The following is a 72,089-nucleotide window of genomic DNA, read 5'->3' on the forward strand; positions in this document are numbered from 1 at the left end:
CGTGGATTTGGGTGTCTTGCCCTGGAACGACATTAACCCATCGAGCGATTTCGATGTGGCAAATGGCTGGCAGATTTTCTGAGAAATGTTGCCATTTTGATAATGTTGCGGGCTTGGCGCTTTCATCGCAATCGCTGTCATCCAGGCAGATTTCTTGGAGAAGCATCTTGGTCTGGATCATAACTGGCGACAGCCATCCTGCCGGGTCAAAAATTTTTGCAACAGAGGATAAAATTTGTCGCTTCGTGACCGCATTTTGGGTGTGTTCCGGTAGGATGGTGTATGAAAATTTGTCCGTGAGCGCGTTTCATCGAGTGCCAAGAGTTTTGGTATTGGAAGTGCTCTCAAATTTCAAGAAGTTGGAGTCTAGAAGATCCTCCTTCGGAAACTGTTCTAATATGGCCGGGTGATTGGCCTTTAATTTCTTTAGTATGAAACCAGCTGATTTTAGGGCTTTTATCACTTAAACGAATGATTCAGTGGCGTTATCGATGGTATGACTTCCTGATAGGATGTCGTGGACATACGTTTGCGTCTTGAGGATTGTTGCAGCCAAGGGCAATGTCGCTTTCGTGTCATCTGATAGTTGATGCAACGTACGAATAGCGAGATATGGTGCACAATTGACGCCGAATGTAACCTTATATAGATTGAAATCGCTAACAATGGAGTTGGCCGATTTGCGAAATAGGATTCGCTGAAAATCTTTATCGTCCTCGTGTATAAGGATCTGACGGTACATTTTTTCATTATCTCACATACTTATGCTTGCGCCACTGTAGAATTAGTAGCATGAGATCTGGTTGGAGGCCAGTGTATAATACGTCATTCAGGGATTTTCCTGACCCAGATTTTTTAGAGGCGTTGAAAAACAGGCGAACTTTGGTGTTGACGTTATCTGGTTTGAATACCGCATGATGTGGTAAGTAGAACGAGAAAACCTTGCCATTCGAAGTTATTTCGCATGGGTCGGTAGATTCCATGTGATCAAGGTCGAGATATTCTTGCAACACATTGTTGTACATTGTACCTAACTCCCCCTTTTTCTGAAGCGTTCGCTCCATGCTGAAAAACTGCTGTAGGGCAGCCGGGCGGGATTTGCTGAGAGAGAGTTTTTCAGGAAACTCTTCCTTGAATGGAAGTCGAACAATGTATCGACCGTTTGGTGCACGTGTCGTGGTTGTTGCATATATCTGCTCACACGCTTGATCCTCGGGGGATATCTGTGAGGTTGTGGAATTTCCTCCTTTTCCCAAATTTTCTCAACTTATAACTGAGTGTCACGTTTGATACTTTTTCGACTTGTGTCGAGAATCCCACAATATTTTCAGTTACTGGACCACTGAGAATCCAACCAAAAATGGTATGTTGCGCAAGTATGCTGCAGCACATCTTCTTTATACCTTCCAGCAGAATTTGTGGAAGTATGTCGCTGCCAATGACCATGTCAGTCTGACCTGGTATGTGGCAACTGGGATCAGCGAGCTCAAGGAGTTTGAACTGCTGCCAGATTTTGCGACTAATGGTGGATGTTGGCAGATTCTTTGTCAGGTGCGGCAACACAATGGTATGATAAGCCTTTATCCTTTTCATGGGCTTGGATGCAACCAGTGTCAAAGGACAAAGCTTGGAGGACTTTTGTACGACTTGTCCACCCATGCCAGAGATTTCGAACTTTAAATGTTCGAATGGAAGTTTCAACCGTTGCTGAACTTTCGAGGAAATGGAAGTTCTTTCCGAGCCTTGATCGATAAGGGTTTGCTTCCTGTTGAAGGACCTGTTTTGCGCAGAATTCTGATGAGCGACTGGTTTTATTTATCTCGAGGTGAGAAAGACGTTCATTTGTGACCATGAGGGTAAATCTCTTTGCGAAGAGAGGGAGTTGTGATAAACAAATGTACACCAGAATCGGATCCCAACTTTCTGTCGTAACTCCTTGTGAGTGAAGGACTGATGGGCAGTTGTTAATGGTATTTTGCAATCCCTGAAGTTGCTCACTGTTTTCGGTTGGAATAGTGGCAAGAGTCAGTAAGGATTTGAACTGGTTGTCAACCAGGATACGCTTGTTTTCGTATCGTGACCGTAAAGCTTCCCAGGCAAGGTCAAAATTATCATCGCTCAACGGATATTGTTTGATGATGAGCCGGCTTTGGCTAGCGTTTTGTACCGGAGATGGTACAATTTCTGAGCACAGGGGAGCCTTGGGTGGTTATTGTACACCGCTGTGAATATATCACGAAAAATGGGCCATTCTTCATAGCCACCATAAAAGCTCTCCGTATCGCATGCTGGGACTTTCAGGTAAATATTTCGGTGTTGTCATAATTTTGATCAATGAAAGTTGATCGGCAATCTTTGCTTGGGTCACTTCATACGTATCAAAGCAAGTGCATTGTTATCCTTGTACGGAACTCTTGAAGCCTTCAGGGAAACTTTCGTCTGGTTTCGAAAATACCAGATCGTATACCGATTGAAGCCGTGCCCAATTATCATTTAGTAATTTGTCCTTTATCATGAGATACGATTCAGTGTGATCTTAAATCGGTGCCTCGTTAAATTTTGCACAGTATCTCATAAGACTGTCACTTTCCGCGATGAACTTTTGCGCGGATGGGTGAACTGATTTGGTTTTTGGGCGGAGGGATGTTACCCTTTCCTTGACCGTTTCTTCTTTTTGGCCATCTTTTGGGTTTGTCCCGGTTTCGGATGTTTTGGGGGACTGAGAGGCATTTTACGCAAATTTTTGGGTTTTCAAAAAAAACCGAATAAAATGTTTGTTCGCTCAGGAAACGTTCGCTTAATTCGATTATGGAATTGCTCTTCGTGTCACAGAAATTTTAAAAGGGGGTGGCGGTGTTAGCGTTTTTTTTTTGTTTGAAAAATAGAGCCAAGCACGGACAACGGGACGTTCCTTAAATGATTTAAATCCGCGAAATACGGAATTTAATTTTATAATGTTTGACAAAAACAAAAGAATAAATAACAAAAATCACAAACACCCTTCACTTATATATACGCGTGTAAATAACGTATATTTTAAATGATTTCTATATATATATGTATGTTAATATTAGAAGATAATACTTTTAAATCTGTATGAATATTTTTTGGAAAGTTCCTATAGGGACGAAAATATCTCAAACTTAGTTTTATACGCTAGAATAAGTACAAACGTACATGCTGTTACGTGGCTGACTGTTTGGGAGGTGAGGAGCGGCGGCAAGCAGGTATGCTTGCGGGCCCAGGCTAGCTCGTCGTCTTGGGCGGGGTATTGCACCACCGACCTCACCCGCAGCCACATGAACAAAAACAGGGTTCATACCTGCATTGTGTGGGAAAGAAGGGAAAGCTGAAAAAGATGGAAACATACGTGAGGGGCAAAGTTAAGAGGGGGGAGAGTATAATGGGAGCAAAAGATGAAGACATGTCCTGTCAGGTGGATTCTACCATCCCTCTGCAGTGCAACATGCACCACACCCTGGGCACTGTGCTGACTCCTGGTAACCTTACAGTGCCCCCAAACCTGACATCGGTCTGTCCGTTTGTCACTCGGCCATAATTCCCTACCACTCACCTTCACCTAACCTTAGCACGCACAAGCGCAGCACCAACACCAATATACGAACTTAGCCCTGCATTATTAAAATTTCACGAATTCCTCCATATATTCCTTATAATTTTTTAACAATTCAGATATTTCCGAACCTCTTCTCAGCTATGTTTAAGACGATCAGTACAGATAACTAAAAGAAAAATATATAGATAAACTATGACTCCAAGAAAATTTAAATAACCTAGGTTTAATTTTTCAGTAATTCACCCTATTACTAATGCCCCTATGTTTAATATCAGTTGCCTTAAATAAAAAAAAAAAAATTTACAAAGAATCCAAAAAAACTGAGTCTAAGTTAACTTATAACTATAATGAATAATTCAAGTTCCAATTAAGATAGAAATTTAGATATATACGCGGGAGTTATATCCTACCATTGACCAAAAGTACAAGTCCCCAAACCTTTTCAATTGGTTTCTGACCCAGCCTCATATACAAATGATGCTAGGTGTTAACTTCAAAATCCTATAGATACCGACATTCAAACGCTCATAAAGTCGGCCAGCAAAAGCAAAAAAAAAATAAAATGAAACAAAAAAGTTAAGCCCTATTCCCTGACCTAGCTCAACAATCAAAACAAATCCGAAATCAATTTTGTACAAAGCAGAAGTAGGTCATAAAAGTCATCGAAAAAGTATGTAGGTGCAAATGTATGTTTGAGACATTTTCATTATTTTTGTCATCGCCAATTCTTCTTCTAATTTTGCAAGACTAGGAATTGACTGGCAATATGTGTACATACATACATTCATTCGTGCATATATACTTTTCCAAATGTACAATATTGTCACTCACCGTGTTACTCACTCCGTTGGAGGCGCCTGCATGAAGTTGAGTCCGCGAGCTGTAAAGAGAAAAACACTCAAAGCATGTATGTTCAATGCACATACATTTATCCGGCACACTATTTTTTTCTCAATACTCAGCCAGATCACTCGCTTGTGATCTTGGACATTGAGTTAGTTAGTTTAACAAAGTGTTGATAACAAGATCAGAATGCCTGCTGTTATGTACGTCCCTAGTCTGAAGAAAGGACTAGTTTCATTGTTTCTTTCCGGGATGAGTGTGCATCGGGACCCCAGAGACCGCAAGGGAATGAAAAAAAGGAAAAAAGCAGTAAGTGCCAAAAAAAGTTAAAGGAACCACATGGGTTCTTATGCGAATGTGTGGGGGAGTATGGTGAAAAATATAAAATAAAATAAAAACGAAAGAAGAAGAAAAAGAGGCAAAAGGCACTAAATGTGCAAGAATCCTTCCCAATGGAAAAGAAACGAAAATTTGTGAAAAAAATAAAAAAGGTTAAAAGAAAAAAATGTCTTTGGTTATATCTCCTGTATGCCTGCCCCGTAATCAAAAAAATACCTACTTTATTAAAAATATGAACTCCCCTGGCTAACTTCGTAGCGTTTATACCTACTTATGCCCTTTTTCCCAAATATCTACCCCGCTAGTATGGGTATGTACAATAATTAATTAATACAAAGGTAAAGGACATAAATGTATCTCGTGGACTGTGTTGTTCCTCCAATCTGGTAGCTGATCCAGTGGTGATGTTGTAGTTGTTTCAATGTCGCAGGCACCTTTTTTCGAGCGTTATAACGAAATATTGTAGTTGATGTGGTAATTTTTGCTGGCAGTGAGTATGCGTCGTAATTGTTGTCGAAAATGGTGTAGTTGGTGGTGAACGCAAATAGTGGTGTTCGTTGTTGTGGAGTGCGCCGGCAAATAAAAAAATTTTATTGTTATTGGCGTTGCGCTGCCGTCGCAAAAAATGTTGCTGGAACTGTTGTAGTGGTTGTTGCTGTGATTTTAGACCGAGTGGATATAGTATAACGATGGATTAACTGGGTTCCTTTTGATTGTGTTGCTGGCAGATTTTATGAGTGTTGTTGCTGCTGGGACCAAAATTCGTTGTAATTGTTGTTGTTGTTGAGGCCATTTTGTTGGCAATAAGGAGTGTTATTGGGGCGGTTTGCGTCAGTATAAAATTATGTACGCTGGCAAATCAAAGTGATGTCGTGGTTGTTGCTGTGGTACGCTGAATAATATAAAAAAAATGTTGTTGTGCTGTTATTGGTTGTTCAGGCTGGGAGCCGCCAAATGGTATGGTTTGTAGTTGTTGTTGCGCGGGCGATCTGCCGGCAATGGCTGTGCCCAGTGGGTCCTACCAACTAGGAGGGTGACCTAGAATTATGAGAAAAGAATAAAAAACCAAAACTTTACTAAGTAGAACATATGTCAAGCTTTAAAAATTCATCAACCATATTCATGCATACATTTCTTGTTTGCATGCTTATATACTCACCTTACATACATATATTTGTAAGTAAGTTCATTTATATGCTTGCAATTTTGATTTGGGCTTGCCTGGGAGATGGACTATTTCGGGGTCATTTGGGAACCCTTCAGGCATCATTTCTTGATGGTCTGCGGGATTCCGCCGAGGTAATTTCGTGACTTTTTCTGTATTATTTCGGGGTCATTTGAGGGTCCTTCCGGCATCATTTCTGGATGTTTTACGGAATCCGTCCGGGATCCCATCGGGGTAATTTCGGTTATTTTTCTCTACAATTGCGGGGTCATTTGCGGGTCCTTCAGAGATCAATTCTGTATGGTTTACGGGATCCATCCGGGATCCCATTGGGGTAATTTCGGGACTTTTTCTCTACTATTTCGGGGTCATTTGTGGATCCTTCAGAGATCAATTTTAGATGGTTTTGGGAGCCGGCCGGGATCCCATCGGGATCATTTCGAATTTTTTTCGGGACTCTTTCGGGATCATTTTGGGAACCTTCCGAGATTCATTTCTGGATCTGAGCGGGATCCCATCGGGGTAATTGCTGGACTTTTTGGGGACTATTTCCGGATCATTTTGGGACCCTTTGAAGATAATTTCTGGATGGCTTTCGGTTCTTTCGGATCCCGCAATTGGAACTTTTTCGGGACTACTTCGGGATAATTTGGGTACCATTCTGTGTGGTTCTCTGGATCAGTCTAGAATCGTGTCGTCATTTCGGGAATTTTTGGGGATATTCCGGAACCTTTTGGAGACCCTTCGGGGAGCATTTCTGGAAGGTTTTCGGGATCCGTATCCGATACCGTCGGGGTTATTCCGTGGCTTTTTCTAGATAATTTCGGGATTTGGGACCCTATCAGGATATCATCTCATTTAGTTCTTTTTTTTACTCTATTACAAAAATAAAACACATTAGACAGAAAAAAAATTAAAGAGATAACTTGATAAGCAGGCTAACGTCAACACCTCATATATTTCATTTTCTCCTTGCTGACGGGGCCGCGGGTAAAGGCTAGGAACAGTTATAATTTAATTATGGTATTTTTCGTCTTTGTGCCTGACCCTGACGACCCTTCAACCAATTACTTTTCAATAATTTTTACACATTATAACTTTACGTTTACTGACCTTCACCAATATTACAAACTCAATAGGTCAAATAAGTCGAGGGCCTTCAAAGTGAGCAGTGACAACCTGCATCTCCTCACGCCCCTTCACCACGTCTGGTGCAAAATCTATGAATTGTTATAACTCAATATAAATGTTTTCCCAAATCAATAATTTTTGGTATCTGGCTCATACATATCGAGATCTAAACAATTTTGGAAAAACGGTGGTGCTCTCCGTCTCCTCCCGCCATTCTCTGCCCTTCAATTGTTTTTATTAGCACGCTTTTATTAGCTCCACCTGTATGTTTGTCGGTAACTCTTCATTCGCTTCAACGCACCTGCTGCCTTATTAACATGCTTTTATTACACTGGTCAACAGTGATTTTGGTGCAGCTCTACTTGTAATCAAATTTGGTAGTACTCGGTACGCTGATAAAAACTGTATACTTACTTTTTTAATGCTACTTACAGTTTTCTAGATAGGGTCAAGAACCCCTTTTTAAGAGGTTAAGGCATGTATGGCCCCATAACTTTGTTTCTGTTTATTCTATCACCACAGTTGTCGTTGAAAAGAGTACATTTCGCCGCTTCTATCAGTGTACAAGTTGTTAATATAATGTTCATAAACGTCAGAGAAATTGCAAAAATGATGTGAAAAATAAAATTTTTTGTTAAATTTTTTTCATTTTTAATCACCGTTTTCTCGAATAATTTGTCAACCAGTGCATATGTAAATTATTTTAAAACAATCTCCTATTAATTCTGTTTTCAAAGATATATAACTTTTTTATATCCGCGAAGATTTTCCTAATATATTCTATTTTAGTAAATTTGTACAGTGAAAAAAAAAGTTTTTTGTTACTTATTTTATTATTAACTTTTTATTTACATAAAAACTTTCGTTTACGTGATTTTCGTGAATAAGGTATGGCAAGAGAATCACGTTGCATTCCCCAGCAGTAGTCAGCAATCATATGCTGATCCCATCGGCCTTGGTACCTCTATTCCATAGTTCTTAGGTCCTGGTGAAACCGTTCGCCATGTTCTTCGCTATAGGAACCAAGACCCTCCGGAAACTGGTCAAGGTAGCTGTGGAGATAATGGACTTTGATGGGCATGTTACATCCTAAGTTTTTGTAATTCTCTAGCATGTTGTTAACAATATCAGAGTAGTTACTTGACTTGTGATTTCAAACTGGTCATTGAATTGGAAAAATCACTATCTTTTATCAACATTCTTATCTGTGGGCCATTAAAAATACCCGCTTTTATTTTTTATATGCTTAGCCTAGGAAATTTTCTCGTTATGTAAATAAAACTTTGTCCATTTTTATCTAACGCCTTCACAAATTGTTTCATTAGGCCCAGTTTAATGTGTAAGGGTTGCAAAATAATTGAATCTCGTAACTAAAGGTGGGTTTATCACATTCTGCTTTCCCATTTCCAACATCTCACGTACAGGCCAGTCCCTTTCTGTCCAGTGTTGGTGCTTCGCACGACTATCCCACAGGCAATAAAAACATGGGTATTTGGTGTATCCACTTTGTTGTCCTAAAAAAAAGTTAACCATCTTTAGATCTACACAAACCGTCCAATTATGTTCGTTATACTTGAAGTTTTTTCTTTTAATCTAGAAACCAACACCTCTGCGTTTAATTCTACTTGGGTAAAAGTTGTTGGCTCAGTAGACGCTATTTCTTCGATATCACTATCGGTAGACACTTCACTATTCGATGATCCACGGGTAGAAAAAAATGTTGGAACAGGTGCTTCCTCTGAATGTGGTAAAGGTCTCTTAGCATATTGAACGTTTGGATATATATTTTTTTTAACATTAACACCACGCAAATCGACACAGCAGAAGTAACAGTCATCGAAGTGATTTGTTTGTTGCATAGTCACCCCGAATCTCAAATGGCTTCTTTTACCATTGACCCACTGTCTCAAGTGTTCACAGCACATTTTGCAAACTATTCGAAGTATCCACGGCTTGTTTTTGTATACAACTTGCAATTAAAAGTACAAAAAATAAGCACTTTTTATAAAATCTGTTATACTTTTCCTGAATTTTTGGCCTGTGTATTCCCCACAAATGTAGCAAAACACATTTGGGTCATTGACACAACTACCTCGTGATGAAGACACGATATTGAATTTTTTTTATTTATTTATAGAAAGGCACTAACACTTGAAACTGCGCTCCCGAAAGTACTAATTACAGAAAATTTAAAAAATAAAGGGGAAGGAAAAATTTTTTATAAAATATAATTTTTTTTTTCACAGTAGAAATGTACTAAAGTAGAAAATCCCAGGAAGATCTACGCGGATATAAAAAAGTTAAATGTCTTTGAAAACAGAATTAATAGATTGTTTTAAAATAATTTACATATACACTGGTTGACAAATTATTCGAGAAACCCGTGATTAAAAATGAAAAAATTTAACAAAAAATTTAATTTTTCACATTATTTTGGCAATTTCTCTGACGTTTGTGTAGACATATTAACAACTTGTATACTAATAGAAGCGGCGAAATGTACTCTTTCAACGACATCAAAACTGTGTTGATAGAATAAACAGAAACACAGTTATGGGGCCATATATGCCTTAACCTCTTAAAAAGGGGTTCTTGACCCTATCTAGAAAACTGTACGTAGCATTAAAAAAGTAAGTATACAGTTTTTATCAGGGTACCGAGGACTACCAAATTTGGTTACAAGTAGAGCTGCACCAAAGCAAAACTCTTATTTTTTTGACCTGTGTTATTAATTAGCTTCACCTTATTTGTAATCCCGATCATTTCTGGATGGTTTTCGGTATCCGTCCGGGATCTTGTCGGGGTCATTTCGGGACTTTTTCGGGATCATTTTGGGACTCTTCCGGGATCATTTACGTAAATTTTTCGGGATCCGTCTGGGATCCCGTCGGGGTTATTTTGGGACTATTCCGAGATTATTTGGGGATTCTTCCGGGATAATTTCGGGACTATTTCGGTATCATTTGGAGACCCTTCCGGCATCATTTTCTGGTTTCGGGATCCGTCCGGGATCCCGTCCGGCTCATATCGGGACCTTTTCGGGACTATTTCGGTATCTTTTTGGGACCCTTCCGGGATCATTTCTGGGTAGTTTTGGGGATCCTTCCAGCATCCCGTCGGGGTAATTTCGGGACTTTTTCTGGGCTATTTCAGGGCCATTTCGGGACTATTACGGGATCATTTCTCGATGGTTTTCGGGATCCGTCCGGCGTCCCGTCGGGATTATTTCGGAACCTTTACGGGAATATTTCGGGATCATTTTGGGACCCTTCCGGGATAATTTCTGAATGATTTTCGGGATACTTTCGGATCCCGTCAGGTTCATTTCGGGAGTTTTTCGGAACTATTTCGGTATCATTTGGGGATCCTTCCGGGATCATTTCTGGATGGTTTTCAGAATCCCGTTAGGGTAGCTTCGGGACTTTTTCGGGATGATTTTGGGACCCTTCCGACATCATTTCTGGATGATTTTCGCAATCCGTCCCATTTGCGGATCCTTCCGGGATCATTTCTGGATGGTTTTCAGAATCCCGTTAGGGTAGCTTCGGGACTATTTCGGGATGATTTTGGGGCGCCCTTCCGGCAGCATTTCTGTATCCCGTCAGGGTCATTTGGATAATTTGGGGACCTTTCCGGCACCATTTCTGGATAATTCCGGCACTATGTCGGGATCATTTGGGGACTCTTCCTGTATAATTTCTGGACGATGTTAGGGGTCTGTCCGGGTACCCGTCAGGGCCATTTCGGGACTTTTTCGGGAATATTTCGGGATCATTTTGTGACCCTTCCGAGATCATTTCTGTATAGTTTTCGGGATCCGTCCGGGATCACGACGGGGTTATTCTGGGACATTTTTGGGACTATTCCGGGATCATTTTGGGACTATTTCACGATCATTTGGGGAACCTTCCGGCATCATTTCTGGATGGGTTTCGAGATCCGTCCGGCATCATGTCGGGGTATTTTCTGAATCATTTGCGTACCTTTGAGAGATAAATTCTTGATGGTTTCCGGGATCACTACGGGACTTTTTCGGGGTCATTTTGTGTCCCTTCCGTACTCATATCTGGCTGGTTTTCGGGAGCCGTCCCGGATCCCGTCGGGGCTATTTCGGGGTTGTCATTTGGGGTCCCTTCCGATATCATTTCTGAATGGTTTTCGGTATCCGTCCGGGATCCCGTCGGGTCATTTCAGGATTATTTGGGGTACCTACCGGCATCATTTCTATATGGTTTTCGGTATCCGTCCGGGATCCCGTCGGGCCATTTCGGGAATTTTTTCGGGATCATTTGGGGTCCCTTCCGGCATCATTTCTGGATGGTTTTCGGTATCCGTCAGGGATCCTGTCGGGTCATTTCGGGACTATTTCGGGATCATTTGGGGTACCTACCGACATCATTTCTGGATGTTTTTCGGGACTATTTGGGGTTCCTTCCGGCATCATTTCTGGATGGTTTACGGTATCCGTCCGGGATACCGTCGGGTCATATCGGGAATTTTTTCGGGATAATTTGGGGTCCCTTCCGGTATCATTTCTGGATGGTTTTCGGTATCCGTCCGGGATCATGTCGGGTCATTTCGGGACTATTTCGGTATCATTTGGGGTTCCTACCGGCATCATTTCTGGATGCTTTTCGATATCCGTCCGGTATCCCATTGGTTCATTTCGGGAATTTTTTCGGGATCATTTGGGGTCCCTTCCGGCATCATTTCTGGATGGTTTTCAGTATCCGTCCGGGATCCCGTCGGGTAATTTCGGGAATTTTTCGGGACCATTTGGGGGCCCCTCCGGGAATTTTTCGGGATCATTTGGGATCCCCTTCGCATCATTTCTGGGTGGTTTACGTGATCCGTCCTGGATCCCGTCGGGGTCACTTCGGGATTTTTTCTCAAATAATACGGGGTCCCTTCCGTAATCATTTCCGGATGGTTTTCTGGAGCCGTCCGTGATCCCGTCAGGGTCATTTCGGGACTATTTCGGGATCATTAGGGGTACCTTCCGGCATCATTTCTGTGTGATTTTCGGGATCCGCCCGGGATCCCGTCGGGGTCATTTCGGGACTTTTTCGGGATAAGTTGGGGTCCCCTCCGGCATCGTTTCTGGATGGTTTTCGGGATCCGTCCGGGATCCCGTCGGGGTCATTTCGAACTTTTTCGGGATCAATTGGGGGTCCCTTCTGGCATCATTTCTGGATGGTTTTCGGTATACTCCCGGGATCCCGTCGGAGTCATTTCGGGAATTTTTCGGAATCATTTGGGGTCCCTTCCGCAGCATTTCTGGGTGGTTGTCGGGATCCGTCCGGGATCCCGTCGGTGTCATTTCGGGACTTTTTCTCAACTAATACGGGATCATTTGGGGTCCCTTCCGTAATCATTTCTGGATGGTTTACGGGATCCGTCCGTGATCCCGTCAGGGTCATTTCGGGACTTTTTCTCGACTATTACGGGATCATTTCTGGATGGTTTTCGGGATCCGTCCGGGATCCCGTCGTGGTATTTCAGGACTTTTCGGTATCCTTTGGGGTCCCTTTCGGAATCATTTTTGGATGGTTTTCGGTATCCGTCCGGGAAGCCCGCCGGGGTCATTTCGGGACTTTTTCACGACTAATATGGATTATTTTGGGGACCCTTTCGCCATCATTTCTGGATGGCTTTCGGGATCCCCCCGGGATCCCGTCAGGGTCATTTCAGGATCTTTTGGGGTACCCACCGGCATCATTTCTGGATGGTTTTCGGTATCCGTCGGAGATCCCGTCGGGGTCATTTCGGAAATTTTTCAGGATCATTTGGGGTCCCTTCCGGCATCATTTCTAGATGGATTTCGGGATCTGTACGGGAACTCACCAAGGTAATTTCGGGACTTTTTCTGTATTATTTCGGGATCATTTGGGGACCCTTCCGGCACCATTTCTTGATGGTTTGCCGGATCCATCAGGCTCATTTCGGGACCATTTTGGAATCATTTGGGGACCCTTCCGAGATAATTTCTGGATTAGTCTTGGATGCCGTAGGAGTCATTTCATGATTTTTTTGTTACTTTTTCGGGATAGTTTTGGGACCCTTTCTGGATCCGTGCGGGATCCCATCGGGGTCATTTCCGGATTATTTCGCTATCATTTTGGGACCCTTCCGGAGTCATTTCTGTATGGTTTTCACGATCCGCCGCGGATCCCCTCGGGGTAATTTCGGAACTTTTTCCGGACTATGCCTGGATAATTTAGGGACCCTTCCTAGATGTTTTCTGGATGGTTTTTGAGATCCGTCCGGGAGCCCGTCAGGGTCATTTCGGAACTTTTTCGGGACTATTTCGGGATCATTTTGGTACCCTTCAGGGATCATTTATGCGTGGTTCTCTGGATAAGTCTAGAATCGTGCCGTTGTCATTTCGGTTTTTTTGGGACTATTCCGGGAAATTTGTTATCAGCTCATTTACTTCTTTTTTTTATTCAATTACAAAAATAAAATGCATTAGACAGAAAAAATTTTTTAAACAGATAACTTGATAAGCAGGCTAACGTGAATAGCCCATATATTTCATTTTCTCTTGCGGACGGGGCCGCGGTTAAAGGCTAGTATATATATAATTGGCGGATTTTGCCTATTGGTATAGCGGAATGCTTTCTATCAATTTTTTCTTGCAAAAAAGTTGCAGTGAAACCAACGGTAAGAAAATTTCCGCAATATTCACATATATATGTGGATATATATATAGATGTTTTGAAGTTTCCAAATTAATATAACCCTTGTAGCAAAAAATTTTATTATTTTCTATATTTTTTATGAAAAATAAAAAACTGCCTACTCACCGATTCCTGTATTATGTTGCTCCTTATATTGTTGTTGCCTGGTCGTTTGTTGTTGATGATAATCTGGTTGATGTTGCTGCTGCCTTTAAAGCTGATTTAGTTGCCAATAATAATTTTTTTTTTTTTTTTGTTTTATTCGAGACAGGCACTTATTCTAAAGTGCTTCCAAAAATGGTTTTTCTCTTTAACAAAATGTTTGCACCAAAAAAGAATTTTATTTGCAATTTTATTTTTTGTATTTTTGTATATATGTAAGTATACGAGTATAAGCAACTTTTAAAAAAGATATATGTGTGTATATGTATCTTTCTTTATTTGGTTTTTCCAAGCACTTTGAAATTTGTATTTATTTTGTCACTTTTTCGACTGATGATTTTCCAAACAGGCACTTGAATAAGTGCTTCCCAATTCAATTATTCAAAAAATTTTCCTCCTTTTTAAAAAATTTTAAGTTTTTTAGCAATTTTTATGTAAGTGTATAAGCAATTCACTTCTCAGTTTTCTTTTGTTTTATATTTATATGCTTTTTTCCGTAGGTATAGATAAATATATTTTTGAGCACACACTGTTTTGCATTTTTTTTTTTTTGATTTACGAACGAAGATTCGATTTTAATTTAATTATTTTTTGTTTTTAATTTTTGGGCTTGGGCCAAGGATGGCTGCGAATGACCATAAATAACTCGGGTCTCTCTTCGCTACACTCTAATAAAAGGAAATAAAAAGCCTTTTGGGTTTTTATCCTTTCAACACGTTATAAATTTAAATTTTCAATTTCGTTTGTGCTTTAGCAGTTCACCTTTTATAACTTTTTACACTTTTTCTTTTTACAAAGTTAATATCACTTTATTTAAAAAAGACTTTGATATTCAGAATGTAAATATATATTGTAACGAATTTACTTGCAAATCCTCTTATTTGCAATCCTCTGCTAAGTTCGAATCACTAAACTGTTGAATAAATAACTCCAATTTGTAATAATGCAAAATGGCCACCGTGGTGTGATGGTAGCGTGCTCCGCCTATCATACCGTATGCCCTGGGTTCAACTCCCGGGCAAAGCAACATCAAAATTTTAGAAATAAGGTTTTTCAATTAGAAGAAAATTTGTCTAAGCGGGGTCGCCCCTCGGCAGTGTTTGGCAAGCGCTCCGGGTGTATTTCTGCCATGAAAAGCTCTCAGTGAAAACTCATCTGCCTTGCAGATGCCGTTCGGAGTCGGCATAAAACATGTAGGTCCCGTCCGGTCAATTTGTAGGGAAAATCAAGAGGAGCACGACGCAAATTGGAAGAGAAGCTTGGCCTTAGATCTCTTCGGAGGTTATCGCGCCTTACATTTATTTTTTTTTTTTTTCACAATAACACTCAACCTGTGCAACGAATAGCTTGCTTAATAACCAAACTGATTGATAGCTCAAATGAAACTCTATATCCAAAATAATACTGCTATTGCTCGCTAGATATCGTCTTAGTCGAAACTCAAATCAAACTGAATTACTTCCTACTCGCTTGCGCCGCTTTTATAGTTTACGCTGCATACATCCAGTCTCTTCTATTTCCAGAACTTACCAACTATTTCGTGTGTTTATAGTTCTCATATAGTTTCTACTTGTTTACAATTGTCTACTTTTCAGCGTCTCTCAGATGTATGTGAGTTTGTAAATAAGTAAATGCATCTGTGTGTGACATCTCTCGGCTGCCTTATATATGTGTATACATGATTTGATTATTGACGTAAATACCGCTTAGCATGGCCTTAGCATCGCCTTAGTGATGGTATAGCTTAGTGATGCTAATATCCGTGACACTGCCCTCCACCTAAGTCTGATCGTCCCGATCAGACGAATCTCTCGATCTAACCACTACTAGCCCCTCCAAATGAACCACCTTTCTATCTCGTGGGTTTCCAATTGTTTGTATGCGGTAGATGGCATCACTGATCCTTTTTACAACTTTGTACGGGCCTTCCCAACTGCACCAAAATTTGGAAGGAACACCTTTGCGCCGGCGAAGGTTGTACAAAAGTACCAAATCTCCATCCAAGAAACCCTCCGAATTATTCTTGTTGTCGTACCTGTATTTCATCTTACTACTCATTATCCTGGATCGTTCCCTCGCACTCTCTTGTTTGGCCAATGAAGAACTACATCGCAGAACTTGATCTTGACGGATTGACTTTGCATCATCAGTATCGTCTTGACGTTTCACAACAGTAGTACGCGCTGGCTTGAAACCACCCTTGCATTCTTTCTGGAAAATTCCTTCAGTCGTTCTAGTGCGTCCATTAGGGTTTGTCAATGTCAGTGTTTTTCTCGCAGGTACTTTTGATTTTGATTTATTTGGCCCATTCGATTTATCAACTTTTGCCTTTGACTTTCGTGACCTTTGTCGAGTCTTTTCCACCAGTACCCTATTACTGCTGAACCCTTTCTCCAAACTGAAGTTAAGTGGTATATCTTGGTTCTTATAACGCATCAACCTTCTCTGCATATCGATCTTGATGTCATGGTCAACCAAGAAGTCCACTCCCAATATGACTTCATCAACGATCTCTGCCACAACGAATTTGTGTAGAACCATGACCTCCCCAATTAAGACTTCACATACCACTTCTCCCTGGACTTGGTTATACTCGCCAGTAATCGTACGCAATCTTGCTCCAGGTAATGACTTTACTTTCCTTTTGACCAAATCAGATCGGATCAAGGAATGAGATGCGCCAGTATCTACAGTCAGTACACGCTCCTTGCCATCCACATTTCCTTTGACGGTAAGACTGCTCGATTTCCTTCCAGTTTGCGAGATAGGTATCACACGACATTCAATAGCTGGGGCAAGTTCTCGATCTTTACATTTGACTCGCCCTTGTTTATCTCCTCCAGCTTTGCGTTTACGACCAGCCAAGTTGGAACTACCATGACCGGTGCTGCAATGACGTGCAATGTGACTTGGGTTGCCGCACTTGAAACATTTAATAACTCCGGCATTCTTATGTTGAGATCCCTTCAGTGCTTCCAATATTGCGTCTACCCACCCTGGCCTTTCTGCTTCCACACGGCGTGCTATGAAAACTGGCTTACACAGAAGCGACGCTGTTTCCTGAATCAGAGCTTGTGACACCGTTTCTGCGAATGTGGGTTTTGGGTTTGCATATGTCGCTCGCTTCGTTTCCACATCTCGTATGCCATTTATGAAGCTCTGGATTTTTACCCTTTCAGTGTATTCCACGGGTGCGTCCGCATTTGCAAGATGAGCCAATCTTTCAATATCTGAAGCAAACTCCTGCAATGTCTCATTTGCTTTGTGGTAGCGGTTTGGCAACTCAATTTGGAATATTTGTTTCCTATGCTCGCTTCCGTAACGTCTGTCTAAAGCGCTCATCAATGTTTCGTAGTTGTTCCGCTCGTACTCTGGTATGGTCTGTAAGACTTCCGCAGCTGGTCCTTTTAAAGCTACGAACAATGCAGCAACTTTATCTTCAGCATTCCAGTTGTTCACTGTTGCGGTCCTCTCAAATTGTAGCTTAAAGACCTGGAAAGGAACAGAACCGTCAAAGGATGGTGTTTTTACCTTTGGATAACTCGTTGAAACTGCTGGGCGATTTAGTTGCAACTGCTCGATACGTTCTGTCAAAGCATCCACCTCGGCCTTGATTTTTTCTTCAAACTGTAAAATTTTTGTATCTTGCGCCTCCAACTTCGAGGAAATACGTCCTTCTTGCTCTTCCAGTTGAGCAGAGATCTGCGTTGATATCTGTGCTGAAATCTGCACCGACATTTCGGATATCCGTGCCTCTTGTGCTTCAATCTTCGCTGTTATACGATTCTCCTGCGATTCCAGCTGAGATGACATTTGCGACGACATTTCGGATATACGCGTTTCTTGTGCTTCTATCTTCGATGTTATTTCTGACGACATTTCTGCAATATGTGTCTTCTGTTCTTCCATCTTGGATGCCACTGTCGGTGTTTGAGCAGTTATTGCAGCCAATATCATGTTCAAGTCTGTGCTGGTAAATGTTTGCGATGTTTCGTTTTTCTCTTCAATTTTTGTTTTCTCCTCGCCATCAAGATGAAAGACATGCTCTTCCACATCAATTCTTTCTGCTTCCATTTCCTCTCGTAGCCCTGCCTGAAGTTCGAGTTTAACGCCGCTTGTATTCAATCCACGGCTCTCCAACTCCTTCTTTAGTTGCTGGATCTTCAATTCACTGAACTTTGCCATGTCCTTGTTGACCTCTGGAATTTATTCAACAATTCCTCTTCTGACACCAATTGTAACGAATCTACTTGCAAATACTCTTATTTGCAATCCTCTGCTAAGTTCGAATCACTAAACTGTTGAATAAATAACTCCAATTTGTAATAATGCAAAATGGCCTTTATTAAAGTACTTCACAATAATACTCAAACTGTGCAACGAATAGCTTGCTTAATAACCAAACTGATTGATAGCTCAAATGAAACTCTACTATCCAAAATAATACTGCTATTGCTTGCTAGATATCGTCTTAATCGAAACTCAAATCAAACTGAATTACTTTTTACTCGCTTGCGCCGCTTTTATATTTTACGCTGCATACATCCAGGCTCTTCTATTTCCAGAACTTACCAACTATTTCGTGTGTTTATAGTTCTCACATAGTTTCTACTTGTTTACAATTGTCTACTTTTCAGCGTCTCTCAGATGTATGTGAGTTTGTAGTTTACAGTCTCTCGCACACACATAGGCGTATAAGTAAGTTATGTATGTTCATTCTCACTCTCACCATAAACTAATTACCTAACTCAAGCTCCTCATTATGCTCTCATTATGCACTCAATATGTACTCATAAGTACTCTCGATTTACTTCCAAAACATTTTATCTATTTGACCGAATGCTTAGCGGTCTCATTAAAGAGGCTATAAAGAGATCATAAGTAAAACTCGAAGTTAGTTAATATTCATAGTCAGTATTCATCGTGCTATACCATCGTCTCATGGTCATTGTTGTGTCAATGTTCAAATGTGAAAAGAAAAATATAAGTTTAAATAAAAGTTAAATAATTAAAAAGTTATATAAGAAATATATAACAAAACCTTAAATCTTTTCTATTTATTGATCCGTTCGCGTGCACCCCCTCTAAAACCCGTGAACGTATCTGGCGACGAGGTAAAAAACGGAGTGAAATAAAAGATAAAATATTTTAAATAATTAAAAACTCCGAACTTTTAAATAAAACACTTTTGAAAAGTTATGTGCCAAACAAAAAACCATTGTATAAAAATTATACAAAGAAACCAAAATCGTACTTGTTAAAGACGTACGTACATACATAAGTGGTGTGACAATTTAAGTGGTGTAAGTGAGAAAAATTCAAGCTTAAAATTTATCATCGAGGCATCTATTTAAAATTAAAATAACTTTATTCAAACTACTAAATAAAAGTACAGAAAATTTTAAAAAATGCAGTAAAGATCTAAACTTGAAGTATTGTGACTGTACATATATACATACATATATTGCGGCGGAAATCATATAAAATAAAATACCGCAATAACATTTAAAATTCAAAAAAAAAAAAAAAAATTGCTTAAAAAGTGCATTTCGTCCCCACTATGAGAAATCGTAACAGTTAGGTAGTATACATACCCAAAGCACGAATATCGTATTATATTCTCACAGAAAAAATACACAAATGTACCTAAACATTGTTGCCACTAAACTTGAGCCGCTAACATAATAAAAAAGCTTTAACTGAAACGAGCTGTAAGAAATATCTGTTGTCCCTATGTGCTGATGGACATAAGCTGTTAACATTACAGAAACTGTAACCGAGGCAACCAGTGTTAAATATAATTTTCGCATACACTTTGTATGTTGCTATACTGTCCTACATTATATACATGTTGTAACCACCATCGAACATTTTAAATAAGCAAAAAAAAAAAAAAAACATAATCAATTGAGACATTTGATCAACATAAATTTAAAAAACACAACCAACTGAGCAAAAAGGAAGATATTAGAAAATATCTAAAAAATTAAATACTTAAATAAAATCAAGCAAATAAATAGACAAACCAAGCAAAAACCATAAAATGGCATTAAGTTTAGCAGAAGCATTAAGAGAGGCCAGAAGTGTACCATTTTTTGACGGAAAAAGCGAGTATACACTAACTCACTATTTGAGAGATGTTGCAACAATACTGTCGCTTACGAATGACGGAGAAAAATACATTATATCCAAAGTTATGTGCAACAAACTGAAAGGCCGAGCATTGCACGTAATCCAGCAACTTTATGAGCCGAGTTTTGATGAATTGAAGGAAGAATTTGGTATAAAAACAACCTTTTTAAATTTAAGAAATGAGGCGATGAGTATTAGGGCCATAGATGTTAAATATTTACATAGTAAGCTCGGATCTATTTTGTTGTCAATGAACACTAAACATTATTTGGGAGGAGAAAATGACATTTTGTATACACCATATAATAATTCAAAATTAATATTTGACATTTATCTACAATTTTTGCCCTTCAACGTAAAAACTCTGTTGTTGCAAAATCAGATTACTAATATGGAAAAAGCATTTACGTATTATATAGAAAATAATATGTTAAAAGATTTTAAAATAAATAACAGTGTAAATAACATGGCTTCCCATACAAAGAATAATAAATATCCGTATAGTTTTTCACACAATTTTTCTAATAATTCCAATGTGTTTGACCAAAATATAATTGCAAATAGCGGCAATCGGAATAATATACATTTTAATAGAGGCAACTCAAATAGCTCTGGTAACTATAACACACACCCTGGTGCTAATCAAAATTATGAAAATGTTAATAATTACCGTAATAATTCTTCTGGCAACTTTAGTAATGGTTATGGTAAGTATGTCCAAACTAATCCTCATTTTAATAGTAACGGTTATGGTAGAGGTAACGCTAGTGGAAATACCCGCAAATTTAATGACCAAAGAAACTATAGAAATGTAAATAATTCCGGTAGGTTTAATAACAATGCGAGATATAACCAACAATCACCTGTTGTGCCAATGGAAGTGGACAATATTGAAAAATACGAAAATTTTCAGCTTTCTCCTCTTCAACCAACTTACCCCTAATATATTTAAAAATTAATAATACTGTGGTTAGGTGTTTTGGTAGATACCGGATCAGCAACCACATTGGGAGATTTTGAGATATTTAAAAATTTTCGTCATCGCAGAAATTTAGAAAAACCTATCCTAGTAAAAACACTTTTTGCGTCTGATATAATATTAGAAGAAGTCATCGTCAATATACCTTTGGAGTTTGCCATTCATAAAGGAGAGACAATGTCCATTAAATTATTAAAATTTACTAATAAACCTTTCCAATGCATACTTGGCTTAAATATTCTTATCCCTTTAAAAATCAAAATTGATTTTTCATTAAAAGTCATTAACGTCAACAATAAAATAATACATTTCGTTGATAATTGCACTAACACATACTTAGCCAATGATAAGGATTTCTACGCTTATTGCTCTCAGACATACACTTACCCGGATAATTTTGCATTTGACGATATTAGCTTTAATACAGATGCTTTAATTAAAAAAGATTTGAACGTTGAAGATCAGCTGCTCTTAAAGCAATTTATATTGAAATATAAAAACATATTTTTCCAAGATGGGCAATATCTACCAGCCGTAGAAACAGTCAGACAACAGATTATAACAAAACCCCATGCCCCTATTTACGTAAAACATTATAGGTATCACAATGCGCTGGAAGAGGAAATAAATAGTCAATTAGAATCTATGCTAAAAAACGGAATCATTAGGCCAAGTAGATCTCCATATAACGTGCCATTATGGATTGTGGAGAAAAAATCGAACCCTGGTAGTAAAAAGAAATGGCGTTTGGTAATAGATTTTCGGAAGCTAAATAGTCTTACAATCGATGATAAGTTCCCTATACCAAACGTAGAATCACTGTTTGAAAAGCTAGGGCGAGCACAATATTTTTCCACAATCGACTTGGCTAAGGGATTCCACCAAATTCTGATGAGCGAAAACGATATCGAAAAAACTGCTTTTTCAGGTCCAAACGGGCATTATGAATTTACTCGTATGCCATTTGGCCTGAAAAACGCACCCGCCACATTCCAGCGTATGATGAATACAGTTCTATGCGATTATATCAATAAAATATGCATAATTTATATGGATGACATACTGATATTCTCCACCTCCATAAAAGAGCATTTTGAGAGTTTGACAAAAAAATATTCAATAGGTTGGCAGAAAACAACTGAAAATTCAATATGAAAAATGTAACTTTCTCTCAAGATACATAGAATTTCTAGGGCATATCATTACTCCGGACGGTATTAAGCCGAATACCGAAAAAATAGAGGCTATACAAAGTATAAAGCTACCACGATCTGTCAAAGAAATTCAGTCCTTTTTAGGTCTGACTGGGTATTATCGCAAATTCATCAATAATTACTCTATGATCGCTGCCCATATAATAAAATATCTGAAAAAGAACGAAAAGATTAATATGAAAGATATTAAATATATTGAAGCTTTTGATAAATGGAAGCTTATAATGACCTCACCCCCACTCTTAGCATTTCCCGACTTTTCAAAAAAATGTGTGGTAACAATTGATGCCAGCAATGTTGCGATAGGCGCGGTTCTTAGTCAAAATAACAAACCAATATCTTTTGCTAGTCGCACATTAAACGGCTTCGAAAAACGCTACCATACTCTGGAGAAAGATTTATTAGCGATAGTGTGGGCGGTGAAACATTTCAGATCATATTTGTTCGGGCGGCCATTCCTGGTACAAACGGATCATAAGCCTTTAAAATGGTTGTACTCTATGAAAGATTCAAGCGCATGCATTCTACGTTGGACAACTTTGCTCAGCGAATACGAGTTTGAATTTGAATATCTCAGAGGCAAGGAAAATAATGTAGCCGACTTTCGTAGTCGACAACAAATACATAACGAGGAAAACCTAGATATAAAGTCTTTGTTTGAGAACTCTATAGATACGGTGCATTCAGTACTCGAAAATCAAAATAACCATTTCCTTATTTCAGATTCAATTGTCATCAAATATACTACCCAAATTCGACTAGTTCATAACAAGAACATAGCGAGTGAAGTTTTATATAATAAATACCTTATAATATATATAGAAGAATGCGATGTAAATAATAACACTTATTTACGTGATTTACTCAGAAGGCACATAGAGAAAGGAACAATAGGAATTCATTCAGAATTACCCGATAACTTTTACAACGTAGTTGAAGAAAAATTAATAACTTTATTTTCAAATGACGGTAATATTAAATTTACTAAATGCAGTTATAAAGCTTTAGACGTCAGGAGTGATGAAGAAATGTTAGAAATAATAGATAAAGTTCACATTGAAAGTAACCATAGAGGTATCTTGGAAAATTATGAGCAAATGAAGTTGAAATATTTTTACCCAAATTTAAAAAAGATAATAAACAGATTTATTAACAGTTGCGATATATGCAATGAGAGCAAATATGCTAGAAAACCATTGAAAAAACTATTTAATCATACAGAGACTCCTGGCAGTCCCAATGAAATAGTGCACACCGACATATTTTATTGTTTTCGTTCATGCTTTTTGACCACGATTGACAGATTCACCAAGTTAGCATCTGTACATAAATTACCAGACAGAAACACGGTCACCATAAAAATCAAACTACAAGAAAGGTTTGCATGGTTAGGAAAACCGAAAAAACTAATAATGGATAATGAGTTTAACAACGCGTCTATACGATTATTTTGCAGGGAAAATGATATTATTCCTCATTTTACTACGCCAAATAGTCACACTGGCAATGCAGATGTTGAAAGATTGCATTCCACACTACTAGAAAATATACGCATTTTAAAAAATACGCAAAACACATTGGAAGTAGAAGAAGTTGTGATTAAAGCTATTGGCTTCTATAATAATTCGGTACACAGTTCAACTAATGTAAAACCTATAGATTTTATTAACAGAAATGATATTGACTTTGAGAAAATAAAAAGTTATACCTATGAAAAGAAAAAACAAACTATAGAAAAAATTAACTCAAAAAGAGAAAAAGTACCGAGTTTTAACAACCAAAAAGTTTATATGAAAAACCCTCTTGCTAATAGGAAAAAAACTGCCAAAAGATTTATAAAATTACGTGCTAGTTACCCAAATAAAATTGACATAGCTCAGATCAAAAGGCCTCACAAAACTTTGTATATATTTATGTTTATATTTTTATGTATCTATGTACATATTTATTTTAATAACAATAATGACTGTATTTTTATAACAAAATTAAAAAATTAAAAAGCGAAACATGAATATGCAAATATTTAAACGTATGTATACATTGTCAAAACTTAAACCCAAAATTTCAAAAAAAAGTCGTAAATATGTATTTTTAATTTAAAAAGAAAGTTTTAAAAAGGAAAAATTACACTTTGAATATATACGCATCAAAATTGGAAAATTTAATTTACTATGTTTTACATTATCGCAAAACATTATTTTAATATCATAGTAATTTCGAAATACAATTCGTCGAAGAGAAAAAAAAAAGCCAAAAGTTTTACAATTTGCATAAAATACGCAATTCGAAAATTACTGAAACTTCTACTTTTTTTACAAAATAATGAAATAATCCTCTTAATATACTTTTCAGTCATTTTCGAGTTACACTCTTAATCTTATCTAATTGACCGAATGCTTAGCGGTCTCATTAAAGAGGCTATAAAGAGATCATAAGTAAAACTCGAAGTTAGTTAATATTCATAGTCAGTATTCATCCTGCTATACCATCGTCTCATGGTCATTGTTGTGTTAATGTTCAAATGTGAAAAGAAAAATATAAGTTTAAATAAAAGTTAAATAATAAAAAGTTATATAAGAAATATAACAAAACCTTAAATCTTTTCTATTTATTGATTCGTTCGCGTGCACCCCCTCTAAAACCCGTGAACGTATCTAGTAAATGCATCTGTGTGTGACATCTCTCGGCTGCCTTATATATGTGTATACATGATTTGATTATTGACGTAAATACAACTTAGCATGGCCTTAGCATCGCCTTAGTGATGGTATAGCTTAGTGGTGCTAATATCCGTGACAATATACATATGCATATTAGGGTGGCCCTTCGTTGTATGGAGGGAAAAAAGTGTTTGGATTCTTGATCTAACCCCCTAAAAATAAGCGAATAGCTCAAAAACGAATATATACAAAGTTGTAGGCCAATCAAAAAAGATTTAGAGGTGGTGAAAAGGGCTTGAAATCCTGAAAAATTAAGAATTTATACAATTTCGTGTTTCAGGCTTCCATATTTCTAAACCCTACGAAAATTTACTGCTTTTCCATACAGTAGTAAGATTTGTATTTTCCTAATTTTCTAAAATGGCCACAATCTTCAAAATCGGTCGATCAATAAAACTCTGTTAGGGCAAAATATATATTGCTTTCGACGTTTTCTATTTAAAACTATACTTCTCTTGAATGAACAAATGTTTAATAGTTGGTTTTATTAAATAGATAAATTGCGTCACTTTGCATTGGGATGGAAAACTACTTCCAGAAATAACAGGTCGTGAAAAGGTGGAACGACTTCCAGTTGCTGTTATTTACAGGAATGGCGAACAGTTAATACGAGCTCCAATATTATATGCTGCAACAGGCTCCGAAATAGCTGATACGTTGCATGAACTGTTATTTGATTGGGATCTGAAGGATGATATTGTGGCCTGTTGTTTTGATACGACATCGGTTAACACAGGTGTTATAAAAGGAGCTGCAACGTTATTAGAAAATAAACTTCAGCGAAAACTTTTGTATCTACCTTGTCATCATATTTTTGATGTTTTACTGAGAGGGATTTTCCAATGTTATTTTCCAGTAAATAATATAAGGCCATCCAGTTATTTCGGCGATTTCAAGAAAATTGGAAAAACATCGACAAAATGATATGAATTAAACTGATCGGCAACAAATAATTAAATCGACGAAAATAGTTTTAAAGATTTGCTACAAAGTAACGAATTAAAATTTCTTTTAAGCGATAGCAAAGATACTATTCAAAATTTCTCTAAGGAAGAGTTGAAAAAGAAAATAGTAAGAGATGACTATAGAGAATTATTGGAATTAACGTCTATATGTCTAGGAGCAAGTGATTGCATAAAGCTTCGTGTACCAGGGCCCACTCATCATCCTCGGTGGATATCTAAGGCATTGCATTGCTTAAAAATCTATTTATTTCGTGAACAGTTTAAGCCAACGGAGTATGAAGAGAATTCGAGAGCAAGTATATGCGCGTTTATTATGCAATTCTATGTTAAGCTTTGGTTTAACTATACCAATCCTCATTGAGCACCTCTTCAAGACTTATCTTTTATTAAAGAAATTTATAAATACAGAAATGTTAATTGCAATAAAAAAGTTTTGTAATCACCTATGGTACCTGTCTGAAGAATGTATTGCATTGGCATTGTTCGATGATGACGTCTCCTGTACCATGAAGAAAAATATTGTGGAAAAAAGCATAGACAACTGCGACGAGGAAACAGAAAATTTGAAGAGGTTACACTTAAGGCCCAATGAAATCAATAAATTCATAGAAAAAGAACTACACGATTTTGTAACAGGAAACACAAGTTATTTTTTTGGTCGGTTTGGGATATCATCTCAATTTCCGGGGGTAGATACTGGGTAGGATACTGTTATAAATATAGAAGTAGTCAACTACACAGCAGAACGGGGAGTAAAACTTATGGAAGAATATGGTAGAATACTTACAAATGACGAACAAGGAAAACAATATTTATTACAAGTTGTAACTGATTACAAAAAACAATTTGAATCACAATCATCATTAATTAGATCCTAGGAAGTAATATCATAGATATATGTATGTATATGTTTTAAAACTGTATTTTCAAAAAAGGTCATAATAAAAAAAATCTGAAACAAACTCGTTTACGTATACTCATTATATACACATTCTTGAAGTAATGACGCCGTGTTTAAGGCATATTTTATTTTATAAGTTTATTATTATTTGACCAATTATTGTTGTTTTAGATTTATTTGAAAGTCAAATATCTGTAGAACTTACTAATAACACGACAAATTATGTGTCGGCCATAACAAATAAAGTAGGGTTGAACAAATTTAAGAAATTGTAAAAATTCGTAATTTTTCAAGATTTCAAGCTCTTTGGGCCACCTCTAACTCTTTTTCGATTGACCTAAAACTTTGTATATTCTAGTTTTTAAGCTATTCGCATATTTCTAGGTGGTGAGATCGATAATCGGAAAATAAGGGCCACCCTAATGTATATAAGAGCGCGTCCGCGGTTGCCGGCTAATAGTTCAAGACTAGTTGAATGCGATCATGTTGGTGCCGATGGCAGTTCGGTGTTCGTTGGCGCCTTTCTATTCACCGCGCATGGCTGCGCATAGGAATTTCCGCCGTCCAATGGTGATGGAGGCGGTTTAAACGGCCCGTTTTTATCTCCCCATCTCGAAACGTCTTCGTTAGACTCGCAGCATCATTGAGATATTTGCTCCCTTCCAACACCTCCGCCTATACATTTGCCTTTTCCTGCTACTTCCAGGTCCTCGAGGTCCATTTCTACCTCTCCTGCTTTTAGCGTATTGTGGATATTCTTGAAATTCGAAGTCGATAATTCGATTTCCCTCTACATACTCCCTCAGAGTGGAAAGAGTACAGAGGTGTTTCAATAGGTTTGCTTTGCAGCCGCTTCATTTTAGTGAGACTATCCCATCTTACCCAGGCCGGTGTATGCTTATTGATGTTAAGTCGCAAGCTAAAGACTATTTGTTCTCTTATGTTCATGCTTGATATTCATAGTGGCTTCATTGATTCTCCGGATCTTCTCGGCTTTCTAGACTTCAATGTACCTAGTAGGATGTGAAGATCCAATATACCCTTCCATATCAAAATCACTGAACACAATTATTATAATTTTGCGCCCATAATGAGGGCCTTAAGTGAGTATAATAAAATCTTCAATAATCTTGATTTAGACTTTGCGATGCCTAGAACCTTATTTTTGTCAAAGCTTATATCAAATTACCATTAGTTTTTAAATGCATTTTAAGATAGTTAGTCTTTAGTACTAATTCAATATTGTTATCTAGGGCGATGTAACCATAGACTCAAAAAAAAAAAAAAAACAATTTATGAAACTCTCAGCACCATTGATATGTTTGTGCACTTCTTCCACTGCGCTTATGTCCTCGTCATTTGCCGCTACATACAGGTTCCCGAGGTCTTTTTGTACCTCCCCTGCTGTAAGCGTATTGGAGTTATTCTCTTGAGGACTCCTCTTTAAGGCGCATAAAAAGTACTACTTACATTAACACAAACAACAACATGAGCTATGAAATCCAGTGAAGAACCACTGGTGCCAATAAATGCTAGTTTGACTAGGCTGGCAATTGAAAAATAAAGTCCTCTCTCGGCAAACGAAAATAATACTCTACAAGTCACTTATCGTTCCCGTCCTACTATATGGTGCAGAAACATGGACCATAACAACAGCAGATGAAACGGCTCTGGGAGTGTTCGAGAGCAAAGTTCTTCGAAAGATTTATGGACCTCTATGCGTTGGCGATGGCGAGTATCGAAGAAGATTTAACGATGAGCTATACGCAGACATCAACATAGTCCAGCGAATTAAAAATATAAAATATAAAATAAAAAAAAATAATGCAAAAATGATGTTTATTGGTTCGATCATTAAAAGTGATTGGGTTTATTTTGGAAATGCTTCTCCTTTTATACAATATATTCTTATTCTACTGATACCTATTTACACTAATACTTATGAACTAAATGTACATATTTCCTGTATGTAAAGTCAGCTTATTGGAATGACCTATTTAGAGGTACATGGGTATATATGTGTGTATATGGCCGAAGGATATTAGTCAGCATGACTATATAAACAACCATGTGCATATAATGCACAATTGCATCCTTAGCAATATGATATTAATAGTTCTTGACGTGTGAGGTCTGCATGTGTATAAATATAAATACCCACTTAACTTGCTTTGGGTTACCAAATTTCAATTGTCTTTCATATTCAATTGATGTGTGGTCGTAAATTATGACATAATGGTAACTTGATGCCAAAAGTAATGAGTTTGTTTGTTTATGGCTTTTTTTTTTTGTTTTTAGTTGTTTACATTTTTTTACATGTGTACCTATTATGCTGACTTTCGTATTTCATTCTTGATATTTGAACATCTCATGCTGGTTTGTATTTATTTTTTTTTTTCTTTGCATGTGTACATTAGAGATATGCGCCGCCGATAACAGCCGCCGCCGGCGCCGATTTTAGCTGTTGATCGCACGCCGCCACCGAATGTCAAAATTAGCGACGCGGCGGCGGCGGCGTTCGGCGCTGAAGTATATTTTCTACTCCTTTATGACTGTCTAGGCCATTTATTGTACATTTTGAAAATTGGTCCGCGGAGTTCGGCGCTGTACTATATTTTCTACTCATTTATTACTGTCTAGGCCATTTATTGTACATTTCGAAAATTGATCCGATATGGTCAAAAGGGGTATCAACGGATGCGCATCACTGCCAGTTATAATAATCCAATTGCGAAATTTAACTGTTGTTGTAGCGATAATAACACTCCCCGAAGGCCGTGGGGAGTGTTATCGATGTTGATGGTCCTTCGCCGGATGCAGATCCGGTACGTTCCGGTAACAAGCACCATTAAGTTACTAGCCCGATCATTTCGGGAACGATTTGGTATGACCACATGAAACATTCTAAGCCATCCCGCCCTCCTACCCCTACACGCATGAGGAGCTTGAGGTCGCTAGAGCATCGGCTGCTAAAGAAACAGGATTCGTCACGGGTAGGTGAGGTTGACAATTGGGTTAGAGAAGCTTGCAACCCCTTGAGAGGGTTCCGCCACACAACCCCTTGAATCAATTTGGTATTTTAGTCGCGTCTTAAAACAGGCATACCTACCGCGGGTATATTCTAAGCCCCATAACCCGCTGGGGCAGCGAAATTTAACTCTTTCTAACCGTTTAAAAGTTATTTAAAAAACAGGCGCATTCAATGCTAGCTTAACACGGATTTGGCATCACCCAATTCACCAAGTTATTAGTACAAAACACTAAACGAAAAGTTAAATAAAAAATTTATATGACCCAAGTCGAACATGTCTTTAAAGCGTCATCAAGTTATTAAAAAAAGCAAGTAACCGAAAAAGGTGCCGATTTTTTCAAAAATTGTATATCCCGATTGACTAAAAGGATGAGCGAAATCAGTGATGCTAAATCCTTCAGTAGGTTCCAGGGGTTCAAACACTCTTTTGAAATGATTCGTTTGAAAAATCACTTAGCCTTATATTCAAACATCTGTTGTTTATTTGCGCAACTTAAAAATAGCGTCTGAAATTTTAATTTTGATGTTTACCTATCATCTTTCAACACCCAAGTCTCCTGGTTTGACATTTCCTAAAGTTGAGGGCCCTATCCCAACTAGTCCCTTGGAGTGAATCACATTGATTATAACCTATCAACCAAATTTAAATATCACATACACGTTACGGCTTCTGCTACATATGTGAGTACGTAGGAACACTCAAAATAATGAAGTAAAAGCTTTCCTAAGACAATCGAACAAATGACGGGTAGGGTACTACACTAACGTAGTGGACAGTCGAACTAGTCTGAAAAGTGAAGCTACGCGGTTATTCATAATGAACTCTTGCATCAAAAGGCCGGAAAACAGCAGTTTGGGCTAAGCATATAACCTTAACATCTTTCAACTTAAAACCGGTCGACCCACATTCCATAATTCGGTATGGTTTAACGAAGACTATTGAAATCAATGTTTCGAACACAAACGTTCGTAAATTTTGGTCTACGTTTAAAAAAACTTTATCCAGGGTCCTTGTAAATTAAAATTATGTAGATGCGCCGAGGATTATACTATTTTCACCCATGAGTTAATACTTGGACTGCCTACGATTTCGAGGGCGGCATCCTTGGCCGAATAGTTACTCCCTACACTTTAAAGGTGTGGTAGTGGTCGGCAGCATAGCGCGAAAAAAAATCCGTTAGAAATTCTTCGGAGCTACACCTAGAGCTGCTGTGAAGGTGACTTCGACGAAGGTATGAGTTCGAAGTCGCAGTCCTACAGCTTCTGTGCTGGCATGTGGTGTGAGGGTTTCAGTAGGCGTGATAACAAATGGTCGTCAGGATTGTTACTGTTCGCAAATCGGATATTATAGCTCCTATAACAGCCGAAGAAACTGGAGGCGCCCTTTAGCGCAATCAACAATAGGCCATCATTGGTGCTAATCGTTAAATTGTACCAAGAGAGTCATGAGTATTAAAATACCATTAATAGCAACCGTAAGTCGCCTTTGTACGTGGCCAGCAAGGACCCACAAAAGATTTAAAAAAATCATGTCGACAACGAGTATTAGGAGTTAGCCCAGAACATATCCTTCGGTGAAACTAGGCTTTGCACGAGACATACAGACAAAAGTGTGACCATTTTAAGTACTTAATTTTTTTCCGGCATACGCAGCAGTAAGGGTCCCTTACACTGGGGTTAGCTTCGAAGCCTCTCTGGAGTAAGTGAACGAAGGACGGTCCCTCCGCAAGGAGCTACTCCTGAAACTTTTTGAACGATCCGCGAGACTTTGAGGCAAAAACCCCGGATCTTTCCGAATTGGAGAAAACCTTGATTTCCTTAAATACATATAGGCAAAACCTTTCCCAAATTTAATTTTTTTAATAGAAAAATCATGCTTTGTAAAATAAGAAACCCGACGTATGCCGGTGCATGCCGGCGAGCCGGCCCGCAAAGCTCTAGTGTACATATTGAGTTGACATTTGTTTTCCTCTTTTTTTTGTGTGCTTAGTGATAATTATGAGTAAAGTGGAATGCTTATATTGAGATTGTTGTTTTTTTTTTGCGTAGTTAAATTATTTTGGTTGTTAATAAATGTTTTATATTGGTTTAAGCCTATTTTTGTGAATTATTATTTCCTTATCTTTACTTGCCCTATCGCTATTTCCCATTCTATGCGGTATTAATGTAAAATTGTTATTTTTATCAATATTTTTTACTCTATAAGATCTATATTGAAATTATTTTCCTAAACGATATTTCTATTTTAAAGGGATTAAATGTAAAATTATTTTCCTATCGATATTTTTTTAAGGGAATTAAATTAAAAATATTTTTCGCATTGATATTTCCTTTTCTACCGGGCCGTATATCTACTATCTAATTTAACTAGGTATAAATTATCCTATTATCTAAAATTATGACCTCTCTAAAGGGCGCGGTTTTCCTAAACGACCCCGGGCAATAAATAATTATATTTATTTCTTTAATGTGTTATTTCCACCAAACAATAAAGATAAATGATATAGATTTCCTTAACTATTTTATTAAACACCGCTTTTCATTTTTATATCCTTTCATTTTCTTTGTTATTTCTATTAAACAAAGATTTATTTGATTTGTTTTTTCACTCCATTCGGGTTTTGAAACATATAAAATAAGAAATCTGTAACTAGTTATACAGGAACCTGAGAAGCTGTAGTTGATGGAAGAGCAAGGTAATTTATAGTGGTAGTAGTAGCAGCTGAACCAATGGGTCGAACGCAGTACAGTAGATACACAAAATTTCATATCTTTATATTTCATATGTTCCAGCAATATTTTTTTTACGTGTGTCATGCGAATTCTGCGGCGGCCACCAAAACAGAATCGTCATGATTTTTATGAAGAATTACTATAATTTTATCGCTATTTGTCACCTGCATAACTTCTAGAGTTAACGCAATTATTTGATCTTTGAGAACTTGGGTACCAATTTTATTTTTAAATTTGCCTACTGCAGTATATATTATTCCTGACCAATTTGTCTGCTAAGGGACAACTGTCTTTTTATTTCTTTACAAGTCCATATTTCCGGCATTTGTACAGCATGTGTACAGCCTTATAAGAAATTGTCCTAAGTCAATCTTATCCTAACAACAATGTTGCTTGTATTTTTTATGCTACCATTATTCTATCCTTTGGGATGAAAACGAGCACGACTAGTCTTATTATTGCAAATTTATATAGCGCTTCACATATATATTAAGGTTCTCTTTGTGATTTTTCTTCATTTTTGTTGTTATTATTGGCTGGGGTTTTAGTTTTTAGTGTTTTGTCTATCATGCTATAATGATCAATAGCATGAATACGCAAATTAGGACTGCTAGCCAAACATCCGGAATGTTTGGAACATTTTTCGTATCTACTTCTACTGGTGGCTCATATTTGACTACCCTGTTCTGTGGTGTTTCAGAGTTTCCTTTCCTTACTTCATATCCGGCTATCGCTATCATGATGCCGTGTGCTATCTTTGTCAGCCAAGACATTTTGAAATTTCCATTAATTATTTTCTTGTTTCTGTGAAAAAGGATTTAGTCCCTTCAATAAAATTCCTTTGATTTTATTCTTTATTTTACTTTAAACATTAAACATTTCATTTTACTTAAAATTTTATTACCATATTTAAAAGAATTTTTTTCTCATATTTTATTCAAAACATTTTTTGTTTTACTTTTCGAATTTTTATTTTGTATATTTATTTAGTATTCCTTAACTCTTTAATTTCACTTCTTAATTGCAATTTTTCTTCCATAGTAATGGCAAAATTTAATAATCTGTAAGCTTCACCTATCTTTTTTCTTTTTTGGAACTGTTTGCCTCCCCGTTTTTGTCGTTGTCTTTTAACCGGGGCAGGTATTCCAGGCTCTTCTTTCTTGTTCAGCTTGTTCCGCCTCTTCTATGGTTATCGGTTTTGGACCTTGCTTCGCAACTGTAGAGGTTAGAGGAACCTCTTCAATGGCTTTTATCTGATATTTTAATAGTCTTCATACTTTTTAAATGTCGCGTGAAATTCCTCTTCAGTTATTTCTGACACAACTGACAGATAGCTGTGACTTATAGTGTTTTACTAATTATTTTAATTTTACAAGGTTCGATTCGAGCTCAAGGCCAGAACAATAATTTTTTTCTAATTATAATTAATGTTATTTTCTAATTTTTCTAAATTTGAAAAATTGTATTTTGTTTTTGGAATAGTAAGTAGAAAATTTTTCAGACAACCTGCCATAGCTGCGCAGATAGATCCATTTCGAAGAGTGCTAAGCCTTCAGCATCAGTACGCTTTAGGCATGCTGCGCTAACCATTTAGCTATACAGCGGTGGTTTGTTTGACTGGCAAATTTGCTACTTCTATTCTTTTTACCAACTATATTTATTCAGTGTTGCGCCATCTGGTGCAAATCACTGATAATGCTGGATTTTTGTTTATTGTCAATTACTTTGTTTGACATTCCCAAGTGCTCATGGTTTATTAACAATTGTTTTTGTTTTTATCGGCCCATTAATAAATTATTCAAAGTTCGATTCGAGCTCAAGGCCAGAACAATAATTTTTTTTAATGATAATTATTGTTATTTTGTAATTTTTCTAAATATGAAAAATTGTATTTTGTTTTGTTTTTTTATTTTAATTTTTGTTTATTATTTTTTATTTATCCTATCTGAAACATTTTTTTTCGTCATATTCCTAAGCAGAAATTGAAAATTTTGTTAGTTAGGCGTCCGTGGGACTGCCAAAATTTTTCTAAACATACGTACTTATTTACTTAAAACTAATTGCTGCCAGTCACGCTGCCAGTCGTGCAGACCTCCTGAATATTGTTTTGCTGCTGATTTTCGCTGCCAATCAAGATCTCCTTATTCCACCTCCCTTGTGCTTTTATGCGGCCAGTCATACGTCCATTTTATCCTTGTAGAGCAAAAAAAAAAATTAGTAATTACAAATATTTTGAACATCCGATCTTTGCCGGGGTATGATAAGTTATTTGTGGGTGTACTAATGGACCCATCAAATCTACTCTAGTCTGCAAAATTCTAACACCTTCTTTTCTATCCTGTTCGGTTCAGGATTTTATATTAATTAATTAACAATTTGGCGGCCACCGTGGTGTGATGGTAGCGTGCTTCGCCTACCACACCGTATGGCCTGGGTTCATACCCCGGGCAAAGCAACATCAAAATTTTAGAAATAAGGTTTTTCAATTAGAAGAAAATTGTTCTAAGCGGGTTCGCCCCTCGGCAGTGTTTGACAAGCGCTCCGAGTGTATTTCTGCAATGAAAAGCTCTCAGTGAAAACTCATCTGCCATGCAGATGCCGTTCGGAGTCAGCATAACTTACACTAATACTTATGAACTTAAATGTACATATTTTCTGTATGTAAAGTCAGCATATTGGAATGACCTATTTAGGTACATGGGTACATATGTGTGTACCAATTGACCGATATAAACAACCATGTTGATATAAGTGCATATTTAGCAATATGATATTAATAGTTCTTGACGTGTGAGGACTGCATGTGTATAAATATGTAACGAACACCTGAATATAGTGAAAGCAGAACTATAGGCAAATTACAGCGGCTGCGCTGGCTAGGCCATGTTATGCGAATGAAAGATGATGCTCCGGCCAATAAAGTGTTTCTATCGGAACCCGCCTATGGAAGCAGAAGTAGACAGCGACCCCCACTCCGCTGGAAGGACCAGGGGGAAAACGATTTTAACTCCCTTGGTGTGACCAATTGGCGCCGGTTGGCAGAAAGAAGGAGCGACTGGCGCGCCTTGTTTGACGGCCATAACCGTTTAAACGGCTAAGCGCCAATTAAGTAAGTAAGCTAAAGAGCAGTCGGAACACACACCGTTTTCAGAAGGCGCCGTTTTGTTGTAAGCTTTGAACACTTACGGAAGGTGATCCGAAAAATTTCACTTTGGAATTTTTCATCATGCTAAGCACACAAACACAAACCACATAGGCACACAACAGCCAACTCCTATTACATTGGACATCGACAAAACAAGCCATAGTAACATACAGAACATCAAGCTATGCAGGCAAAAAACACCGCCACACAACATCCCACCTCAAGATATTCAACACACCAGCAACATCAAACAAGTGAAACAACCAAACTATCACACAACATCAACCCCAGCATATATATGCACACGACCTATCGTAGCAACATGGTCGCAATATGTAGTCGTACGAACCAACAGCATAACACACTTCAGCTACAAAATGAGGAATACAGCAGGACAGGGGTAAGTCAGCTGTGGTAGCAAACGAATCTAAGCTGAAGATTGGTAGCTCATAAATAAGTTTAAACCAATGCGACCAACGCAACATCATAACTCAGGCTAGACGTGAGCTGAGCCGTACAGCGGCACCTCGCACCACAACAGAGCGCCAACAGCAACGAGGCGTCAACCACGGCAAAACATCAACCTCGACAGCCAGCATAGCGTCAAAATGCCAACAAATACGAAGCGCAAACCACCACAGTTCATAAAACGATAGAGCGCTTCTACGACAATCAACAGAGCGCCAACCTGGAGGATCAACAGCAACAGAGCGCAAACCACCACAGCTCATACAACGATAGAGCCCTAACCACGACAATCCACAAAGCGTCAATCACGAGAGTCAACGCAGCCACAAAGCGCCAACATCGCACACAATGGCCAAGAGCCACTTAATAATTAATGTAGTGTTTTTATCTTTCTAATATTTCTTTTACATTTATTATATTACACTCAGTTTATGATATCTATTCTGTAGCTGAGCAGTTTTGTATCTAGATGCTTAAAAAACCGCTGCCACGTGAAGGCGTAACGTCTATTAAAAAACAAAAAAGGCGTCCGACATGTAAATACCTCGATATACTCACCGTAAATAACGAGGTAAAAAAAAATTTAGAAATTGCGCATCATTTATAAGAGTGAGTCTTAGGTTAGGTTGAACTGGCCGGTCCATGAGGACCTCATATAGACTGAATAAGTCAGTAGTGTTACCAGAAGTTTGTTTAAACGACCAAACTGAAAAACCCTATCAAAAACTAGGACCTATGTTATAAAATAACTCCGTCCTCTTGGCAATACTAGAAGGTTCCTAGGACTTAAGCAACTTGCTGCTTCTAGATCTGACAGCTGTATTACTTCTAATAGCTGGAGTCTTAGCCTGGCAAGCGCAGGGCATGAGCACAGAACGTGCTCGATCGTTTCCTCCTCCAGCTCGCACTTCCTAAATCTGCTATCACTGACCAAGCCTAATTTAAAGGCATGTGACGCCAGAAGCCAGTGTCCAGTCAGAATACCCGTCATGAGTCTACAGTCCTCTCTTTTTAATAATAGAAGCAACTTCGTTAGTCTAAGGTTGTAAGATCTACACATAATCTTCGACATTTTAAAGCACCGCGCTTGAACTCACACCTTTCCTTCTTGGTCGATCGTGTGCACCTCTCGCCTTCGCTTACTCCCGCCCAGTCTAATTGGGACGTCTACGGAGCAAGCTTCAAGGGATGCGCCCTTTTTAGCTAGTTCATCCGGTTTTTCATTCCCATCTATTCCCATATGCCCTGGGACTCAATATAGATGTATGCTGTTCCTGTCCCGGTTCTCTCCAGGGACTGCTTACACTCTAACATGCATTTAGATGCTGTGCTATGCGAGATTATTGCCTTAATTGCTGCTTGACTGTCAATATAAAAGTTAACGAGATTGCAGCTTGGGCTATTTTCCTCCAGGGTTTCTAGTACTTTGGTTACGGCTACTATTTCCGCTAGGAAAACTCTACAGTAATCCGGCAGCCTCTAGGATCTGTTTATTTCCGAATCAGCTGCCCGAGGCACCGAGCCTGGTTGCAGTAGTTAACGCTATGTTATTTGCTACCAGGTCTACATGTGTAATGTGCAGAGTGGCATATAGTGCAGCTGTCGGGGTTGTTTTCAGGGCTCCCGTAATGCTAAGCATTGACAGTCTAATTTTTTGAGGTAGATTGTTTTTTGTGTGCTTTCCACCAAACAAGAACTCCATAGTACAGAATAGGGATTACAATCGCTGTAAAAACCCAATCAGAAAGAGAGGGCGATAAGCCCCACGTACACCCCAGCATTCTTTTATATGCATAAAGTGCCGTTGAAGCCTTCTTCACCCTCTCCTCTACGTTGAGCTTCCATGACAACTTACTGTCTAGGCTGATTCCTAAATATTTTGTGCAAGGTTTCTCCTGTAGGGTCACCCTTCCTAACTTAGGCCTGATCCAATTTGGGACTTTGGACCTCTTTGTAAACAAGACCATATCCGTCTTATCCGCGCTGAATTTGCACCCGACATTTGATGCCCAGGTATGAATAGCCCGAAGCACCCGATCCATCAAAGAGCTAATCGTTGGAAGGCGCTTTCCACTTTTGACAATTGCAGCGTCATCTGCGTAAGCCGTAAGATTTACGGGTCCCTCATCGAATCACATGAGCAGTTGGTTGATAAACAGCGTCCACAGCAGAGGTGATAGCATCGCTCCCTAGGGCGTTCCCCTGTAAACTGGTTTCGTGGCCTCGTACAATCCCCATTGTGATGTAATATTCCTGCAATTTAACATGCATCCGATCCATCTCGTTAAGGCTGGATGTACTTTAATGTAATTAAGACCATCGATAATCGCCCATTTAGAAACATTATTGAAAGCCCCGGTAATGTCTAAGAAGACCCCTAGAGCATATTCCTTATATTCCAGGGCTTTCTCTATGCTTATTGCCACCCTATGCAATGCGGTGTCTACCGACTTTCTTTTCCAAGAGTGCGGTACATGAATCAGTCTTACGCACCCATCGAATAATATTACTTTAAGCCATTCCACGACCGCTCTACTTGAAACTTGTAGCATGGCCGGAAATATACCATCTGGACCCGGCGATTTAAACGTAGAAAACGGCTTCACTGCCCACTCGATCTTGGTATCGGTCATCAAGCCCGGCACTACCCGCTCCGTAATCGAAGTGCGAGTGCTGTCTGCCGGCTCTTCTAAACCATCTACCGATGGGAAATGGATATCGAGGAGCACCTCAAGGGATTCCTCACTATTACGTGACCATTCCCCGTTCTCTTTCTTTATTATTGGTCCCTGGACTATGTTTCGCCTTGCTAGAACTTTTCTCAACCGTGCTGTTTCGCTGGAGCACTCTATATCCGTACAGAACCTTTTCCATGAGATTCTCTTCGCCCTGGAAATTTCACGCTTGTAGATCTTCAGTAGATCCTTGTACTCGTCCCGACACGCTTCGCTTTCCGCTATCTTTGCTAGCTTAAACATTTATTTTACCTGTCTTCTTAGAAGAATCAGCTCATTGCTCCACCATGGCGGCTTTGCTTTTCCTCTGAATCTTCTTAGAGGGCACGCTTTGTTATACGCAGTAATAAGCGTCCTTGTTAGGAATTCATTAGACTCCTCCAGTTCCTCCACATTGGCAACCTCTTTGGGTTGTCCCAGTTTTGTTTCTACCTGTTTCTTGAATTTAGTCTAGTTCATTGACCTAGGGTTTCTAAAGGTTCCTCCCTTCTCTACCCTCTTTAGGGGGATGCTGAAGCTGATATACGCATGGTCGGAGAAGGATGGTCTATCAAGAACCATCCAATCATATCTTGATATATCACGTTCGGAGCTCAGTGTAATATCCAAACCATTGCTGGATGTTGGACCAATGTATGTAGGGACATTTCCCCTGTTGGCTATCTGCAAAATGGTTTGCAGGATGTAACAAAATAGAGATTCGCCTCTCTCGTTAATATCTGCTCCTCCCCACGCATTGTGGTGCCCGTTTGCATCCGCTCCTATTACCAACCGCCCTTTGCCCCCTTCGTCCTGTACTAGCCTCTTGCACTCCATCGGTGGAATCTCCGCAGCATGGGCCATGTAGCAGGATGCCAAGATAATTGCCTGTTTATTCTTTTGCTCAACGGCCACCACTGCGAGGTCCTCAGTAGTGTAATTAGGCAGCATATGGGCAAATACCAAAAACTTTTACTTTTTTGGATACTCGGGTTTTACACACGGGCAAAAAACTTAAGGCCAGAAAAAAGTACAAGGACATTAAGTTTGACCTTTTGAATATCCGAGCTGATGATTTTAAAAATCAAGAAAGTTGATAGTAAGTTTTTGCAGAACTTCGAAACGTAAAAAACGTCGATTTTTACACTTTTTCAAGCGATACCCTTTATTTATTTTTTTTTTTTTTTCGATAAAATTTTGAGGCATCGCTCAAACGCTATGGAATTTAAACTGAATGTCACTTTTGAGACGGAGATTCTAAAAGTACTCAAAACTATCATCAATCAAAATAGCGATACTTTTTTTTTGTCATTTTCAATATTGACAGTTTTTTGCTTATAGCTTTTTGAGGCAACTGAGTATTGAAATTTGGATTATGCAAGATAATAGCCTATCAGGGACTAAAAATTCCTGGGGCTTCAAATTCGATGTGCCCCTTTCAGTTTTGAAGGTAGGGACAGAAAAGTGGAAGCACTTGGTTGCGTAAATTTTTTACAAGAGCATGTTATTTTGTGGGCACAGCTACAATTTTACTTTTATCACTTCATACCCGTTTGTTAATTTTTTCTCTACACCACAGTAGAATACCATCAATTGCCTCATCTTGGAATATTCACGCAAGGTTATTGATGTTTGTACATGGGGCAAATATACGAAATTTCTGACAAAAATTGGCAATCGTCAAAAAGTGTAAAATTTTTTTTTTGTTTTTTTAAACCAGGTTTTATTTAAAAGTAAATGAAAGAAACACGAATTTGGTACAGAAATTGAAAAAAAAAATTACTACACTTTTTGACGATTGCCAATTTTTGGCGAAAATTTCGTATATTTGCCCCATGTACAGAGCTCAATAACTTTCCTTGCGTGAATATTCCAAGATGAGGCAATTGATGGTATACTACTGTGGTATAGAGAAAAAATTAACAAATGAGTATGAAATATTTGACGGTTACCCGGTTTCATATTTTTGCCGATATCTCTAAAACCGGGTTTCGGGTATCAAAAAAATTTTACCTAAATATACCCCACATAGATATGTACATCCTGATAAAATTTCAACACAATCGGTTAAGAAGTGTTTAAATAAGTAAAAAAAATTAAGGTTTTCCGGGTTTATATTTTTATCAATATCTCCAAAACCGGATCCCGGGTATTAAAACTTTTTTACCGAAACGTACTTCGTTCACATATCTATGTGTTTTTAAAGTTTCAAAAGAATCGGTAGAAAGGTGTTAAAATAAATGTGTTGCAAACTTTGTAAAAAATATTTGGCGGTTATTCGGTTCTATATTTTTACCGATATCTACAAAACCGGGTCTCGTGTATCAAGAAAATTTTACATAGCTAGCCGCTGCATATATCTCCATATTTTGTTAAAATTTCGATGTAATCGGTACAGAAGTTTTGAAATAAATGTATATTTAACATTGCGACCTCAATTTATATATATTTTGCTCGCTCTTTTGACTATATCTTTTTGAGGCATTATGTAAGACGAGTAACGGCGATGCATTATAGCTCCAATTTACCACTCAATGTTCCTAACAAAAAGATATTTGCGTGATACCATGTTTCAAAAAAAAAAAACCAAAGTTTGGCGGATTTCCCCATATATGAGTGAAGCTGTTTCCTTACCATTACTACAGCTCGCACCCGTACTTCCGTTTGCGCATAACAAACGCCAAATCCACGCGCTCTACGTCCAGAAACCTTTCCTGCCGATGAGAGCCACGGCTCCTGGATCAGCGCCACGTCAAACGAACGCTCCTCAAGGGTTAGGAGTTCATCCGACGCCACTTTACTGTGTTGGAGGTTTATCTGTAGGACTCGCAGCACCACTGGACTGTTTGTCCCCCTCCAGCACCTTCGCCGTCCTCCCCTTGCCCTTTTGGTTTGGAGGGTTCGAAGCCCCCTTCAGCCTCTTGTAACTGTTGTGCCGGGTGTTCCTCTGTGCGACTCACAGCACCACCTGGCTGTTGGTCCTCTTCTAACAGCTTCGCGGTGACGTCGGCTACCTCCACCTGGGTTTTTTTCTCTTAGCCTTTTCGGGTCCTTTTCGACTTCGCCCACTTCCAGTGTGTTAGGGTTTTTATCCTCGGGACTTCTTTTCCTGAGTCGCATATAAATTTTGCCTGTACCAAAGGACATTTTTCCAAGCTGCGTGTAAAATATATCCTCCGCCTACTTTTTTATTTGGAAGATGTTGAACTGACCTTCCTCCATAGGCCGAGATACAGTAAGTACCTTCCAATCGTGTGTCGGCATGTTCGGATTCTGATTCTGCAGAAATCGCAGTGTATCCTCCGACTTCACCACGCATGGTATCCATACCTTAACTTTTGGTACCGTGGGGATTTGCGCTTTATCCACCACCTCAACCCACGCGTTCGTGTCTTGCCTTTGCAGGTTGGAACCACTTCCTCCAGCCACCGCAAGCTCGCCATGTTGCGGCACGATGTTCTCTTCACACCATTACACCATCCCCCCAATCAAAGGTTAGAAGGGGCTTATTTGGTTGTTCCCGCATCATCTTAAGCATTAAGCTAATAAGCTCCCTTTCTACAGATCTCCACCTTTCACTAGTCATCTGTCCTAAAGGACTGCTACGATCAACCAGCACCACAGTCAGTGACTGCTTTGCTACATCACTCACCTTCTCGGGGAAAGCCGGCGTCTTAGTGTTAACTCCCTTTGGCCCCTCCGAGAAAGCCGGAGTCTTAGCGTTATTTCCCCTTGGCTTATCTCCTATTTTCGTAGTTGGAATGACGCTCTTACTCGCAGCTTTCGAGGTAGTTGCTACCTCGCTATTGGGGTCCATCTGTCTTACAGCTTTGGTCCTACTTGTCTTGTTTATGGGACTGTCCTGCCTCACGGCTCTGGCATTGGGCCCTTTCTGCCTCTTGAAAGCAGGCTTGTCGCCTTCCGCCGAACGTTGCCTCTTCATTCTGCCATTCGAAGCTTCTTCCCCGTCGTACTGGTTGCAGAACCGAGGGTTTCTAGCAGCAAACCTTTTGAACTGCTTTCGACCTACTTCTACCGCCTCATGGGCCCATTCCATTCTGTTGGATCTACCACTGCTCCCAGGCACTGGACAATTCCTAGTGCTGCACGGTACTGCGAGAGAACTCTTTTACTTCTGTAGCGGCAGCCTGTGGGTTAATGCGATGGTAAGGATGTTCAAACATTTACGTATGTTTCTGTGTGCGTATACCAGCATAGCTACGTTTACATGTGTTAGTAACTGGTAGAAAGCAAACACTTGGATAGATGTTCGAACATGTATCTGTTAGTATGCGCGAAGTTAGTTCGTGAGAGTTTATGTCCCGCCAAAATAGGATTATATGTATTGGTGTCTTTCGTTCTTGAGTGAAAGTGGTGAGAAAGAAAGGCTTTCGATTTATGGGGTACGACCGCCAAACGATTGCAGAGAATGTCTCAAAAGAAAAGTTGACTTAAGTGAGTGCGGAAGCAAGTTTTAATTATATATATATTTTTTGCGAAAAAAAAGTTCGCGATTTTTCTTCATAAAACCGTGCTAACGGGTAATTTAGCGGAATCCCAAGGAAGAACCGGGATCCCATACCCTGCTTGACAACGGCCCCAGATTGCTGCGTAAAAATTTGAAGTTGCCACCATCACGAGCCACAAACGCTAAAACAAGGCGGGGTAGTATTAAAATTAAATAAACTTGCGACACCAGCCACCAACACAGTCCTAAATATACAAAGCGGGGTAGTATTTCATATAGAGGAAGGGGAAGCATACAGACGGTGCCAGGCTAGACGTCAAGGGAGTAAAGGGGCATCTGAGCGCTCCTGTCCTGGCACCGCAATGATTAAACTTGGGCATAGCCTGGAGGAACACTAATTGGAGGAGAGAGGCCAAGAAGGGAGCAGAGTTATCCGTGCGCCGCTGCTGGAATCTATATTGTTTTTTTTATATATTGCATTTGAATTTTGTTGAACTTAGTTGAGATTTTTTTAGTTAGTTTTAATCACGATTTCATTACGTCGAGTTGATTAGTTCGAATTTTAAAATTTAACTTGTTAAGGTAATTTAACTGGATTCTAAATCTTTTCAATTTCCTTGTGAGTTTTTTTTTACTTTTATGAATTTATTTTGTTCTTGAAACCTCTGTAATTGTTAATATTTCTCCTGTTGCGTTCCGTTTCCCTACTCCTGCGCACCGTCTTTGCTATCTTTTCAACAGGCCACCTGTTACTTATTTACCTATTACTCCTTACCTTACCTTTCTTGCCTATCGTTCCGCATTCAACCTTTTCTTGGTCTTTTTGTTCACCTCAATACCTAATTTCTTTTATTTTGCTTTCTGGCTTATGACCTTTTTTATTTTTTTGTTTCACTTTTTCCCATTATTTTTTTTGCAACGCTTTTTTTATTGCGTTGCATTTAAAGATTGCCATTAGTTTTTTTAACTTTCTAACATCTTTTGCCTTCTGGCCTTGTTGTCGTTTTAATCACGTTTTGTGGTTTTCTTTTTCTTTTTTTTCAACTAGTGCATTCTTCCCTGTTATTTTTTTATATTTTTCTTCGTTTGTTGCTTCCTTCTTTCATTTGCGCATTTATTTGTTTTACATGAAACTATCAAAATTACATGGTATTAGTTGAGTTTCCAATCAATTTTTAAATTTTTGTTATTAAAACTCCGTAATCATTCTTTTTTTATATAATTTTTATCTTTTTTTATATTATTGATTTTTGCGTCGCGCTAACCACTCGTAAAATCTTTGATCCGGGCCGCAACCGCATGCCCGAATAACTTTGTAATCTTTCCTTATCACCTCTTCCTCCGATCGATTTTCCAATATAGCATTTTTCCCTTGGGCATATGTATGTTTATGTATGTAGGTCACGCCTTCTCAACTTTGCAACCACGCTCTCTCTTCGACGCAGGCGCCTCCGTCGCGGGATTGATCGGTAAGTGGTAGACGTTTAAGCTATTGATAGAACGTAGGTAGACATACTTATAAACATACACATATATCTGCATAAAAGAAAAAACGGGCAAACTTGTTGGAAGCCAGGAGAGGGTGATAATCGATCGGGCTACAGTGGCAGCCCGATAATCAGGTACACGACGACATTTAGCAATTTTCAGTTAAACCTTTCATTGGTTTTTTTTTGTTTCGGTTAATACTCAAGTTTGTTTCCATAAAGTAAATTTCGAGTAAAATTTGATCAAATTTTTATTCTATTCCCATTACTGTCGATTTCACCCTCGATTTAAAGTTTTTGCGTTAAACCTTTTTTTGTCAATAAATTAAAAGCTCTCTATAACCTTCCTATGTTTTTTTACCGTATCCTCTATACATCTGGCTCTGTATGAACGCAACGTAGGGTTCGACACATTAGCATTAGTTAAGTATCTTTTAGTTTTAGTCTCAAGGAAAAATCAATATCATTGAAGTTTTTTTGTTGAATTTTGCTTTTACGCTAGGATAAGTAATTAATAAAACGCCTTTTATAACGTTTTTGTTGTTGAAACTCAAACTCGCATCTTTATTAGGTTTATGGGTTCAGTCTATCTCATAATGATCGGCTAAAGAACGTTCAATTGGTGTGGGTGTTGCACGAGTGCCATATAGGAGTCGTGGATGTGAGGCGACGGTAACAGACTAGACAGACTAGGGACATGGGACATTAACGTACAGACAAATGTCAGGCTAAGGGGGCGTTGCTAAAGTTCCGGAGTCAGTGCAACGCCCAAGGCTGCGTCAAGGTTTTACGCAGAAGGGGAGGGATGACTCCACCTGACACGGACAGACCTTTTCTTCCAGCTTTCCTTTTCTTTACATAGATTTCAGGCATGAACCTCTCTCTTGTTTGTATACCTGTAGGTAAGGCGGGTGAGCAAAAACTCACCCCACCCGACGAGCTAGCAGGGGCTTTCCAGCATGCCAAGTGCCACCTCCGTCTTACCCCAACAGTCAGTTATACAACAATGGCGCCCAACGCAATAGCCCAGTTCGTTTCTTTGTTTCATTTCTCCCATTTTAAATCTTAGTTTCAGTTTTTAACGCTTTTGCCATTCCCGTTTCTTTACGTCTTTCATATGCTTTAATTCTCTATTCCATTTAGCGTTTTGGTAATTCTTCCTTATATCATTTCTTTCACACCCTTCTTTATTTCTATGACAGGACAGGCGACCGTTGTAGCAGCAGCATCGCTTGGACAAGTCCGATGCGATTTGTGCCACTACAACCAATACGAGGGGGTATATTCAGCTTACCGTGGGAGTTCCTTATAGGAGCTGCAACGCTTGTGTAAGTGGGATCCTACGGTAAAGCTAGTATGATAGGAGGTAGACGTTTTCGGTTGCAGGCCACTGTTCAAGCTACCGTGCAGATAGTCCAGCACGGTTTGCACGTGAGGTTTACAGTGCGCCTGCGCCACGGACATCTCAAGAGATTATGGCAGCCAAGTTTAGGGCCAAGGCCTGTCAACTTGATGTGCCATACTCGACTGACTTTAATTGTAGAAGAGACGTAGTTGAATTGGACTTGGACAAAGTATGGACGGACAGCTCACATTCATTACGACCTTGCCGAGGTGCAACACCAACACACACCAAGCGTATTGATACATAAAAGAAAAAAATATATATAACAACAACATCAAAAAAAAAAAAGGGAGAATTACACATAAGCACAAAATATCAACACATTACTACTATACACATACATATATATATACGTATATAACTTTTTTTTTTCAATTTTATTTTATTATTATTTTTGTTGTTTAACAAATTTCTGAATTCGGATTTACTTTCAAGATTCATATGTTTGTATTTCGGTAATATCAAACTTTGAAATTCTGAATTGTATTCTTTTTGGATCTTTCTACTTAGTTCTTAAGTTACCTTATTGAGAAAATCACCTTTGGCTTACTTCGAAATAGGATTCTAAAAAGGTTTTAATCATTAATTGTTCTTTGGTGTTATCTACTAAACAACTTTATTAGTGAATTTCTATTTTTTTTTTATTCCGAATTATTTTTGAAGTTTTGAAGTCGGAATTGAATTTTTATTATTTTATTTTATTGTATGTTTGAGTTCTATACCTTTTTGAGTTTTTGGAATTTTCGTACCTAAATACGGAGTTCGATCTCTACGTATTCCGTTGTATTTTTTTTTATATTACCATAGATTGGGAATATCTTGGGTGTTTAATTTTTAGGTTAACCCACTGAGCTTATTTTCTTTGCTAAATATTTCTGTTTTATATTAAGAAACTTTTATTTTTATTTTTTTGGGTTTTTTTACTTATTCCCTTTCTTTCTTTTTTGGATAAATTTTTTTACTCTTGAGTTTATCAACCCTTAACTGCGTAGCAACAAATTTTTTTGAAATTTCCTTTTTTGAGTTTTGTTTGAATTTTAAATCTAGGGTCCTTTCTTCGGTTTTAACCCCCCGTGGGCTGGTGTAAAGTTTTAGTTTCTAAACCGTTTTCTTTTTGGATTTCTTTGTTTAATTCCTTCGATTTTTCTTTCCTCAAGGAAGAACATAATTTTTTTTTGCTAACCACCCTTATTTCCCCAACCTTAACTCGCACACTAGTGGTGATTGTTGGAGTCTTTTTATAGTTAGGCTCTACCAACTCTGTATTTGGGATTTAGTTCTGTTTGGCGACCACATCCCTGTAGGTCAAGAAAGTTTTCCTTTCCTGAGCGATTGTTGTCGTGTATGGAGGAGGAAGACGCACCGGAACGAGTTGCTGGTGGATTGGGGTTGTTCAACAAGAACCAGAGGGTCACAAGGAGTGTGAGCAGAGCGCTGCAGAACCAGGTGGTCGGATCAATCTTTACGCAGATCGACACGGGCGTACCCCATCCCGTAGATTTTTTGCCAACAGACTTTTTTAACAGGTGCACTTCGCGGGTTTTTAGGTCGACTAGTCGGGAGGAGGTGATACGTCCGGTTACGATTAGGAGATCGGACAGTTTCTATTTCAGCGAGGAGGAAAAGAGTTCGAGTTTTTCCAGGAAAATAGACCAACTATTTGAGATGACGGATACGGAGGAGCCAGGTGCTGTTGGGTGGGGGGGGCAGTCCCTAGGAGAATTGAGCCACCCGCAAACGCGGGTGCTGGGGCAGCGGAACCCCGGAGAAGCGGACCTAGTTCCACAGCCGCCAGCATCGAACAGTTAAGCCAGATGATGGCGATGATGGCACAGCAAAACCAGGTGATGGCACAATACATGAACGAGGTCCGTCATATCCGGGATAAAGTGTCGAACCTCAGCAACCGCGTCGCTGATATGGAGAACTCGGCACAACCGTTAGGGCACCGGGCTGAGCGCGCGTCTACACCCGAGCCTAGGGATGCGAGAAATGGCACAGACAACCAGCGTGTCAGTCCAGGTGCAGCAGGGGGGTTTCAGGTAGCGAGAGGAACACCCAGGACCCACCGAGATGGAAGAAGTTGGACCTGGATAAGTGGCATGTGAAGTTTGACGGGACGACTAAGGGAATTACGGTGGAGAGCTTCATTTTAAGGATTGAAAAGTTGAGGAAACAACACAACATATCCCACTTTCAGCTCTTCACCGATTTCCATTGCCTCGTAACGGGCTCTGCCTTGAAGTGGTACTGGCAAGTTCTTGAAGATCATGCCGACGAACCCGAGTTCGGGTATTTTGAGCTCAAAGCGGAACTGCTAGCCCACTTCAAGACTGCAGAGTCCGATTACGAGATTATAAGAGAAATTATGGAACGCAAACAACAGCCACAAGAAGGGTTCGACGACTTCTACGCTGAGGTCCATAACCTGACATTCCGCCTGCGGAAAAAGATCCAGGAGAAGGAGCTAGTGGGGATCATTAGGGGCAACCTGAAACCCTACCTTGCGAACTTAACTTTTGCATCGAAGATTGACACGTTGGCGGAGCTGAAGGCTGAGTGTAGGAGGGCAGAGCGGCTCATAAAGGAGAACCGAACCCGTCCCAAACCGGTCAACGAATTAGAATATCCCGAAGTGACACCTGGGGATGAGGGGATCAATAGGCAACCCGTGGAGGCGATCACGAATCCGGCCAAACCGTGAGGGCCAAACCAACAACCATATCGCCCAGTACCGGGAGCTACGAACCAACACAAACCTTTGAGCAACTCCAAACCCACCACCAATTCGTTTTGTGCGTCCCCCTTTCACCTCATGTTATGTTTTTCGTGTGGAATGCCTGTCGAGTTTTTTGTCAAGAATCCGTCCGAATTGAAGAGAGATAATCGTTGTAAATCGTCCTTTCATGATATGGTATGTTTTGCGTGTGGGGGTGATATGTCTTTTTGTGTTTACAAAGCGGGTAAGGGAAACTCCCAACTGGCGGAGATTGCCGGGAAATCTCGCCAGGGAACAGACTACCCGGAGACCAACCCAGCTTCAGAATTTTAGAAAGGGGGGACGACAATGCGTGTAGCGTCAAGTTATGTGTAGGGAAAGCCGAGCCAAAAAGTCTACATCAAAGGAAGCTGGAGTACGAAGCAGCTAGACAAAGAATTTTTTGCGAAGAGTTTCTTGCTAAGAAAAGAAATAGAAATTTTAAAAAGATAATGAAGACGCGATCAAAGAAAAAAAATATGAGAAGACTTATTAATAAAATAGTAGCGACAATTGTCACCATGAAAGGCGACAACCGTTTCTTTGCGCAGACAAAGATCGGGGATAGGGATGTCGTAGCCTTGCTGGATTCAGGTGCTGGCGCGAGTTGTCTAGGTAAAAATTATGAGAAGCTGATAGAAGGCAGGGAGGATAGCATCATCCCACTGGCCAATCAAAACATACGCACAGCGAACGGTGGCGAAACGCCAGTGGTTGGTGCTATCACTCTGTCTGTCTTCTGGGATGGAATATATAAGGACCTAGAGTTTCTCATCGTGCCAGGCCTCCAGCAAGAGGTGTATTTATGGGTAGACTTTTGGCAGGCTTTCGATCTGCAGGTTGTTAGTCGTAGGGTTCTATCGCATCCAACTCACACTGGCGTTGCAGAACTTGTACCCGCCGAGGGCGACTTATCATTTGAAGCGGTACAGCATGTTCTGACAAGAGAGCAAAGTGTGGCGTTGGAGAAGGTCAAGGCGCAGTTTCCCTCATTTGCGGTCCTAGGTTTAGGGAAAACGAATGTGGAGGAACACGTGATAGAAATCACAAATGAAAACCTCCCAGTCAAGCAAAGGCATTACCCTATATCACCAGCGATCCAAAAGCTAGTTTTTGAAGAGCTCAATAGGATGCTTGGTTTAGGCGTGATAGAGGAGAGCAATAGTAGCTGGAGCTCCCCTGTGTCACTGGTGATAAAGGGAGAAAAGAAGCGTCTGTGCCTCGACGCACGAAAAATTAATGAACGCACCATCAAAGATGCATATCCACTGCCAAATATCGACGGGATAATTAGCCGACTGCAGAACACTAGGTTCATTTCGGCCGTTGATTTGAAAGATGCCTTTTGGCAGATCCCGCTCGAAAAGAAATCTAGGGAAAAGACAGCATTTACAGTGCCAGGGCGTCCCCTATACCAATACACAGTCATGCCGTTTGGACTGTGTAACGCAGCGCAAAGAATGTGTAGACTTATGGACAAGGTTATACCCGCTTCTTTACGTGATTCCGTGTTTGTGTATTTAGATGATTTGTTGGTATATTCCGTAGATTTTTCGTCTCATTTATGGTTGTTGGAAAAGGTCGCTATATGTTTACGTGAGGCTAACCTTACCATTAACGTGGAAAAGAGTAAATTTTGTTTTAAAGAAGTTAGGTACTTAGGTTATGTAGTGGGCGATGGATGCATCCGTACCGATGCGAACAAAGTTGCTGCTGTGAGGGATTTCCCCGAGCCGAAAACACCAAAACAGCTCCGACGGTTCCTAGGGATGTCAGGCTGGTACCGTCGTTTTATTCAAGACTACGCAACCATTGCAGCTCCGCTGCACGACTGTCTCACTAAAGACAAAATAAAAAGGTTTACGATGACTGATGAGGCTAGAGATTCGTTTGAGCGACTAAAACAAAGCCTAATTTCGGCTGCCGTACTGGTACACCCCGACTTTGACAGACGATTTTATATCCAGTGCGATGATTCGACAGACGGTGTGGGCGGGGTACTCTTCCAGTTGGACGACGAGAACAACGAACGACCGATAGCTTACGTTTCCGCCAGACTAAATAAAGCACAGCGAAACTACAGCATAACCGAGCTGGAATGCTACGCGGCAGTGATAAGCGTGAAGAGATTTAGGCCGTACGTCGAAGGGTTGCCGTTCACAATCATCACCGATCACGCGAGTCTCAAATGGTTGATGAACCAGAAAGATCTTTCTGGGAGACTCGCGCGATGGAGTTTGAAATTGCAGGCATACGATTTTGAAATAGAGCATAGGAAAGGAGCACTTAACGTCGTTCCAGATACACTGTCGCGAGCACACATGGACGAAATTAAGCTATCTGACAGACTAATGGACATCGACTTGGACTCACCATACTTTAAAACGGAAGAGTATGACGAACTTAAGAAAACTGTGACAGGGAATCAAGATAGACTACCAGAGTTGTGCGTATCAGACGGGTATGTCTATAGACGGATGCAGTTTAACCGGGTGGACGATTTTCAGCAGGACCAAGCCTGGAAACTCTGGGTGCCGTCGGAATTGCGTGCAGGATTGGTGGAAGCCTCCCACGGCTCACTTTCTGCTGGGCACGGAGGCATCCATAAAACGTTAGCCCGAATACGCGAAAAATACTACTGGCCTGGTATGGTAACAGAGGTTCAAAATTATGTTAGGGAATGCGAAGTCTGTAAGGGAAATAAAACCCAAAACTCTTTTCACAAACCACTCATGGGAAAGCGACACGTAACTGAGAGACCTTTCCAACGATTGTTTATAGACTTTATGGGCCCTTATCCACGTACGAGTGATGGTAATGTGTATGTGTTTGTTTGTCTTGACCATTTTTCCAAGTTTGTCTTTTTGAAACCTATGCGTAAAGCCACGTCTGTAGATGTTATTAAGTTTTTAGAGAAAGAGGTTTTTCACATCTTTGGAGTCCCAGAATACATCCACTCAGATAATGGCAAACAGTTTGTATCCGATGTTTTTGCACAATTTTTAGAAAAGTATGGCACAAGACATATCCGGACTGCATTCTACTCTCCACAAGGGAATGCAGCGGAGAGGGTGAATCGCTCAGTACTACAGATAGTAAGACGCTTCCCAAGGCAGTCGGTTCTATGTACCGGAGCGACTCGGGATTTTTCCCGACCAAGGACTGTCATTTTAGTGTGACCCCATTTAATTTGTTTCGTCCCTCCCACAAATTGTCACCCCCCCAGCAGCTCCTTGCAGCAGGACTGTTACATATTCTCTTACTCCGGGAAGGTATCGAACACAATCCGGGTCCGTCTCCTGACCCCGGTCCTGAGAAATGGTTTTGCTGCATTTGCCAGAAAAGAATATTTTTACGACGGTCATACTCTGTTCAGTGTGTCTCGTGCAAGGGATGGTTGCATCGGATAGGTTGTTCTGGGCTTGATCCCAAAACCCGACGTCCACGTAACTTTTATAAATCTTTTGTGGCTCCTTGCTGCTCACGCCCAAGGGCGTCCCGTAGTCTACGCCTAAGTGCCCCTCCACTACCTTCCAGCAGCCTCGTTGCTCAGCAAGCCACAACAAGTACCCGCTGCTGCTAGCGCCCCACGGCGCCAACAACTCAAACAGCTGATACCACTCATAACTACTACCTTCGTAGTAGAGCTGGTAGCAATGCTGAGCATCAGCCCCTGCCCCCGTCTTCTTCTCCCCCCCCCCCTCTTTTCTGGCAGCAATCGTGCAGGTCAGGGAAACAGACTCTTAGTCCCTCCCTCCGTTTGCACCGTCTGCCAGCACAGAATATATAGGTTTGCGACATCCGCTCAATGCAGCTCTTGCCTTGGGTGGTGCCACTTTCCTAGATGTTCTGGTCTCCGCAACGGCAACCCCTCGACGGGTTTCATCGCGCCATGTTGCCAGGTCGCAAACCCAAATCATCCGGGTACCCCAATGCTTGCCCAAGGGCGCCCAGTCCCAAGGCCACAACATCAATTGCGTCCTGGCCTTCCACAACCTAGGCGTAGTCACCCGTCACTTACCCCTAGAGTGTCGGCGTCACTCCTCATGCACTTCAGAATTCTGCAGTTAAACTGTAATGGACTAACTGAGAAGATTACGGAGATAGTCGATTTCATGAAGCGGCACAACATCCGCATTGCTGCGATTCAAGAGACTAAACTCACAGCAAGATCTGCATTGCAGACCTGCTCTGGGTATAATGTCCACAGGAAGGACCGCGAGAGCGGAAATGGAGGCGGCCTCGCGTTTATTATACACCACTCTGTGCAATATCATATATTTGATCCTGGCATCGACCGCAGGGCAATGTCTTAGAACGTCAAGGCCTATCTGTCCGGTCAGGCAATGCAAATCTAGAAATCATCAACATCTACATCCCTCCTGTCACCTGTTGCCCCAGTGGATACCGCCCTAAAATCGAGGCCTTACTCACTGGCAACAATCGCATTATCTTAGGCGATTTCAATGCCCATCACGACCTATGGCATTCAAACTTGCGGGCGGACAGTAGGGGTGAGATGTTGGCGGATCAAATAGAAGAAACGACGTTCTGCACAATAAACGGAGACGCCCCCACACGTATGGTAGGAAGCTGTCATAGCTCGCCAGATATCTCAATCGTGAGCACAGAACTCGTAAACTGCGTCAACTGGCAGCCGATGGTAACATTGGTATCCGACCAGCTGCCCATACTTATTTCGTTCGAGCGTACCGCCGACTTTATCGTCACCGAAAAACGCACTTTCATAAACTTCAAAAAAGGAAAGTGGGAAGAATATAAATCTGCAACAGACAGCAGCTTTGCTGCCCTCCCTATCCCGACTGATGCCCGCCAAGGGGAGCGTGCCTTCCGTAAGGTCATTGAATCCGCCTCGGCACATTTCATTCCCGCCGGGAGAATTCCCGAAATCCGGCCCCACTTCCCGGCGGAGGCCACGAGCTTAGCGAGGGAACGCGACCTTATAAGACAGCTTGATCCAGGCGACCCCCAAATAAGGGATATAAACCAACGCATCAGATTGCTTGTGGACGAACACAAGCGGGCGAAATGGGAAGAGCACCTAAGAGGTTGTAACCTCTCTACCGGTGTAGGTAAACTTTGGTCCACCGTAAAGTCCCTATCGAATCCGACTAAGCACAAAGACAAAGCTTCCATCGCCTTTGGCGATAAGGTGCTGTCGGATGCGGAAAAATGCGCGAGCGCTTTCTGCCGACAATATATAATGCATCCTACGGTCGACAAAGATAGACGGAGAGCCAATAGACACGCACATAAACACAAATTCAGCGCGTCACCAATCACCATCACCGCTAGAGAGGTTGAGGACGCCATTGGTCGCGCTAAACCATCCAAAGCAGTGGACCCAGACGGCATAGCCATGCCGATGCTTAAAAACCTAGGGAAAGAGGGTTTCAAATATTTAGCGCATGTCTTCAACCTGTCTCTCTCCACCTTTGCCATACCCGAGAAATGGAAAATGGCCAAGGTGGTCCCGCTACTAAAGCCTGGGAAACCAGCTAACGTAGGTGAGTCATATCGTCCGATATCTCTCCTATCGCCAGTGGCAAAGACGCTTGAAGCCATTTTGCTCCCTTATTTCCAAGCACATTTGCAGCTAGCCCCTCATCAGCATGGCTTCAGAAAACTTTATAGCACTACCTCCGCGCTAAATGTCATTAGCACCCAGATAAATTGCGGTTTGAATCAATACCCCCACCATAGAACAGTACTCGTAGTGCTAGACCTATCAAAAGCCTTTGATACGGTCAACCATGGCTCATTACTGCAAGACCTGAAAGGGTCTATCCTTCCCCCATGTCTTAAAAGGTGGACCGCAAATTATCTGGGTGGTCGGCAGGCATCGGTGCAATTCAGAAACGAAACATCAAAACCAAGGAGAATTAAACAAGGGGTGCCACAGGGTGGTGTCCTATCCCCACTTTTGTTTAATTTCTACATATCTAAGCTACCTTCACCACCGGAAGGAGTCACAATCGTTCCCTACGCCGATGACTGCACAATAACGGCCACAGGCCCAGGCCCAGAGAACGATGAGCTATGCAATAAAATAAACGGCTATCTCCCTGATCTCTCCAGTTTTTTCGCCTCGCGAAACCTGGCATTGTCACCGACTAAATCTTCCGCGACCTTATTTACAACATGGACGCCCCAAATGTCGACCATATTGAACATCTACGTCGATGGCACTACGCTACCGACTGCCCTACACCCCAAGATCTTGGGTGTGACGTTTGATCAGGATCTACATTTTGGTGCGCACGCAACCGCAATTGTTCCGAGAATTCAGAGCCGTAATAAAATCCTCAAATCCCTTGCTGGAAGTACCTGGGGAAAAGATAAAGAAACGCTCATGACCACATACAAAGCAATTAGCCAGCCGATTACCTGCTACGCGTCACCCATATGGTCGCCAAGCCTAAAAACTACCCACTGGAAGAAACTACAGGCCTGCCAAAATACTGCTCTCAGAATCGCCACGGGCTGTCTTCTTATGTCCCCAGAACACCATCTGCATAATGAGGCGAGAATACTCCCCATCAGGGAGAGAAATGAGATGCTGACCAAACAGTTTCTGTTGAATACCCAGAAACCTGGGCATCCCAACAGACATCTGATTGACGAACCAGCACCGCCTAGGGGCCTAAGGAGTCATCTCCGTAAGCATTTTGAGGAAATACGGCACCTGAGAACCCAGCCGTATGAAGCGAAAAAACACAAGCAGGTCCTTGGTGAACTCCATAGACAGGCGTCGGACCTTTATGTCGGGAATTGCCCGGTGAATCCAGTACTTGAAGAAAAATATCCAGAACTCGCGGAAGAGGAACGCATACTCCACAGGGAAACGCGTGTCACTCTTGCTCAACTTCGTTCTGGATACTGTAACAGGTTAAACTCTTACCTATCCAGAATCAACCCCGACATACAAAATGTATGCCCCGCTTGCAATGTGTCCCCACATGACACCAACCATCTCTTTAATTGTAATGTGGAACCAACGCCTCTAACACCCCTTTCCTTATGGTCCACCCCTGTTGAAACGGCAAGTTTCCTTGGACTCCCGTTAGAGGATATTGATGACAATTTGTGATCGGTCGCGGCTATTAGGTGGGGCGAGCATTACTACAACAACAACAGATAGTAAGATCCTTCATTAAAGAGAATCAAAAGAGTTGGGATAGGTGCATCAGTGATGCGGCCTTTGCCCTTCGTAGCGCGATACACACATCAATAAACTGCTCGCCATATTATGCCACTTTTGGCTTACCGATGATGCAACATGGCACGTCTTATGAAGTATGCCGCAAATTAGGCACCGTGAAAGATACTGATCTACAGATAGAGGCGCGAGCAGATAGGTTGCAAGGAATTAGAGACTCGATAATGAAGGAGCTGAAGTTAGCACATGAGCGAAGCCAAAAGGTTTACAACACCAGATCCAAAGATGTGAAATTCCAAATCGGACAAGTGGTATATCGCCGAAATTTCAAACAGAGTTCACAAATAAACAACTATAATGCTAAGCTTGCCCCAAAGCAAGTAAAGTGTGTCGTTCTTAAAGCAATCGGCAACTCGATGTATGAACTCGGCGATACCAGTGGCAAGAAAGTCGGCGTATACCACGCTAAGGATATTTTTGTTGCTTAATCATATGTTGAATGTTAGTCTTGGTGACCTATGTTAAATGTAGATGTGTGCAACGTTTTCTAGCTTTAGTTTTAGCTTGACCATTAGAGTAATTATTTATGCAATTATTTATTTCTTTGACCATGTTTATAGTTGACCTCATTTATTCATTTATTTATTGTTTTTTATTATTTATTTATTTTTTATTTTTTTATTATTATTTTTATAGATTCTGTGATATTTTATTACTAACATACTAAAAACTGTGACATAGATTTAGGTAGATAGATATCTGTGATATAGGCTTAAATACTTACCAGTGATATAACTTTAGATTTAACCCGCATGCCATTCTAGTCATTAATATAAGCAGATATCTGTGATATTAGGTTAGTAGTAGAAACACTATTTTTATTCCGCGTGCTGCACTTATACGAGTTAACATAAACCCTAGATAATCGGAAGAATAGGCAATAGCCCGGCTTTAGGTCGTGGGTCGAGGCCACACGTTAGGCGTTTGAAGGTAGCTTTAGGACAGACTGCGCATTGAATTTTTTTTACGCCCACGCTCCATGTTCATGCAACATCGGCGGTTGCGAGCCTGTAGCGGCAGCCTGTGGGTTAATGCGATGGTAAGGATGTTCAAACATTTACGTATGTATCTGTGTGCGTATACCAGCAAAGCTACGTTTACATGTGTTAGTAACTGGTAGAAAGCAAACACTTGGATAGATGTTCGAACATGTATCTGTTAGCATGCGTGAAGTTAGTTCGTGAAAGTTTATGTCCCGCCAAAATAGGATTATATGTATTGGTGTCTTTCGTTCTTGAGTGAAAGTGGTGAGAAAGAAAGGCTTTCGATTTATGGGGTACGACCGCCAAACGATTGCAGAGAATGTCTCAAAAGAAAAGTTGACTTAAGAGTGCGGAAGCAAGTTTTAATTATATATATATTTTTTGCGAAAAAAAAAGGTTCGCGATTTTTCTTCATAAAACCGTGCTAACGGGTAATTTAGCGGAATCCCAAGGAAGAACCGGGATCCCATACCCTGCTTGACAACAGCTCCAGATTGCTGCGTAAAAATTTGAAGTTGCCACCATCACGAGCCACAAACGCTAAAACAAGGCGGAGTAGTATTAAAATTAAAGAAACTTGCGACACCAGCCACCAACACAGTCCTAAATATACAAAGCGGAGTAGTATTTCATATAGAGGAAGGGGAAGCATACAGACGGTGCCAGGCTAGACGTCAAGGGAGTAAAGGGGCATCTGAGCGCTCCTGTCCTGGCACCGCAATCATTAAACTTGGGCATAGCCTGGAGGAACACTAATTGGAGGAGAGAGGCCAAGAAGGGAGCAGAGTTATCCGTGCGCCGCTGCTGGAATCTATATTGTTTTTTTTATATATTGCATTTGAATTTTGTTGAACTTAGTTGAGATTTTTTTAGTTAGTTTTAATCACGATTTCATTACGTCGAGTTGATTAGTTCGAATTTTAAAATTTAGCTTGTTAAGGTAATTTAACTGGATTCTAAATCTTTTCGATTTCCTTGTGAGTTTTTTTTACTTTTATGAATTTATTTTGTTCTTGAAACCTGTGTAATTGTTAATATTTCTCCTGTTGCGTTCCGTTTCCCTACTCCTGCGCACCGTCTTTGCTATCTTTTCAACAGTCCACCTGTTACTTATTTACCTATTACTCCTTACCTTACCTTTCTTGCCTATCGTTCCGCATTCAACCTTTTCTTGGTCTTTTTGTTCACCTCAATACCTAATTTCTTTTATTTTGCTTTCTGGCTTATGACCTTTTTTTATTTTTTTGTTTCACTTTTTCCCATTATTTTTTTTGCAACGCTTTTTTTTATTGCGTTGCATTTAAAGATTGCCATTAGTTTTTTTAACTTTCTAACATCTTTTGCCTTCTGGCCTTGTTGTCGTTTTAATCACGTTTTGTGGTTTTCTTTTTCTTTTTTTTCAACTAGTGCATTCTTCTCTGTTATTTTTTTATATTTTTCTTCGTTTGTTGCTTCCTTCTTTCATTTGCGCATTTATTTGTTTTACATGAAACTATCAAAATTACATGGTATTAGTTGAGTTTCCAATCAATTTTTAAATTTTTGTTATTAAAACTCCGTAATCATTCTTTTTTTATATAATTTTTATCTTTTTTTATATTATTGATTTTTGCGTCGCGCTAACCACTCGTAAAATCTTTGATCCGGGCCGCAACCGCATGCCCGAATAACTTTGTAATCTTTCCTTATCACCTCTTCCTCCGATCGATTTTCCAATATAGCATTTTTCCCTTCGGCATATGTATGTTTATGTATGTAGGTCACGCCTTCTCAACTTTGCAGCCACGCTCTCTCTTCGACGCAGGCGCCTCCGTCGCGGGATTGATCGGTAAGTGGTAGACGTTTAAGCTATTGATAGAACGTAGGTAGACATACTTATAAACATACACATATATCTGCATAAAAGAAAAAAAAGGGCAAACTTGTTGGAAGCCAGGAGAGGGTGATAATCGATCGGGCTACAGTGGCAGCCCGATAATCAGGTACACGACGACATTTAGCAATTTTCAGTTAAACCTTTCATTGGTTTTTTTTTGTTTCGGTTAATACTCAAGTTTGTTTCCATAAAGTAAATTTCGAGTAAAATTTGATCAAATTTTTATTCTATTCCCATTACTGTCGATTTCACCCTCGATTTAAAGCTTTTGCGTTAAACCTTTTTTTGTCAATAAATTAAAAGCTCTCTATAACCTTCCTATGTTTTTTTACCGTATCCTCTATACATCTGGCTCTGTATGAACGCAACGTAGGGTTCGACACATTAGCATTAGTTAAGTATCTTTTAGTTTTAGTCTCAAGGAAAAATCAATATCATTGAAGTTTTTTTTTGAATTTTGCTTTTATGCTAGGATAAGTAATTAATAAAACGCCTTTTATAACGTTTTTGTTGTTGAAACTCAAACTCGCATCTTTATTAGGTTTATGGGTTGAGTCTATCTCATAATGATCGGCTAAAGAACGTTCAATTGGTGTGGGTGTTGCACGAGTGCCATATAGGGGTCGTGGATGTGAGGCGACGGTAACAGACTAGACAGACTAGGGACATGGGACATTAACGTACAGACAAATGTCAGGCTAAGGGGGCGTTGCTAAAGTTCCGGAGTCAGTGCAACGCCCAAGGCTGCGTCAAGGTTTTACGCAGAAGGGGAGGGATGACTCCACCTGACACGGACAGACCTTTTCTTCCAGCTTTCCTTTTCTTTACATAGATTTCAGGCATGAACCTCTCTCTTGTTTGTATACCTGTAGGTAAGGCGGGTGAGCAAAAACTCACCCCACCCGACGAGCTAGCAGGGGCTTTCCAGCATGCCAAGTGCCACCTCCGTCTTACCCCAACAGTCAGTTATACAACAATGGCGCCCAACGCAATAGCCCAGTTCGTTTCTTTGTTTCATTTCTCCCATTTTAAATCTTAGTTTCAGTTTTTAACGCTTTTGCCATTCCCGTTTCTTTACGTCTTTCATATGCTTTAATTCTCTATTCCATTTAGCGTTTTGGTAATTCTTCCTTATATCATTTCTTTCACACCCTTCTTTATTTCTATGACAGGACAGGCGACCGTTGTAGCAGCAGCATCGCTTGGACAAGTCCGATGCGATTTGTGCCACTACAACCAATACGAGGGGGTATATTCAGCTTACCGTGGGAGTTCCTTATAGGAGCTGCAACGCTTGTGTAAGTGGGATCCTACGGTAAAGCTAGTATGATAGGAGGTAGACGTTTTCGGTTGCAGGCCACTGTTCAAGCTACCGTGCAGATAGTCCAGCACGGTTTGCACGTGAGGTTTACAGTGCGCCTGCGCCACGGACATTTCAAGAGATTATGGCAGCCAAGTTTAGGGCCAAGGCCTGTCAACTTGATGTGCCATACTCGACTGACTTTAATTGTAGAAGAGACGTAGTTGAATTGGACTTGGACAAAGTATGGACGGACAGCTCACATTCATTACGACCTCGCCGAGGTGCAACACCAACACACACCAAGCGTATTGATACATAAAAGAAAAAAATATATATAACAACAACATCAAAAAAAAAAAAGGGAGAATTACACATAAGCACAAAATATCAACACATTACTACTATACACATACATATATATATACGTATATAACTTTTTTTTGCAATTTTTTTTTATTATTATTTTTGTTGTTTAACAAATTTCTGAATTCGGATTTACTTTCAAGATTCATATGTTTGTATTTCGGTAATATCAAACTTTGAAATTCTGAATTGTATTCTTTTTGGATCTTTCTACTTAGTTCTTAAGTTACCTTATTGAGAAAATCACCTTTGGCTTACTTCGAAATAGGATTCTAAAAAGGTTTTAATCATTAATTGTTCTTTGGTGTTATCTACTAAACAACTTTATTAGTGAATTTCTATTTTTTTTTTATTCCGAATTATTTTTGAAGTTTTGAAGTCGGAATTGAATTTTTATTATTTTATTTTATTGTATGTTTGAGTTCTATACCTTTTTGAGTTTTTGGAATTTTCGTACCTAAATACGGAGTTCGATCTCTACGTATTCCGTTGTATTTTTTTTTATATTACCATAGATTGGGAATATCTTGGGTGTTTAATTTTTAGGTTAACCCACTGAGCTTATTTTCTTTGCTAAATATTTCTGTTTTATATTAAGAAACTTTTATTTTTATTTTTTTGGGTTTTTTTACTTATTCCCTTTCTTTCTTTTTTGGATACATTTTTTTACTCTTGAGTTTATCAACCCTTAACTGCGTAGCAACAAATTTTTTTGAAATTTCCTTTTTTGAGTTTTGTTTGAATTTTAAATCTAGGGTCCTTTCTTCGGTTTTAACCCCCCGTGGGCTGGTGTAAAGTTTTAGTTTCTAAACCGTTTTCTTTTTGGATTTCTTTGTTTAATTCCTTCGATTTTTCTTTCCTCAAGGAAGAACATAATTTTTTTTTGCTAACCACCCTTATTTCCCCAACCTTAACTCGCACACTAGTGGTGATTGTTGGAGTCTTTTTATAGTTAGGCTCTACCAACTCTGTATTTGGGATTTAGTTCTGTTTGGCGACCACATCCCTGTAGGTCAAGAAAGTTTTCCTTTCCTGAGCGATTGTTGTCGTGTATGGAGGAGGAAGACGCACCGGAACGAGTTGCTGGTGGATTGGGGTTGTTCAACAAGAACCAGAGGGTCACAAGGAGTGTGAGCAGAGCGCTGCAGAACCAGGTGGTCGGATCAATCTTTACGCAGATCGACACGGGCGTACCCCATCCCGTAGATTTTTTGCCAACAGACTTTTTTAACAGGTGCACTTCGCGGGTTTTTAGGTCGACTAGTCGGGAGGAGGTGATACGTCCGGTTACGATTAGGAGATCGGACAGTTTCTATTTCAGCGAGGAGGAAAAGAGTTCGAGTTTTTCCAGGAAAATAGACCAACTATTTGAGATGACGGATACGGAGGAGCCAGGTGCTGTTGGGGGGGGGGGGGCAGTCCCTAGGAGAATTGAGCCACCCGCAAACGCGGGTGCTGGGGCAGCGGAACCCCGGAGAAGCGGACCTAGTTCCACAGCCGCCAGCATCGAACAGTTAAGCCAGATGATGGCGATGATGGCACAGCAAAACCAGGTGATGGCACAATACATGAACGAGGTCCGTCATATCCGGGATAACGTGTCGAACCTCAGCAACCGCGTCGCTGATATGGAGAACTCGGCACAACCGTTAGGGCACCGGGCTGAGCGCGCGTCTACACCCGAGCCTAGGGATGCGAGAAATGGCACAGACAACCAGCGTGTCAGTCCAGGTGCAGCAGGGGGGTTTCAGGTAGCGAGAGGAACACCCAGGACCCACCGAGATGGAAGAAGTTGGACCTGGATAAGTGGCATGTGAAGTTTGACGGGACGACTAAGGGAATTACGGTGGAGAGCTTCATTTTAAGGATTGAAAAGTTGAGGAAACAACACAACATATCCCACTTTCAGCTCTTCACCGATTTCCATTGCCTCGTAACGGGCTCTGCCTTGAAGTGGTACTGGCAAGTTCTTGAAGATCATGCCGACGAACCCGAGTTCGGGTATTTTGAGCTCAAAGCGGAACTGCTAGCCCACTTCAAGACTGCAGAGTCCGATTACGAGATTATAAGAGAAATTATGGAACGCAAACAACAGCCACAAGAAGGGTTCGACGACTTCTACGCTGAGGTCCATAACCTGACATTCCGCCTGCGGAAAAAGATCCAGGAGAAGGAGCTAGTGGGGATCATTAGGGGCAACCTGAAACCCTACCTTGCGAACTTAACTTTTGCATCGAAGATTGACACGTTGGCGGAGCTGAAGGCTGAGTGTAGGAGGGCAGAGCGGCTCATAAAGGAGAACCGAACCCGTCCCAAACCGGTCAACGAATTAGAATATCCCGAAGTGACACCTGGGGATGAGGGGATCAATAGGCAACCCGTGGAGGCGATCACGAATCCGGCCAAACCGTGAGGGCCAAACCAACAACCATATCGCCCAGTACCGGGAGCTACGAACCAACACAAACCTTTGAGCAACTCCAAACCCACCACCAATTCGTTTTGTGCGTCCCCCTTTCACCTCATGTTATGTTTTTCGTGTGGAATGCCTGTCGATTTTTTTGTCAAGAATCCGTCCGAATTGAAGAGAGATAATCGTTGTAAATCGTCCTTTCATGATATGGTATGTTTTGCGTGTGGGGGTGATATGTCTTTTTGTGTTTACAAAGCGGGTAAGGGAAACTCCCAACTGGCGGAGATTGCCGGGAAATCTCGCCAGGGAACAGACTACCCGGAGACCAACCCAGCTTCAGAATTTTAGAAAGGGCGGACGACAATGCGTGTAGCGTCAAGTTATGTGTAGGGAAAGCCGAGCCAAAAAGTCTACATCAAAGGAAGCTGGAGTACGAAGCAGCTAGACAAAGAATTTTTTGCGAAGAGTTTCTTGCTAAGAAAAGAAATAGAAATTTTAAAAAGATAATGAAGATGCGATCAAAGAAAAAAAATATGAGAAGACTTATTAATAAAATAGTAGCGACAATTGTCACCATGAAAGGCGACAACCGTTTCTTTGCGCACACAAAGATCGGGGATAGGGATGTCGGAGCCTTGCTGGATTCAGGTGCTGGCGCGAGTTGTCTAGGTAAAAATTATGAGAAGCTGATAGAAGGCAGGGAGGATAGCATCATCCCACTGGCCAATCAAAACATACGCACAGCGAACGGTGGCGAAACGCCAGTGGTTGGTGCTATCACTCTGTCTGTCTTCTGGGATGGAATATATAAGGACCTAGAGTTTCTCATCGTGCCAGGCCTCCAGCAAGAGGTGTATTTATGGGTAGACTTTTGGCAGGCTTTCGATCTGCAGGTTGTTAGTCGTAGGGTTCTATCGCATCCAACTCACACTGGCGTTGCAGAACTTGTACCCGCCGAGGGCGACTTATCATTTGAAGCGGTACAGCATGTTCTGACAAGAGAGCAAAGTGTGGCGTTGGAGAAGGTCAAGGCGCAGTTTCCCTCATTTGCGGTCCTAGGTTTAGGGAAAACGAATGTGGAGGAACACGTGATAGAAATCACAAATGAAAACCTCCCAGTCAAGCAAAGGCATTACCCTATATCACCAGCGATCCAAAAGCTAGTTTTTGAAGAGCTCAATAGGATGCTTGGTTTAGGCGTGATTGAGGAGAGCAATAGTAGCTGGAGCTCCCCTGTGTCACTGGTGATAAAGGGAGAAAAGAAGCGTCTGTGCCTCGACGCACGAAAAATTAATGAACGCACCATCAAAGATGCATATCCACTGCCAAATATCGACGGGATAATTAGCCGACTGCAGAACACTAGGTTCATTTCGGCCGTTGATTTGAAAGATGCCTTTTGGCAGATCCCGCTCGAAAAGAAATCTAGGGAAAAGACAGCATTTACAGTGCCAGGGCGTCCCCTATACCAATACACAGTCATGCCGTTTGGACTGTGTAACGCAGCGCAAAGAATGTGTAGACTTATGGACAAGGTTATACCCGCTTCTTTACGTGATTCCGTGTTTGTGTATTTAGATGATTTGTTGGTATATTCCGTAGATTTTTCGTCTCATTTATGGTTGTTGGAAAAGGTCGCTATATGTTTACGTGAGGCTAACCTTACCATTAACGTGGAAAATAGTAAATTTTGTTTTAAAGAAGTTAGGTACTTAGGTTATGTAGTGGGCGATGGATGCATCCGTACCGATGCGAACAAAGTTGCTGCTGTGAGGGATTTCCCCGAGCCGAAAACACCAAAACAGCTCCGACGGTTCCTAGGGATGTCAGGCTGGTACCGTCGTTTTATTCAAGACTACGCAACCATTGCAGCTCCGCTGCACGACTGTCTCACTAAAGACAAAATAAAAAGGTTTACGATGACTGATGAGGCTAGAGATTCGTTTGAGCGACTAAAACAAAGCCTAATTTCGGCTCCCGTACTGGTACACCCCGACTTTGACAGACGATTTTATATCCAGTGCGATGATTCGACAGACGGTGTGGGCGGGGTACCCTTCCAGTTGGACGACGAGAACAACGAACGACCGATAGCTTACGTTTCCGCCAGACTAAATAAAGCACAGCGAAACTACAGCATAACCGAGCTGGAATGCTACGCGGCAGTGATAAGCGTGAAGAGATTTAGGCCGTACGTCGAAGGGTTGCCGTTCACAATCATCACCGATCACGCGAGTCTCAAATGGTTGATGAACCAGAAAGATCTTTCTGGGAGACTCGCGCGATGGAGTTTGAAATTGCAGGCATACGATTTTGAAATAGAGCATAGGAAAGGAGCACTTAACGTCGTTCCAAATACACTGTCGCGAGCACACATGGACGAAATTAAGCTATCTGACAGACTAATGGACATCGACTTGGACTCACCATACTTTAAAACGGAAGAGTATGACGAACTTAAGAAAACTGTGACAGGGAATCAAGATAGACTACCAGAGTTGTGCGTATCAGACGGGTATGTCTATAGACGGATGCAGTTTAACCGGGGGGACGATCTTCAGCAGGACCAAGCCTGGAAACTATGGGTGCCGTCGGAATTGCGTGCAGGATTGGTGGAAGCCTCCCACGGCTCACTTTCTGCTGGGCACGGAGGCATCCATAAAACGTTAGCCCGAATACGCGAAAAATACTACTGGCCTGGTATGGTAACAGAGGTTCAAAATTATGTTAGGGAATGCGAAGTCTGTAAGGGAAATAAAACCCAAAACTCTTTTCACAAACCACTCATGGGAAAGCGACACGTAACTGAGAGACCTTTCCAACGATTGTTTATAGACTTTATGGGCCCTTATCCACGTACGAGTGATGGTAATGTGTATGTGTTTGTTTGTCTTGACCATTTTTCCAAGTTTGTCTTTTTGAAACCTATGCGTAAAGCCACGTCTGTAGATGTTATTAAGTTTTTAGAGAAAGAGGTTTTTCACATCTTTGGAGTCCCAGAATACATCCACTCAGATAATGGCAAACAGTTTGTATCCGATGTTTTTGCACAATTTTTAGAAAAGTATGGCACAAGACATATCCGGACTGCATTCTACTCTCCACAAGGGAATGCAGCGGAGAGGGTGAATCGCTCAGTACTACAGATAGTAAGACGCTTCCCAAGGCAGTCGGTTCTATGTACCGGAGCGACTCGGGATTTTTCCCGACCAAGGACTGTCATTTTAGTGTGACCCCATTTAATTTGTTTCGTCCCTCCCACAAATTGTCATCCCCCCAGCAGCTCCTTGCAGCAGGACTGTTACATATTCTCTTACTCCGGGAAGGTATCGAACACAATCCGGGTCCGTCTCCTGACCCCGGTCCTGAGAAATGGTTTTGCTGCATTTGCCAGAAAAGAATATTTTTACGACGGTCATACTCTGTTCAGTGTGTCTCGTGCAAGGGATGGTTGCATCGGATAGGTTGTTCTGGGCTTGATCCCAAAACCCGACGTCCACGTAACTTTTATAAATCTTTTGTGGCTCCTTGCTGCTCACGCCCAAGGGCGTCCCGTAGTCTACGCCTAAGTGCCCCTCCACTACCTTCCAGCAGCCTCGTTGCTCAGCAAGCCACAACAAGTACCCGCTGCTGCTAGCGCCCCACGGCGCCAACAACTCAAACAGCTGATACCACTCATAACTACTACCTTCGTAGTAGAACTGGTAGCAATGCTGAGCATCAGCCCCTGCCCCCGTCTTCTTCTCCCCCCCCCCCCCCCCCCCACCCTCTTTTCTGGCAGCAATCGTGCAGATCAGGGAAACAGACTCTTAGTCCCTCCCTCCGTTTGCACCGTCTGCCAGCACAGAATATATAGGTTTGCGACATCCGCTCAATGCAGCTCCTGCCTTGGGTGGTGCCACTTTCCTAGATGTTCTGGTCTCCGCAACGGCAACCCCTCGACGGGTTTCATCGCGCCATGTTGCCAGGTCGCAAACCCAAATCATCCGGGTACCCCAATGCTTGCCCAAGGGCGCCCAGTCCCAAAGCCACAACATCAATTGCGTCCTGGCCTTCCACAACCTAGGCGTAGTCACCCGTCACTTACCCCTAGAGTGTCGGCGTCACTCCTCATGCACTTCAGAATTCTGCAGTTAAACTGTAATGGACTAACTGAGAAGATTACGGAGATAGTCGATTTCATGAAGCGGCACAACATCCGCATTGCTGCGATTCAAGAGACTAAACTCACAGCAAGATCTGCATTGCAGACCTGCTCTGGGTATAATGTCCACAGGAAGGACCGCGAGAGCGGAAATGGAGGCGGCCTCGCGTTTATTATACACCACTCTGTGCAATATCATATATTTGATCCTGGCATCGACCGCAGGGCAATGTCTTAGAACGTCAAGGCCTATCTGTCCGGTCAGGCGATGCAAATCTAGAAATCATCAACATCTACATCCCTCCTGTCACCTGTTGCCCCAGTGGATACCGCCCTAAAATCGAGGCCTTACTCACTGGCAACAATCGCATTATCTTAGGCGATTTCAATGCCCATCACGACCTATGGCATTCAAACTTGCGGGCGGACAGTAGGGGTGAGATGTTGGCGGATCAAATAGAAGAAACGACGTTCTGCACAATAAACGGAGACGCCCCCACACGTATGGTAGGAAGCTGTCATAGCTCGCCAGATATCTCAATCGTGAGCACAGAACTCGTAAACTGCGTCAACTGGCAGCCGATGGTAACATTGGTATCCGACCAGCTGCCCATACTTATTTCGTTCGAGCGTACCGCCGACTTTATCGTCACCGAAAAACGCACTTTCATAAACTTCAAAAAAGGAAAGTGGGAAGAATATAAATCTGCAACAGACAGCAGCTTTGCTGCCCTCCCTATCCCGACTGATGCCCGCCAAGGGGAGCGTGCCTTCCGTAAGGTCATTGAATCCGCCTCGGCACATTTCATTCCCGCCGGGAGAATTCCCGAAATCCGGCCCCACTTCCCGGCGGAGGCCACGAGCTTAGCGAGGGAACGCGACCTTATAAGACAGCTTGATCCAGGCGACCCCCAAATAAGGGATATAAACCAACGCATCAGATTGCTTGTGGACGAACACAAGCGGGCGAAATGGGAAGAGCACCTAAGAGGTTGTAACCTCTCTACCGGTGTAGGTAAACTTTGGTCCACCGTAAAGTCCCTATCGAATCCGACTAAGCACAAAGACAAAGCTTCCATCGCCTTTGGCGATAAGGTGCTGTCGGATGCGGAAAAATGCGCGAGCGCTTTCTGCCGACAATATATAATGCATCCTACGGTCGACAAAGATAGACGGAGAGCCAATAGACACGCACATAAACACAAATTCAGCGCGTCACCAATCACCATCACCGCTAGAGAGGTTGAGGACGCCATTGGTCGCGCTAAACCATCCAAAGCAGTGGACCCAGACGGCATAGCCATGCCGATGCTTAAAAACCTAGGGAAAGAGGGTTTCAAATATTTAGCGCATGTCTTCAACCTGTCTCTCTCCACCTTTGCCATACCCGAGAAATGGAAAATGGCCAAGGTGGTCCCGCTACTAAAGCCTGGGAAACCAGCTAACGTAGGTGAGTCATATCGTCCGATATCTCTCCTATCGCCAGTGGCAAAGACGCTTGAAGCCATTTTGCTCCCTTATTTCCAAGCACATTTGCAGCTAGCCCCTCATCAGCATGGCTTCAGAAAACTTTATAGCACTAACTCCGCGCTAAATGTCATTAGCACCCAGATAAATTGCGGTTTGAATCAATACCCCCACCATAGAACAGTACTCGTAGTGCTAGACCTATCAAAAGCCTTTGATACGGTCAACCATGGCTCATTACTGCAAGACCTGAAAGGGTCTATCCTTCCCCCATGTCTTAAAAGGTGGACCGCAAATTATCTGGGTGGTCGGCAGGCATCGGTGCAATTCAGAAACGAAACATCAAAACCAAGGAGAATTAAACAAGGGGTGCCACAGGGTGGTGTCCTATCCCCACTTTTGTTTAATTTCTACATATCTAAGCTACCTTCACCACCGGAAGGAGTCACAATCGTTTCCTACGCCGATGACTGCACAATAACGGCCACAGGCCCAGGCCCAGAGAACGATGAGCTACGCAATAAAATAAACAGCTATCTCCCTGATCTCTCCAGTTTTTTCGCCTCGCGAAACCTGGCATTGTCACCGACTAAATCTTCCGCGATTAGCCAGCCGATTACCTGCTACGCGTCACCCATATGGTCGCCAAGCCTAAAAACTACCCACTGGAAGAAACTACAGGCCTGCCAAAATACTGCTCTCAGAATCGCCACGGGCTGTCTTCTTATGTCCCCAGAACACCATCTGCATAATGAGGCGAGAATACTCCCCATCAGGGAGAGAAATGAGATGCTGACCAAACAGTTTCTGTTGAATACCCAGAAACCTGGGCATCCCAACAGACATCTGATTGACGAACCAGCACCGCCTAGGGGCCTAAGGAGTCATCTCCGTAAGCATTTTGAGGAAATACGGCACCTGAGAACCCAGCCGTATGAAGCGAAAAAACACAAGCAGGTCCTTGGTGAACTCCATAGACAGGCGTCGGACCTTTATGTCGGGAATTGCCCGGTGAATCCAGTACTTGAAGAAAAATATCCAGAACTCGCGGAAGAGGAACGCATACTCCACAGGGAAACGCGTGTCACTCTTGCTCAACTTCGTTCTGGATACTGTAACAGGTTAAACTCTTACCTATCCAGAATCAACCCCGACATACAAAATGTATGCCCCGCTTGCAATGTGTCCCCACATGACACCAACCATCTCTTTAATTGTAATGTGGAACCAACGCCTCTAACACCCCTTTCCTTATGGTCCACCCCTGTTGAAACGGCAAGTTTCCTTGGACTCCCGTTAGAGGATATTGATGACAATTTGTGATCGGTCGCGGCTATTAGGTGGGGCAAGCATTACTACAACAACAACAACAACAGATAGTAAGATCCTTCATTAAAGAGAATCAAAAGAGTTGGGATAGGTGCATCAGTGATGCGGCCTTTGCCCTTCGTAGCGCGATACACACATCAATAAACTGCTCGCCATATTATGCCACTTTTGGCTTACCGATGATGCAACATGGCACGTCTTATGAATTATGCCGCAAATTAGGCACCGTGAAAGATACTGATCTACAGATAGAGGCGCGAGCAGATAGGTTGCAAGGAATTAGAGACTCGATAATGAAGGAGCTGAAGTTAGCACATGAGCGAAGCCAAAAGGTTTACAACACCAGATCCAAAGATGTGAAATTCCAAATCGGACAAGTGGTATATCGCCGAAATTTCAAACAGAGTTCACAAATAAACAACTATAATGCTAAGCTTGCCCCAAAGCAAGTAAAGTGTGTCGTTCTTAAAGCAATCGGCAACTCGATGTATGAACTCGGCGATACCAGTGGCAAGAAAGTCGGCGTATACCACGCTAAGGATATTTTTGTTGCTTAATCATATGTTGAATGTTAGTCTTGGTGACCTATGTTAAATGTAGATGTGTGCAACGTTTTCTAGCTTTAGTTTTAGCTTGACCATTAGAGTAATTATTTATGCAATTATTTATTTCTTTGACCATGTTTATAGTTGACCTCATTTATTCATTTATTTATTGTTTTTTATTATTTATTTATTTTTTATTTTTTCATTATTATTTTTATAGATTCTGTGATATTTTATTACTAACATACTAAAAACTGTGACATAGATTTAGGTAGATAGATATCTGTGATATAGGCTTAAATACTTACCAGTGATATAACTTTAGATTTAACCCGCATGCCATTCTAGTCATTAATATAAGCAGATATCTGTGATATTAGGTTAGTAGTAGAAACACTATTTTTATTCCGCGTGCTGCACTTATACGAGTTAACATAAACCCTAGATAATCGGAAGAATAGGCAATAGCCCGGCTTTAGGTCGTGGGTCGAGGCCACACGTTAGGCGTTTGAAGGTAGCTTTAGGACAGACTGCGCATTGAATTTTTTTTACGCCCACGCTCCATGTTCATGCAACATCGGCGGTTGCGAGCCTGTAGCGGCAGCCTGTGGGTTAATGCGATGGTAAGGATGTTCAAACATTTACGTATGTATCTGTGTGCGTATACCAGCATAGCTACGTTTACATGTGTTAGTAACTGGTAGAAAGCAAACACTTGGATAGATGTTCGAACATGTATCTGTTAGCATGCGTGAAGTTAGTTCGTGAAAGTTTATGTCCCGCCAAAATAGGATTATATGTATTGGTGTCTTTCGTTCTTGAGTGAAAGTGGTGAGAAAGAAAGGCTTTCGATTTATGGGGTACGACCGCCAAACGATTGCAGAGAATGTCTCAAAAGAAAAGTTGACTTAAGAGTGCGGAAGCAAGTTTTAATTATATATATATTTTTTGCGAAAAAAAAAGGTTCGCGATTTTTCTTCATAAAACCGTGCTAACCGGTAATTTAGCGGAATCCCAAGGAAGAACCGGGATCCCATACCCTGCTTGACAACAGCCCCAGATTGCTGCGTAAAAATTTGAAGTTGCCACCATCACGAGCCACAAACGCTAAAACAAGGCGGAGTAGTATTAAAATTAAAGAAACTTGCGACACCAGCCACCAACACAGTCCTAAATATACAAAGCGGAGTAGTATTTCATATAGAGGAAGGGGAAGCATACAGACGGTGCCAGGCTAGACGTCAAGGGAGTAAAGGGGCATCTGAGCGCTCCTGTCCTGGCACCGCAATCATTAAACTTGGGCATAGCCTGGAGGAACACTAATTGGAGGAGAGAGGCCAAGAAGGGAGTAGAGTTATCCGTGCGCCGCTGCTGGAATCTATATTGTTTTTTTTATATATTGCATTTGA

Source organism: Eurosta solidaginis, chromosome 5, assembly GCF_040869045.1.
Source record: "Eurosta solidaginis isolate ZX-2024a chromosome 5, ASM4086904v1, whole genome shotgun sequence".
Classification (NCBI taxonomy): domain Eukaryota; kingdom Metazoa; phylum Arthropoda; class Insecta; order Diptera; family Tephritidae; genus Eurosta; species Eurosta solidaginis.